Here is a 72,089-nt window from a genome sequence, read left to right as displayed (position 1 = left end):
GAGGACAAAAAGGAAAGTAGTTATATTATTGTACATGGGAGCAGTATTATAGTAATTATATTGTTGCACATAGGAGACAGTATTATAGTAGTTATATGCTTGTATATAGAGGGCAGTATTATAGTAGTTATATGCTTGTACATAGGAGACAGTATTATAGTAGTTATATTCTTGTACATAGGAGGCAGTATTATAGTAGTTATTGTCTTGTACATAGGAGCAGTATTATAGTAGTTATATTCTTGCACATAGGAGGCAGTATTATAGTAGTTATATTCTTGTACATAGGAGGCAGTATTATAGTAGTTATATTCTTGTACATAGGAGCAGTATTATAGTAGTTATATTCTTGTACATAGGAGCAGTATTATAGTAGTTATTTTCTTGTACATAGGGGCAGTATTATAGTAGTCATATTCTTGTACATAGGAGGCAGTATTATAGTAATTATATTCTTGTACATAGGAGGCAGTATTATAGTATTTATATTCTGGTACATAGGGGGCAGTATTAGGACCCTTTCACACGGGCGAGTTTTCTGTGCGGGTGCGATCCGTGCGGCGAACGTATGGCACCCGCACTAAATCCTGACCCATTCATTTCTATGGGGCTGTGCACATGAGAGTTGTTTTTAACGCATCATTGTGCGTTCAGTTGAAATCGCAGCATGCTCTATATTGTCCGATTTCAACGTGATGCAGGCCCCATAGAAATGAATGGGGTGTGTGAAAATCGGATGGCATCCGCAAGCAAGTACGGATGCCGTGCGATTTGCACGCACGGTTGCTAGGAGACGATCGGGATGGAGACCCGATCATTATTATTTTCCCTTATAACATGGTTATAAGGGAAAATAATAGCATTCTGAATACAGAATGCATAGTAAACCAGCGCTAGAGGGGTTAAAAAAAAAAATATTTAACTCACCTTAGTCCACTTGATCGCGAAGCCCGACATCTCCTTCTGTCTCCTCTGCGCTGAGCGGATGAACAGGACCTGGGGTGAGCTGCTCCATTAAATATCGGTTAAGGACCTTCGATGACGTCACTCCGGTCATCACATGGTCTTTTACCATGGTGAATCACCATGGTAAAAGATCATGTGACGTACCATGTGATGACCGGAGTGACGTCATCGAAGGTCCTTAACCTGTATTTAATGGAAAAGCTCACCCCAGGTCCTGTTCAGCCGCTCAGCGCAGATGAGACACAAGGAGATGCCAGCTTCGCGATCAAGTGGACTAAGGTGAGTTAAATTTTATTTCTTTTTTTACCCCTCTAGCGCTGTTTTACTATGCATTCTATATTCAGAATGCTATTATTTTCCCTTATAACCATGTTATAAGGGAAAATAATACAGTCTTCAGAACATCAATCCCAAGCCCGAACTTCTGTGAAGAAGTTCGGGTTTGGGTACCAAACATGCGCGATTTTTCTCACGCGAGTGCAACGCATGACAATGTTTTGCACTCGCGCGGGAAAATCGCGCATTTTCCCGCAACGCACCCGGCTCTTATCCGGGCAAAAAAACTGACGCCCGTGTGAAAGAGGCCTTATAGTAGTTATATCCTTGTACATAGGAGGCAGTATTATAGTAGTTATTTTCTTGTACATAGGAGCAGTATTATAGTAGTTATATTCTTGTACATAGGAGGCAGTATTATAGTAGTTATTTTCTTGTACATAGGAGCAGTATTATAGTAGTCATATTCTTGTACATAAGAGGCAGTATTATAGTAGTTATATTCTTGTACATAGGAGCAGTATTATAGTAGTTATATTCTTGTACATAGGAGGCAGTATTATAGTAGTTATATACTTGTACATAGGAGCAGTATTATAGTAGTTATATTCTTGTACATAGGAGCAGTATTATAGTAGTTATATTCTTGTACATAGGAGCAGTATTATAGCGGTTATATTCTTGTACATAGGAGGCAGTATTATAGTAGTTATTTTCTTGTACATAGGAGGCAGTATTATAGTAGTTATATTCTTGTACATAAGAGGCAGTATTATAGTAGTTATATTCTTGTACATAGGGCAGTATTATAGTAGTTATATTCTTGTACATAGGGGGCAGTATTATAGTAGTTGTATTCTTGTACATAGGAGGCAGTATTATAGTAATTATATTCTGGTACATAGGAAGCAATTTTTATTAGTATAAACAAACATAAAAATACATTCAATCAGAATGAACAGAAACAATTGTCATTTACCAGAAATCATATTCTTAGTATAGGATATTGGAGGCAGCAGTTTAGTTCCATACATCATTGTATGTATTATATGTTGGCAAGCCAGTAGATTGTGGAGAGAAGATGCAGCTTGCTATGAGTCTAAATTCACACTGTTTTAGCTAATGATTGACATATGCCACTGTCAGCTCTACAATGACATATGTAAGAGGCATCTATCAGAAGAATATGTCAGAAATCCTTACTAACACAGAGACCAGACTACTTGAAAATCAGAAAGAACAGAAAGGACCAACTGCGGTTTTCCCCGGGCATGACTATAGTACCTTGGAAAGAGAAGTGTCAGTTTATGAAATATGACATTTCAGATGCCCAAAGATCAAGCGTTCTTCCTTAACTAATTAGTTTTATATTGTGTGAAATTTCAGGAGCTTATTCATCTCAGACCTTCTCATATTGCTTCAATTTAGATAATCCAGCAACAGCGAGTTCATTCCAAGATGAAAGCTTCCATATATGGTCCGGACCTAAGACATACAGTTAGTTCTGTATATATTTGGGCAGAGACAACATTTTTCAAATTTTCTTTCTGTACATTACCACAATGGATTTTGAACAAAACAATTCAGATGCAGTTGAAGTTCAGACTTTCCGCTTTAATTCAGTGTGTTGAACAAAATTATTGCATAAAAATGTGAGGAACTAGTAATTGGAAAAGTAATTGTACAAATTAAATAATTGTAAATAAAATGTCAATTTCTAATACTTGGTTGAAAACCCTTTGTTGACAATGACTGCCTGAAGTCTTGAACTCATGGACATCACCAGACGCTGTGTTTCCTCCTTTTAATGCTCGGCCAGGCCTTTACTGCAGCAGTTTTCAGTTGCTGTTTGTGGCCTTTTTGTCTGAAGTTTAGTCTTTAACAAGGGAAATGCTCTATTGGGTTCAGATCCGGTAACTGACTTGGTCATTCTAGAATATTCCACTTCTTTGCTTTAATAAACTCCTGGGTTGCTTTGGCTTTATGTTTTGGCTCATTGTCCATCTGTATTATGAAACGCCGACCAATCAGTTTGGCTGAAAACCCCAGAATTGATCTGGCTGCTTCTGTCATGTGTCACATCATCAATAAACACTAGGGACCCAGTGCCACTGGCAGCCATTCATGCCCAAGCCATCACACTGCCTCTGCCGTGTTTTACAGAGGAGGTGGTATGCTTTGGATCATGAGCTGTACCATGCCTTCGACATACTTTTTTATCTCCATCATTCTGGTAGAGGTTGATCTTGGTTGCATCTGTCCAAAGAATGTTCTTCCAGAAGTGTGCTGGTTTTATTTTTATCTTTTTTAGCAAAGTCCAATCTAGCCTTCTTATTCTTGAGGCTTATTCTCTTCACCGTGGTAATTATTATGCGATCATCCACCACTGTTGTCTTCCGTGGGCACTCAGGTCTTTTCGCATGGCTGAGGTCACCAGTGCTTTCTTTCTCAGGAGGTACCAAACTGTAAATTTTGCCACTACTAATAGTGTAGCAATTTCTCGGATGGTTTTTTTTCTGTTTTCGCAGATGAAGGATGGCTTGTTTCACTTGCATGGAGAGCTCCTTTGACCAAATGTTTACTTCTCAGCAAAATCTTCGAAATGCAAGCACCACACCTCAAATGAACTCCAGGCCTTTTATGTGCTTAATTGAGTATGAAATAATGAAGGAATTGCCCAAACCTGCCCATGAAACAGCCTTTGAGTCAATTGGCCGCGTGTAAAGGAGCTGAAACTCCTAAACCCTTGATCCAATTTTAATGTGGATACCCTCAAATGAAAGCTAAAAGTCTGTACTTTATGTCAATGTCCATTTTATAACTTGAATATGCTTTAGTAAACAGGTAAAAAAAAAATTGTCAGTGTCCAAATATATATAGGGACCTAACTAGCTGTTGCTGGATTATTTAAATTGAAGGAGGGAGCAGCACACTGCAACTAGATACAAATGAACTACCTGGAAAGCAACAGGAGGAGATTCGTATTATACAAGCTTACTGCGATAAAAGCCTCCGCAAAGAAAAGATTGTCCAGCGCTCAAACAGAAGGTGAGGGGTAAGTGCACAACCCCATACACCTCAGTATTGCGAGTTCACCCCAAGTAAGTGGACAACATTTAATACAACGCTGTCGTTATAAACTTATTTCAAATCAGGCAAGATGCAAGTACTAATCGCAAAATAATGCAGAGGTATCATCCAGATATCCAAATACTGATCTACAATAATTATGGGTTAATGAGAACTGTATACACTTTGGAACATACTTACGGCATCAAATTATATCTCTCTATATACAGTGCTGGCCATAATTATTCATACCCGTGGCAAATTTTGACTTAAAGTTACTTTTATTCAACCAGCAAGTAATTTTTTGACAGGAAATGACATAGGTGTCTCCCAAAAGATAATAAGACGATGTACAAGAGGCATTATTGTGGGGAAAAAAAAAACATTTCTCAGCTTTTATTTACATTTGAGCAAAAAGTGTCCAGTCCAAAATGTGTCATACCCTTCTCAATAATCAATAGAAAAACCTTTATTGGCTATTACAGCAATTAAACGCTTCCTATAATTGCAGACCAGCTTTTTGCATGTCTCCATAGGTAATTTTGCCTATTCATCTTTAGCAATGAGCTCCAAATCTTTCAGGTTGGAGGGTCTTTTTGGCATCACCCTGATCTTTAGCTCCCTCCATGGATTCTCAATTGGATTCAAGTCTGGACTCTGGATGGGCCTCTCCAAAACGTTAATGTTGTTGTCTGCTAACCATTTCTTCACTACTTTTGCTGAAATGTCCACTGGTGTGCACATGGCCAAGTTTCTCTGCAGACTGCCTGATGTTGTCGTTGAGAATCCCCATGTATTGCTCTTTTTTTCATGGTGCCCTTTACTGTGATTAGGTTCCCTGGTCCATTGGATGAAAAACACCCCCAAAGCATTAGGTTCCCACCACCATGTTTGACAGTGGGGATGGTGTTCTTTGGGTTGAAGGCTTCTCCTTTTTTACGCCAAATGAAGAAAACATCATTGTGACCAAACAATTAAATTTTTGTTTCATCTGACCATTACACAGAAGACCAGAAGTTTTCTTCTTTGTCCAGATGAGCTTTTGCAAAGGCCAAGAGAGCTTTTATGTGCCTTATCTGGAGAAGTGGAACCCAGCAGTGTGCAGTGTCAGATTTACCAGAATGGCCTTGGTGGTGATCATTGGATTCTTTTTCACCTCTCTATCTTCCTGGCCAACACAGGTGTCACTTTTGCCACGTCCTTGGAGATTTTCCACAGTGCGGAACATCTTGTATTTTTTGCTCAAATGTAAATAAAAGCTGAGAATGTTTTTTTTCCACAATAATGCCTCTTGTACATCATCTTATTATCTTTTGGGAGACACCTGTCATTTCCCATCAAAAAAATTACTTGCTGGTTGAATAAAAGTAACTTTAAGTCAAAATTTGCCAGGGGTATTATTACTTATGGGCAGCACTGTATATGCTCCTCGTTAATTATTATATATTTGGGCATCAATACTCATCATTTTATATGATATGCTGATTAAAATCATGGATATAAATCAGTCATGAATGTAACATATGTGACAGTTATACAATTGGATTGACCATCGCTAGATACTGATTACGACTGGATACTGATTATTATTACAGGGAATCACTTAGTAGCCAGTAGGTTGTTTGAACCCTAACTTTTATTAATTGATATACTATAGTGTCTACAAACAGTATAATAGTAGTATGAAATATTACTTTTATTGGATTCAAGTTTACATAACACTTATTTCTATATAATCATGTACAGCAATCTATAATAGAATTATGCCCATATATGGATTTTAAGCAATTTATTTTTGATGTTTTGCAATTATATTTTTTATATATATTTTTTCAGATATATTTCATTATTTTTTTCTTATTTTACATAATTAATTTTGAAATTGACCTCTTGTGTATTGTATATGAATAGAGAGCAATCACAGCGGGGGTTTATGTACTCATTTGCCGGAGATTATATTGTTATTAATAGCCCGAGAAAAAAGAATCAGTAATGAGGATACAAGTCAATGACATGAACTGTAATATCTGCATGAATCTACCGGCATCAGCTATTCCAGCCACTATAGTTGTGGATTCTTCTTTGTGTGAGGTCAATGGGTCGTCAGAACCATGAAGGTATCCTGTATTCTTAACATATATATAGAGGGGGGTCTCGTATGCTCATTATTGCCTCCTGCTGGTATACACTAGATGAGAAGTTGAGATATGGAAAAGAATATATCAGCTACATACAAGTATATGAGTGATAATACTGCCACCTACAATGCATTCGGAAAGTCTTCAGACCCTTCAAAATTCGAGGTTTTCCTCATCATTCTGCACTCAGTCCCCCATAATGACAAAGTGAAAACAGAATGTTTGAAATCTTTGCTAATTTATTGAAAAAGAAAAATGAAAATCTTGCATTGACATAAGTATTCAAACCCTTAACTTTTAGTTGAAGAGTTCAAATTAGTTGAAGCCCCTTACCCAGAACTTAGTTAAAACCTCCAGTCTTCTTGGGTATGATGCCACAAGGTTTTCACACCTTCACTTTGGGATTTCTATCATTCTTCCCTGCAGATCCTGACAAGCTCTGTCATGAGAATGGGGACCGTCAGTAGACAGACATTTTTAGGTCTCTCTAGATATGATTGGGTTCAGGTCATGGCTAAGGGTGAGCAACTCGAAAACGTTCACAGAGGTGTCCCTAAGATGCTCCTGCATAGTTTTGGCTGTGTGCGTAGGGTCATTGCTTTGTTGGAAGGTGAACCTTCAGTCCCGTCTGAGGTCCAGAGCACTGTAGATCAGGTTTTCATTAAGAATATCTTCATTCAGCTATCCTTCAACTCTGACCAGTCTCCCTGTTCCAGCCACTGAAAAACACCCCTACAGCATGATGTTGCTACCACAATGCTATGGGGATGGCATTAGGCAAGTGATGAGCAGTGGTTTCCTCTAGATATGACACCTAGAACCAAGGCCAAAAAGTTCAATCTTGGTTTCATTAGATAAGAGAATCTTTTTTCTTACAGTCTGAGAGTCCATTTCGGTGCTTTTTTTGCAAACTCCAGATGGCATTTATGTGTTGATTACTGAAGAGAGGTTTCCTTCTAGCCACTTTGTCACAAAGCCCAGATTGGTGGAATGTTGCAGACCCTTCCCTCCTAATTACTTAGTTTGGTGGGGCGGCCAGCTTTAGGAAAAGTCCTGGTTGTTCCAGTTTTCCCCCGGTAAGGAATTACTTTTAGTTTAGCAGACATTTTTTTGTCCCCAGATCTATGCCTCCACACAATCCTGGCTCTGAGCTCTACAGGTAGTTCTTTCCTTCTCGTGGCTTGGTTTTTGCTGTCAGCTGTGAGACCCTATATAGTCAGGGCTATGTTTTTCCAAGTCATGTCCAATCTCCTATGTACAAGAATCACTACTTTAATTCTGCCTCTATGTAAAAGTATATGCAGCATGCCGGGGCTCCCTATGGAGAATGCACGCGTGAGCGCACTAGTGATAAGGTGCCGAGGATAGTAGTAGTCACAGTTTAGTTGTCTCTTGAGGCTTGAGGCCGGCAGTGCAGTAGATGGGAAGACAGCCCAAAATCCTCCGGGGCACTCTCTGTTGCAGGGAACACCAGCCAGATGTTGGTTGAGGTGCCCTTGATTGTAATTGGTGTAAGGTGCTTTTGTGGCTGGTCCCCTGGTTCGTGACGCCAGTACCGTAAGGTGCAATGAGGAGGAGAAGTGGGATGATGAGAGAAGCAGTGGTTGAACCAAGCAGAAACTTTACTTGTCAGATGTAGTAAGGCATCCAATAACATCACTTAGTCTTTCATACAGATGGCAAAAAGGTTAAAGCTGTAAAATCCAAATTAGCAGGCTACTAATGGTGAAGTGCAAAGGTTATTTCCAGCCCACTTGAGTAAAGGATGATGTTCTTACTTGTGTTTGGTTCCTGGTCTTGCTCTGATCCCTCAACCTTTCACTATTAGTTTAGATCATCTGTAAATTAGTATTCTGACAGATGGCCTTTCTGTCCTTGATTATGGTGGAGCTGCCGGAAGCCTAGAATCTCTCCACCTGATGCAAAGGAGTCTGGAGTCTGATAAATGACAGTTACCTGCTTTTGTCAATATAGTCTTTAGGTCAATGATCCAACAACCCAAGGGTGATCTCCCTCATGGCAGGCAAACACTCTGCTTCATTATTTGAAAAGGTTGTGGTCTTTAAAGTCATAATCCACTTGATACCCCAGAAGGGTACTCTACAGTGTAGGATCCTATAGTCCTGATCTTTGGACTCAATGGTTTAAACCAGTTATTTCTCCTAGGCTAGGCCCAGGAGGACAGAGACAAGACTGTCCCTCTCCTGCCTCCTAACTCCTCCACTCCTATTCTCTACTCCCCTTTCACTTCCTGTGTCTTCACTATATAAGTATTGTGTTAGAGACCTCTAGTGGTGAAAAATATGTAGTGCGGGTTACCAGCCTGAAATATGGAATTAGCAGCATAGACAAAGAAATAGTATAGAATAACATTATATTACACAACAATTTGGAGTGGACCATGCACACAGGAGTGGGACACTACATATATAACTGCTATAATACTGCCCCTATAGAGTTATCAGTCAGTTCCATATCCAGTAAATGATATGTGAATAGAATATTGAATTTGACAAGCAGAAATATGTTCACTGTAATACCACAGTGAATATCTGATTGGAGACAAGATATGTAAACATGGAGGATCTAAATTCTGATTCCCAGTTTTCCACATGGTTCTTTAGTAAATTGTCCCTGAGGGATGATGGGTAATATCTAAAGTGTGATCTGTTCAGTGATTATAATGAGGGCCACTCTGGAGCCCTCCATCTCAGCAAAGCAGATGTGCCTGTGATGAGAGACAGCTGGTTGCTGCTGACTTGCATTGTGCGAGAGTTAATGGAGAGTGAGGGACTAAATGAGAAAAAATTAGGTTGAGGGAGAGAAAAGAGGTGAAAAGAAATTTAACCCATCATCTTCTGGGAAGATGTACAGTTTCAAGAAAAAGTATGTGAACCCTTTGCAATGATATGGATTTCTGCACAAATTGGTCATAAAATGTGATCTGATCTTCATCTAAGTCACAACAATAGATAATCACAGTCTAAACTAATAACACACAAAGAATTAAATGTCACCATGTTTTTATTGAACACACCATGTAAACATTCACAGTGCAGGTGGAAAAAGTATGTGAACCCCTAGACTAATGACATCTCCAAGAGCAATGAGATGAGATTGGAGGTGTTGGTTACAGCTGCCCTGCCCTATAAAAACCACACACCAGTTCTGGGTTTGCTTTTCACAAAAAGCATTGCCTGATGTGAATGATGTAAGTGCAATTTTGCTGCCAAAAATTACAAGGAAGAAGCACTCCGATACAACCTGTATATCACATAAAGGAGGGCCTCATTCACATAGTGCTACAATTGTTCAGGTAGTGGAACTCCTACACTCATAAAGCCTATGCACTAAGGGAAAGGGCTGCCAAATATTACAAGGAACCGGCACTCCGATACACCCTTTCTTACACATAAAAGAGGGCATCATACATAGCCTTGAAAAATTATCCTTGATGGCCTGCTGCTAACCCTCCAAAACATTCGGAGCGAGGGCATGCTGGTGACCCTATAAAAAATTAGGGGCGAGTGCCTGCTGCTGAGCTGACCTTCTAAAACATTATATGTGAGGGCCTGCTGTTCAGCTGACGCTCTAAAACATTATATGTGAGGGCCTTTAGGTGAGCAGACCGCATAAAACATTACAGGTGAGGGCCTACAGGTGAGCAGACCATATAAAATATTAGAGGTGAGGGCCTGAAGGTGAGCGGACCCTATAAAAAATTGTAGTGAGGGCCTACAGGTGAGCAGACCATATAAAACATTAGAGGTGAGGGCCTACCGGTGAGCAGACCGTATAAACATTGGAGGTGAGGGCCTGAAGGTGAGCGGACCCTATAAAACATTGCAGTGAGGGATAATGTATATACGGTTGCGGATTGAATGCACACACACATGTGGCACAAATTAGGTTAATTTCCCCGGAATTTTTTTTTCTCTGCTGGCACGGTGTATATCTCACTAGCAGGCTCACTCTAGTGAATAAGCCCCTTTTTTATAATGTCTGCGAAACACACTGCTTTCTGATGGCGTACTGTAGATCTCACTAATATCAAATCTTTCTGTCTTTTAAAAGCTTTTGGGCACTTAAAAAAAGCAATTTTCCAGCCCTGCACCTCTGTCCCTTTCTGAAGACGCCTGTCCCTGATACTGCTGAATTTAACCCCTGGTAAAAAAAAAAAAAAAAAATGGTGCTGCACTGCTGTCAAACACAGACTGTAGTCCTTAAGAGGACTGTTTGGTCTTTCAATAGTTTTTTGGGAGTTAAATCAGTAAATTTCCAGCAAAACGCTATCTGTCCCTGCCTACTGTCTGCTCTCCCTGACGCTGAATGATCCGAATGCGGGACATCGGCTCCTATATAAACTGGTATCACGTATTCCGGCCAGCCAATCAGTGTAAGGCTAATAGCTAACATGGCTATGGCATTACAATGAAGGGAATTACCTGAACATTGATTGGCTGCTTAGGAGGCGCCAAACGTGCGGGGAGGAGACTCGAGCAATGAGACGAGGACACGTGGTATTCGGCCTAGTACCGCCACGTGCCGAGCATAGCGATGCTCGAGTCGAACCGGTACTCGGCCGAGCATGCTCGCTCATCACTACCATTCCATCATAGAATTGCGTTATGGTTCGTGTTAACGGAATCCATAACGCAATTCCCCTTTTACCAGTAAACGAAGCGTGAACGAATTTCAAAATAGGAAATTCGCTCATCTCTAGTTCTAGGGATTTGCCAAAATTTCTAAAAAAATTCACAGTGTCCATCACAGTCTTGCTAGGTTGTCTTCTTCCATACTCTAAGATCTACTCCCCTAGACTTTGATGGGTGGTGCCATGGTTAAGAGGTTTGCCCAGTTCGCACAATTATTCCTCAATGTCCTTCAAGACCAATGATGGTTTTCTCTATTCTAGATCCTGGTGGACACTGATATATACATGTATGAATTGGGCATCCCCCTTACCAGTGGCAATACCCAACAAATCCTGAGGTGACATTGCCTACGGTAGAGGACTCAGAGTTCTTCCTTATTCTGGGCTCCGAAGGTCATTGAGATATTTGTTTACAGATTGTTCAGAACTCATGGCAATCTCCATCAAGTCCTGGAGTGGCAGAGTTTAGAAGAAAGAAGGGCTTATCAGGTTCTTCTGTATTCTAGACCCTGATGGATATTGAGATATACCTTGCATGAATTGAGCAATCTCATAAACAATACCAATGTCCAGCAAATACTGGGATGGCAGAACCTAGAGAGAAGGACTCTGACTGAGTTCTTCACTATTCTGAATACTGATGGAGAATGAGATGTTTGTTCATGGTTTGGGCAAAGCTCTTGGCAATGTCCATCAAGTCAGTGGGTGGTATGGTCTATATTAGAGAAGAAATAGAGTAGAGCACTCTGGGTTCTTCTCTATTCTCTATTCTAAGCCTTAAAGGACGCTGATATATTTCTCCATGAATTGGGTGAACCTAATAGCAGTGGTAACATTCATAAATGCTTGGGGTGGCAGGGTCTAGAGTAGAGAAGAAGACTGTCCGGTTTCTACAGAACTCTTAGAACTGGCAAAGGTTTGCTGGTTAGTCTTGCTTGGAATACAATTAATTACGGTTGAATAGTGATAATTATGATTCAATCCTTAATTGCATTAGCCCTAAATTCCTGCTGATTACAAAACTCTCCATTGTGAATGCATTGACTCGGTAAGATCTCAGGGTCACCCAATCAATCCATTCCCTCGTTAACAGCTTGGAAACAATTCATAATGACATCTTGTTAAGTTTGTTCCTCTAGGATAAAAAAATTAATAAAAATAGATGAATGTTTTGTATGAAACTAATAGATGAGCAGCAGAAACGGATCATATTCATAAGTTGAAAGCTATCAAGTCTGAGGCCGCAATTCAGTTTATTTCATGGACGACCAGTTCCTCTGGCTCCTGGTCACCTCCTCTCTAACTCTGGTTAATTGTCTAGAAGTAATCTCCATATTGGAGGCTAATTTTAATGGACATCTTGTTTGGATCAAGATTGATCATGTGTCATTGTCATTTATGGTTATAATAACATCATGGATTACTAAACAATGTCTATCTCTGTGCGTCTGTAGATAGAATTAGGTGTTGCACTGAGTGTATGATAAATGTGCAATATGGGGGGGAAGTATGGATTGAACAAGACCCACATGGCCAAAAAGAGCAAAATACAACCATACAAAAGCTTCTCTTAGAGGACTACTGTAACTGCGTAACCATTTGTGCACTGAATTTTTCTCATACATCATAACAAAGATAAGAAAAATGGTCCCTTTAAGCTCATGGCGGACACCAATACACTCCTATCCACCCGCAAAGGGAGGTCCTGGTTCCCCAACAAATGTTCCAATTACTTGTATGCCAACATCACCTATGAAGACCTCAGTCTGGTGCTAGAGCATGGCCACATCTATGGTATTTTTGACTCTGAATCATCTTAACTCCATTGACTGGTTAGATTCAACTTCCCAAGCACCTGCACAGAGCTTAAAGGGAACCTGTCACCAGGATTTTGCGCATAGAGCTGGGGACATGGGCTGCTAGATGGCCACTAGCACATCTGCAATACCCAGTCCCCATAGCTCTGTGTGCTTTTATTGTGTTAAAAAACTGTTTTGATCCATATGCAAATGACCTGATATAAGTCCTGTATCCGGAGATGAGTCAAGCAGAAAGGAGCCCAGCACCGCCCTGCGTCCTCCGAATCTCCTACTTGCTGGCTGACAACACAGAGCTGGAGCGCCGAAATCTTGCGATGCGCGAGCTAGCGCATGCGCAGTGTCGGCATCATGTTCATTCCCTGTACTGGCATCAGCACAGGGAACGAACTACGCATGCGCTAGCTCGCACATCGCGAGATTTCGGTGCTCCAGCTCTGTGACGTCAGCCAGCAAGGAGGAGATTCGGAGGACGCGGGGCGGTGCTGGGCTCCTTTCCGCTGGACTCATCTCCGGCTACAGGACTCATATCAGGTCATTTGCATATGGATCAAAACTGTTTTTTAACACAATAAAAGCACAGAGAGCTATGGGACCTGGGTACTGCAGATGTGCTAGTGGCCATCTAGCAGCCCATGTCCCTCTATGCGCAAAATCCTGGTGACAGGTTCCCTTTAACCCCTTCACAGGCCCAACACCGTCAGCTGAGGAAGAGGTTTACAATGACTTTTGACCTCCAAGGGAGCTGAAGGAAGATGATGATGGTTAAGCACAGTCTCTAAATAAAGAGTTGGAATGCAAAACTAAGGGCAGAACACATTGTGATGGTTGGTGCAAAATTCCCTAATGTTTAATACATCTTATATATGGAAATTAATTGATAGATAGATACATTCCTATACCTAGAATGTAATATTATACCAGTTACAGTCTTCTACATAGAAAACAGTATCATAGTAGTTATATTCTTGTAAATAGTAGGGTAGTATTATAATAGTTATATTTTTGTACATAGGAGCAGTATTATAGTAGTTATATTCTTACACATAGGAGCAGTATTATAGTAGTTATATTCTTGTACATAGGAGTCCGTATTTTAATAGTTATATTCTTGTACATAGGAGCAGTATTATAGTAGTTATACTCTTGTACATAGGAGGCAGTAATATAGTAGTTATATGCTTGCACATAGGAGGCAGTATTATAGTAGTTATATTCTTGTACATAGAAGCAGTATTATAGTAGCTATATTCTTGTACATAGGAGGCAGTGTTATAGTAGTTATATTCTTGTACATAAGAGGCAGTATTATAGTAGTTATATTCTTGTACATAGGAGGCAGTATTATAGTAGTTATATACTTGTATATAGGAGGCAGTATTATAGTAGTTATATTCTTGTACATAGGAGCAGTATTATACTAGTTATATTCTTGTACATAGGAGTCTGTATTATAGTAGTTATATGCTTGCACATAGGAGTCAGTAATATAGTAGTTATATTCTTGTACATAGGAGCAGTATTATAGTAGTTATATTCTTGTACATAGGAGACAGTATTATAGTAGTTATATTCTTGTACACAGGAGGCAGTATTATAGTAGTTATATTCTTGTACATAGGAGGCAGTATTATAGTAGTTATATACTTGTATATAGGAGGCAGTATTATAGTAGTTATATTCTTGTACATAGGAGTCTGTATTATAGTAGTTATATGCTTGCACATAGGAGGCAGTATTATAGTAGTTATATTCTTGTACATAGAAGTAGTATTATAGTAGTTATATTCTTGTACATAGGAGCAGTATTATAGTAGTTATATTCTTGTACATAGGAGCAGTATTATAGTAGCTATATTTTTATACATAGAAGCAGTATTATAGTAGTTATATTTTTGTACATACCGTGTTTCCCCTAAAATAATCCCTACCCCGATAATAAGCTCTAGTACTATTTTGCAGGGTTTTTGGAGTAGGCTTAAAATATAAGCACTACTCCAAAAATTAGCCCTAGATACACCCGTATTTTATTTTATATAAAAGGGAAGGTGGGGGAAATGGTGGGGGCAGCAGCTCAGGAGCGCTCAATAATGACTCAAGAGCTGCCATGAAACTGTAGGCGAGCGGGCCGCGCAGGTATCAGTGACTTAGCCTTCAGTGAAGCCTCCAGCCCGTGCATACATCGCGGCACTAAGCAGCACCTGACGGGTGGGCTGGTGGCTTCACTAAATGCTAAATTATGCTGGTAGCCCGCGCTTACTTTCACTTTTACATTGGCAGGCTGGCGGCTTCTCTGTATGCCCTGTACTGCCGCCAGCCCGCACGTTCTTACTTACATGAAGGAGGCAGCAGAAGGATCTCCTTCTCCTCGCTGCTGCCTGGAGGAGCTCCCTACATCTCTCCCGTGCCGTATATGCTCTCCCTGGTACCATAGGTTGCTACCTAGGTCCCTTGGGTAAGGACAGCTTAGGGGCAATATACAGTACCAGAATAAAAAATGTGTGGCAAATATGACTATATGACTATAGCCCCTCATCCATAGGAATGCACCCATGTACTGCAATATATGGGTGCATTTAATATAAACACTGTCCAGGGACTGTTCTGTAATTGGCATGTGTCTATATAAAATATGTTGATGGAGCCAAAAAAAGCCCTACCCCAATAATAAAAAAAATTATATAAGACCCTGTCTTATTTTCGAAGAAACACGGTAGGAGCAGTATTGTAGTAGTTCTATTCTTGTACATAAGAGCAGTATTATAGAAGTTACATTCTTGTACATAGGAGCAGTATTATAGTAGTTATATTCTTGTACATAGGAGCAGTATTATAGTATTTATATTCTTGTATATAGGAGCAGTATTATAGTAGTTATATTTTTGTACATAGGAGCAGTATTATAGTAGTTATATTCTTGTACATAGGAGGCAGTATTATAGTAGTTATATTCTTGCACATAGGAAAAGTATTATGGTAGTTATTTTCTTGTACATAGAAGGTAGTTTTATATTCTCATAAACAAGGAGCAGTATTAAATCAGTTATATTCTTATACATTGGGCAGTAATATAGTAGTGCAGTATTATAGTAGTTATATTCTTGTACATAGGAGCAATATTATAGTAATATTTTTGTACTCAGAAGCAGTATTATAGTAGTTATATTCTTTTACATAGGAGGCAGTATTATGGTATTTATATTCTGGTACATAGAAGGCAGTATTATACTAGTTATATTCTTGTACAAATGAGTAATTTTATAGTACTTATATTCTTGTACATAGCAGCAGTATTATAGTATTTATATTCTTAACCAAATCTCTTTTTATTGAGATAGCAAATAGAAAGTGCCACAGTACAGCATACGCCATACGCAGATGGCATCAGATTAGTGCAATCAAATATAACAATAGTCAAACAAATGAGGGGGGGAATAAACACATATAGACAAACAGGACAACGGACAGGGATAAAGAAATCACATACAAGAAGAAGGGAGGAAGGGAGAGGGAGGGGGGGGTAGGTACAATAATGGCAGTGTCGGTCAGATCGTGATAGGGTTGTTCAAGACGCCGGGTGGCGATAGGCTTTCCAGGGACTCCATATGTCCAGAAAACGAGGGCGAGTGTGAGATTCCCAGTGAGCCAGTTCTTCAAAACAACATATCTGATCCACTTTCTCTTGCCACATCAGCAGCGTAGGTGCAGAGTCGTTCTTCCACAGCACAGGGACCAGCAGGCGGGCAGCAGTTAGAAGTAACGTTGGTAGGTTGTTCTTAGAAGGGGTGAGGGACATATTGGGGCACCAAAGCAGGACTAAATGCGCATCTAGACTTATAGGGGAAACGCAAATGTGCCCGATTAGGCTCTCAATCTGTGTCCAGAAGGGACGGATTAGACTGCAGGACCACCATATGTGAGATAGGGACCCCTTCTCTGTTCCACACCTCCAGCACTGATCGGGTATTTCGTGATTAAGATTATGGGGGAATTCAGGTGTTTTGTACCAACGTGTAAGTAGCTTAAAGGAATTTTCCTGTATTTTGATACAACGACTGAATCCGTGAGAATTGGAGAGGATAAATGCTTTTTCGGGTTCTGAGAGGCGGTACAAGAGCTCCTTCTCCCAGGCCACTAGAAAGGATAATACTGGGGGTATGGAAGAGAGTAACTCCTTGTAGAGAGTTGACAAGGGCTTCTTCGGGGGATCGGCATATCTGGTTTCTTTTCTAGCCAGGTGGGTTCTTCCGTGCAGAAGGGAGGGAGTTTCAAAATCGCAATATCTTTGCGAAAGGCAGCAAGAGCCAGGAAGGATTGCTTTCGAACCTCAGGTAAGGCCCGAATCGTGTCCCATGCCAAGTCCCCAGCTGTAGATACAACTTCCTGTAGTGTGTGGTTAGACAACTGATACCAAACACCTGAAGGGGCAGTGGTCTCAGGGTGAACTAAGTTTTGTAATAGGTGCAGAGGGAGGTGGGGGCTTGGGAGACTTAGATCTTTAGATCTATAGAGTTTAGCCCATTCAACGAGCATGCCCTTCCAAATGGGGGAGACAGAGGAATGTGAGGGCATACAGCTATGGGACCCCCCACAGGACGAGAGTGTCTTTATATGTAACTAGGCCACGCTCTAGAGCTGTGCATAGGTTTGGGGGGCTTCGGGAAAGAAGAGAGAAGCACCTATTCAGGTGCGTGGCAGTGTAATACAGGTGGACATCGGGAAGGCCGAAGCCACCAAACCTCTTTTCCCTCATCAATGTGGAATAAGCTATCCTAGTTTGTTTGTTAGTCCAGAGGAAAAGGGAGAATCTCCGACGCAATGCTGTAAAGTAGGAACGCGGGAGCCATATGGGTAACGTCTGCAGCAGGTATAGGAGTTTGGGAACAATGAAGGTCTTGAGATAATTCTTCCTGCCTATCCATGAGATGAAGGGAATTTTAAGCGACTGTAGATGGGATTTAACTGAGTTAAGCATAGGGGTGTAGTTAAGGCTGTAAAGGTCATTCAGGTTCGCAGAGATGTGAATCCCCAAAAATGTGATGTCCCGAGCGGCCCAAGTGAAGGGGGTGGAGCGTTTAAGCTTACGGAACAAGAGCGGGTTTACAGGTGACATTCAGGGCAAGGGATTTGCTATAGTTGATCTTGAAATTGGAGACCCAACCGAATTCTTCAAATATAGAGTGTAGCCGGGGGAAGGATTTCTCAGGGTTGGTGGTCATAATAAGGAGGTCCTCTGCAAATGCAGCCGTGAGGTGAGTGTGGGAGGCTCTCTGGAGACCTTCAATATTGGGATCTTGCCTGATTTTGCACAGGAGAGTTTCCATGACTATCACGAATAGCGAGGGGGAGAGAGGGCAACCCTGCCTAGTGCCATTGGTAATGGCAAAGGCGGGTGAAAGAGTGCCGTTGACTTTGACCCTGGAAGAGGGGGCTGAGTATAGAGAGAGAACAGCTGAAATAAGTTGGTCAGGAAAGCCAAATTTCGACAAAGCCAGTGACATATACTGCCAGCTCACTCTGTCAAAAGCTTTCTCTGCATCAGTGCTCAGCAGAGCTAGCGGAGTTGAAGTAGTCCGTGCCCAGTTCATGAGATGAAGGAGGCGGACAGTATTCTCATTGCCCTGTCTGCCAGAGACAAAGCCAACTTGTTCTTTGTGAATAACATCCGGGAGAACTTTTTGAATCCGTTGAGCCAAGAACTTAGCCCACCATTTAATGTCCGTATTTAGTAGGGAGATAGGGCGGTAGCTGCCACATTGCAACGGGTCTTTATTCTCCTTATGAATAATGGTGATATGGGCTGTAAGTGACTGGGGAGGGAGGTGGCCACCACCCAGGAGATAATTACATAGGGAGCTAAATTGAGGGGCTAGAACAGATTTAAAAGTTTAATAATAAGAGATGGTGAAACCGTCAGGGCCAGGACAACGACCGGAGGGGATAGTGGCTAGAACTTTCAGGACTTCTGGGCCGGAGATGGGAGCTACTAGTTGGGAGGACTGGTCCGGGAATATAGAGGGAAGCTGAAGGGAGGAGAGGAACTTATTCGAGGCCTCCGCGATGGAACAGGGAGATGATCCAGGAGGGGCCGGGAGGTTGTAAAGGTCTTCATAAAAGGCACAAAATGCTTTGGCTATGTCAGGGGTGGATTTAAGATGGTTGCCCGCAGCATCTTTGATTGCCGGAATGAAGGAGTCAGAAAATTGTTGTTTAGTTAGCGCCGCCATAAGCTTGTTCCCTCTGTCGCCGTGTGCGTAGGACTTAAAGCGCGCACGAAGGAGCAACTTAGCAGAGGTAATGTTTAACATATCTTTTAATTGAGATCGCGCGACCGAAAGCTCCTCTGCAAGGCTTAACGCTTGGGATTGCTTATGGCTGAGCTCGAGAGTGGCGATATGGGATAGGAGGGTGGACATGGCCTGGGCTCTTTGTTTTTTAATATGGGAGCCGAGAGCGATAAGCTCTCCACGGATCACAGCCTTGTGGGTTTCCCAGATTACAGCCGGGGAGGGAGGGGAGGGACCTGCGGTGTTAGTACTGAAGAACTCCTGGGGGGAGGTGGCTATTTTCTCAGATGACACCTGGTCCTGGATGATGGTTTCATTGAGACGCCAGTTCCATTCCCGTGTAGGGAGAGTGGACAGCGAGACTGTCAGAAAGACAGGGGCATGGTCCGACAACGTGATGTTGCCTATTCGGGTGTTTACAATTTGTTTGACATGCTCAGAGGAGAGAAAGACATAGTCTAATCTGTGGTGTGAGGACTTGGCATGGGAGTAGAATGAATAGTCACGACCTGTGGGGTTCAAGGTACGCCAGGTGTCAATAACACCTAGTTTACGCAGAGCCACCTTCAGGCGTCTAAGACGGACATGAGTGATAGCCGATCTCCCCGAGAAGGAGTCCAGGAGTGGGTCTAGGGTCACATTAAAATCTCCCCCCAGAATTACCATACCATGTTTGAATGCAGCAAGCGCAGAGAGGGTCTGAACCAGCCATGCAACCTGTCCCCTATTAGGCATGTAAATATTGGCCAGTGTAACCGGTGTGCCTGCTATAGAGCCCTTCACAAATAAGTACCGGCCATCAGGATCCGAGGAGGAGGCTGCAACCGCAAAGGGTACTTGCTTGTGAATGGCAATACTGACACCCCGGCTAGCGGATGTCTGCGCACTGTGGAACCACTGATTGAACTTTTTGGAAGGAAGATTGGGAATCTTACCTGCCCGAAAATGTGTTTCTTGAAAAAAGGCGATTGAGACTTTGTCTTTTTGTAGTAAGGAAATCACCTGGGATCTTTTGCACGGCTCGTTCAGGCCACGGACATTAAGGGAGGAAACTATAAGAGAAGCCATTTTAAGTTAGTAGGAAAGCACAGAGCAATCAGAATCTGAGCGAGCCAAGAAAGAACATTAGGATGGGATAAGAGGACACAAAAGGGGAAACACATGCGGGCAAAAGAAGGTAGACAATAAGGCAAACAGTAAATCATAATCACATAATGCAGAACTAAGAGCTCCACGGAGCGTCTGGGAATCAGAGGATCCTTTCTCATCACGGACCGGTGCCGGGATCCAGCAGGCGGGGGGTCTCGTAGAGCTGGGAGAGGCCAAGAAAAGGCCATCAGGTAACAAGGAAGTCAATGAGGGAAACATCGGCAAACAAATCCCCTGTGCAGAGGGGGTGGGAGGGGAGAGGTAGATAACACTCAGGAAGGTGAAGTCCTCAGGGAAGTAAACAAAGGCCTGGATACATCCAGAAAGGCCTTGTCAAAACACTAGACGGCGCCGATGCATGTCCTGAACAGCATAACAGGAGAAATCTGTTACTTTTGGAGATCCACATCAGGAGAACACCGGAACTGTGGCAGGCAGAAAATGGTGATCATCTTAGCAGAGAGGCTTCAGCGATGAGGAGAGCGTCCCGCAGCAGCGGAGGCCTGAGAACTCTGACTGGGTCGGGATTTCTTCCCGGCAGGCACAAGGGACCAGGTGTCTGCAGTCGGAGGCGAGGGTATAGGATCTCCCTGGTCTGCCGGCATCCAGGACGGGATTTCAATCGGAGCTATACCCAGTGGGCCCCAGGCCCTGGATAAGTCCTGAGGCATGCGTATGGTGATCTGCCTTCTATTTTTGAAGACGGCCAAGCCAAAGGGGTACAGCCAGCGAAACTGGGTCCCGGAGGATTTAAGAACTTCAAGAAGCGGACGCAAAATACCTCTCTTTGCCAGCGTGGAAGGTGCCAAGTCCTGAAAGAACTGCAGCTGCGAACCTTCATATTCCAGGTGGTCCGCCTCTCTACTGGCTTTCAATAGAGCAGCAGTGTCCACAAAACTGAGGATACCGCAGACAACATCTCTCGGAGGGTCTGAAGCCTTTGGCCTGGTACGAAGAGCGCGGTGTATGCGTTCAATAACAATATTTGCTGCTCTTTCTGGATTTAAAAGATTCGCGAATATTTATTTCGCAATTTTTTCAAGAACTTTCGATGCGAATATTTCAGGGAGACCGCGGATACGAATATTACGTCTGCAGCTGCGATTTTCCTGATCTTCGATTCGCAGGAGGGCATCGTTAAGAAGATCTTTATGCGATCCAAGAGTGGAGCAGGTTTCCTCACCAAAGCGAATAATCGCATCCTGCGAGTTTTCCAGCGCAGCGACTCACTGGCCAATGGATCGGAGATCGGTCTTTATTTCAGCCAAGTCCTGCTTCAGGGGAGCCAGAGCAGAATCCAGAATTTCGCGAAGGATCGCTTTTGAAAGGTTCGTTCCCCGCTTTCGATTTTTATATTCGGAAGCATCCGAAATACTTCCCGCTTCTGAAAATTCATCCGCATCAGAATGAAGAGAAGGAGCTGGCGCCATCTTAGGTGTCCCTGCAGCGGTGCCCTTGGAAGCTTTTCTCAGAAATTGCTCCATGTCAGGCTGTTTGGAGCGGCTCACAGGTGGGTCGGTAGGTTCCCTGGGGCGATCTCTCCCCACTTTGTCCATTTTGAGCATCTGAAAGATGCTAAATAAGGGGGGTTTGTGCCGGTTAGGATGAGGAGCTCAATCACCAGCAGCCATGCAGCTCAGCGGCCAAACTCCGCCCCCATAGTATTTATATTCTTGTACATAGGAGCAGTATTATATTAGTTATATTATTGTACATAGGAGCAGTATTATATTAGTTATATTCTTGTACATAGGAGCAGTATTACAGTAGTTATATTCTTGTACATGGGAACAGTATTATAGTAGTTATATTCTTGTACATAGGAGCAGTATTATAGTAGTTATATTCTTGTACATAGGAGGCAGTATTATAGTAGTTATATTCTTGTACATAGGAGCAGTATTATAGTAGTTATATTCTTGTACATCGGGGCAGTATTATAGTAGATATATTCTTGTACATAGGAGGCAGTATTATAGTAGTTATATTCTTGTACATAGGAGCAGTATTATAGTAGTTATATTCTTGTACATAGGAGGCAGTATTTTAGTATTTATATTCTGGTATATAGGAGGCAATTTTAATTAGTATAAACAAACATAACAATACATTCAATCAGAATGAACAGAAACAATGGTAATTTTCCAGAAATCATACATATTCAACTGTATAAATAATAATGATGATAACTTTAACTTAACAAAAGTCCATCGGTGTTAAAGGGAAAGAAAGTAAATAAATCAGAAATAAACACAATTACATTATGAAGATAAGTCCACATCCACCATATGTACATTCCTCCATAACACCCTTTTTCTCTCCTTTTTCCTACATTCTAAGTTCTTTATCCACCTTAGCTCTGACAGGATCAGGTTCACCGCTTGCCTGTGATGGAACGGCTCGCTATGTACGGACACTTTTGTTCTGGTATGCCAGTGGTCGAATTTAATGATTGTTCTAATCAGGTACATTGTCCCCCTGTAAATGTCAGGTATACTAGCTAGTACCCCATAGATGATATCTGGGCATGTAATACACCACAGTCTGGGGACCTTTAACCTGGAGGATACTTCCTGCAATATTTTTCGACCCTCCTCGCACTCGGATATAAAATGTGCCATGGTCTCCGCCTGATGACATCCTAAGGGACACTTACGCTCTGACACACTCAGATGTTTTCGATTTCCCTTAACATAAAGCTTTCCATGCAAGGACAGCCAGGTCAAAAAAAATTGCGGGGAGCCTGACTCTATTAAGAAACCTTAGACTTTCTTTTAAGGTTGCCATTGTACAGTCTTTTAATGCGGGCTGTATATAAAAGAAAGTCCTACATATGGTCAGTAGAGATGAGTGAATCGAAGCTGACAAAGTCGAATTAGTTCCGAATTTCAGGAAAAATTTGATTCTGAACTTATGCGAATTTCCTCGCGCTTCGTGGTAACGAATCGCAATTTTTACTAACATCGCGGCTAGCCGGCTATGATGGCGGCTAAAATTGAGGCTACACGTGTGAGGATATGGGGCAAGGAACTCTGGGAAGGCGGGATGACCCATAATGCCATGCATGCAGCTGATTGCAGCCAGCCAGCCCGGTGATGTCACAGTCCTATAAATATGGCAACCATCTTAGAGTCTGCCATTCACTCTTGTACTTTGTTCAGGGACAGACGTGTATGCAGGCGCTAGGGAGACTGAAAGAAAAACAAATTGTTAAAAAAAAAAAAAGGAAAGAAGCGATATTCTAGTGCAGAGAAAGGATAGTGAGAGGAATCATTTTACTGGCAGGGAGAGACGTGTGCAAATGCTGGGGAGAGTCATAGGAAAATCCTCATTGTGAAAAAAAGCGATTTACAGGTGAAACTCTAAAAATTTGAACATCGTGCTGCAAAAGTCAATTTTTTTTGTAATGCAAATTAAAAGGAATTGCATTAATGCAGCTTAAAATTATAATTTTGTGAAAAGGTTCAATATTCTAGGCTCCAAGTGTCACACTTTAGTCAGCTAATTAGTCCATACCCCCTGAGCAAAGGGGACCTCAAAATTGTGACTTTGGGGTTTCATAAACTGTAAGCCATAATCATCAAATTATAACAAATAACGACTTGAAATATCTCATTCTGCATGTAGTGGCTTTTATCTGTGGAAAAAGATAAATATATTCGCAGGTCACTTTTGCTGTTTACTGCGCTGATATCATTTAGTGGCCTATTTCACTACAATACGAGAAAAATAGACGCAGTTCACATTTGGTGTTATTTGCGGTAAAAGCGTTTATTGCTATATTTCTAGAGAAAAAGAGAAAAATAGACTAAGTTTATATTTGCTGTTATTTGCCCTAAAAGTGTTTCTTGTCATATTTCACTACAATACGAGAAAAATAGACGCAGTTCACATTTGGTGTTATTTGCGCTAAAAGCGTTTATTGTCATATTTCTGGAGAAAAATAGAAATATATACGCAGTTCACTTTTGCTGTTATTTACGCTGAAATCGTTTCGTTGGCAATTTCAAATCCTTTAGTTGCCTATCTCAGTAATAAAAGATAAATATATTTGGCGCTTTTAGTGGTATTTTAATTTGCTTTTAATTTATTTAGTTCAGCTAAAAGTATGTCAGACAGAGAAGTGCCAGGTCCCTGCACAGGGGAGTGTCAGAGGCTTAAATGATTCTGGCGCAGGCACAGGTCGCAGCAGAGTAAGGGTGAGTGGCAGCAGGGGTTTCTTCCCGAGGCCTGAGGTCCACATGTCAGTTAGCAGTCGTGTCTTGACCAGCAACCCAGTAGTTCTTGATTGGTTGACTTGAACCTTCGACTTCGTTGCAAGTGACAGCACCACCAGCAGCCTGAGTCTAGAGTCGCTGATGAGCAGCTTTCTTCACCTGCATAGTGAAGAAACTACTCACCAGCAGCAGTAGGTAGACCTGGAGCAGGACCTGAACCAGCAGTTGGTGGCATACTTTTACAGCACCCTGCCAGCCGTCAAAGAAGATCCACTGGACTACTGGGCAGCCAAACTGGATTTGTGGCCGCAACTGGCCGAGTTTGCCCTGGAAAAGCTGTCCTGCATGTCCAGTACTGTGGCATCAGAGTGGGTGTTTAATGTGTAGAGACTTACTTTTGTCAAGATAATCAGGAGTGGATCAGCCAGGATTTCCACTCACCCAATGCCTGATGCATCAGATTAGATCATCCATCTCCACACTGTAACCGTGCCACTCTGAGGTATCATGCTGCTGCTGTTGCTGCCATGTCCACACTATGTCACCTTGCCACTCTGTGGCCTCCTGGTGCTGCCATCTCCACACTATGTCACTGTGTCACTTTGTGGCCTCCTGATGCTGCCATGTCCACACTATGTCACCTTGCCACTCTGTGGTATCATGATGCTGCTGCTGTTGCTGCCATATCCACACTATGTCACCTTGCCACTCTGTAGCCTCCTGATGCTGCCATTACCACACTATGTCACCGTGCCACTCTGTGGCCGAATCATACTGCTGCTGTCACCTCCACACTTTGTCATTATGCCACTCTGTGGCTGCCTGATGCTGCCACCACATCCAGACCATGTCATTATGCCACTTGGTGGTATCCTCATGCTGCTTCCACCTCACCACTATGTCATAGCGCCACTCTGTAGACTTCTCATGCTGTTACCACCATCCCCACTCTATGATGGGGTCCCTATTGTCCTTGTTTGGCCTTCTTGAAATCACCATTTATTTGACCTTTCTTCTGATCGGTCAGAAGAAAGGAACAATGAGACGCACAACGGATCCTGTCTGTGTAGCAGCTGTAAGGCCTGTATGGTCCCATCAGAATTGGCTTATGATTTGGTAGCCAAAAGCAGGAGTGGGTACAAAACACAGAAGACATGCAAATATTACCTTCACGTGTCATCTCTGTTTTAGATCCACTCCTGTTTTTTTTTTTTGCAATAACAATACTCATGAATGACTGAACAAATGCTGACCGAGTGAAGACGTATGCTCCCCAGCACGGATCCATTTTTTGTGGGTTCTTGTTCTGATGGATCAGGGGAAGGGAAAAATTATCTGTGACTTCAACACAAACTTACTGCTGACCCCCTCTCCACTCTGTCGGGGGGGGGGGGGGGGGCTCTACTTGTATAAGCGTTTAATAGAACAGGTTCTGTAGACATCTATGTGGAATCAGCTGACGAGGGTGTAAAAGGAGTGCGCTTCTTCTTGACGCTAACATGGACCTGTAAGACTGAGTTAATACTTGAGTTATTTGTTCAGAGTCCAGAAAGCTTGACTCTTCTCAAGGTTGACCAGAGACCCTGAGGCCTCCGAGTAGTTTCTGATGGCTGCAGACAACATCTGCACCTCACGAGGTTTAGATATCACCACCGTCACATCATCCGCGTAGGCAACAATACTCAGAGGCAAGCAATGGGGGACCGGCACCCCCTGAAAATCAACTCCTGCAGTGACCTCAGGAACGGGTCTAAGGCAAACATACAGCAGTGGACTCAAAGGGTAACCCTGTCTCACCCCCGCCTCAACCCTGAACGTGTCACCTTGCAAACCATTGACCAGAGGAAAGCTCTCTGCGTCTCTATACAAGGTTCTCAGCCAATCAATAAATTGTCCCGGAATACCGTATTTTGACAAATTGGCCCATGGATACTCATGGTTTACTCTATCGAAGGCTTTAGCCTGGTCAAGACCAACAGCATATCTCCCACACTGAAGAGCTTTACTTCTCTCAATCATCTCCTTCATCGAGATGACTGCTCTGGAGATGTTCTTCCCTTTCACTGTGCCGAACTGACAGCCTGCCAACAGTGCCCGGGAAAAACAGACTAAGGCTACTTTCACACTGGCGTTTTGGCTTTCAGTTTGTGAGATCCGTCATGGGCTCTCACAAGCGGTCCAAAACGGATCAGTTTTGCCCTAATGCATTCTGAATGGAAAATGATCCACTCAGAATGCATCAGTTTTCCTCCGTTCAGTCACCATTCCGCTCTGGAGGCAGACACCAAAACGCTGCCTGCAGCGTTTTTCTGTCCATCCTGGGATGTGGAGCAAGACACACAATGTAAGTCAATGGGGACTGGTCCATTTTCTGACTGTGGGCCATAGATATTAATGAGCCAGAGTCTTCTACCATGGATTGTGACTTCCAGGACCAGACACCAACCCATAATAACTTCTGTCAGTCTATGTACAGTCACATTATTGGTGGTGAACGATATAGCAACCCCGGCATGAGGCTCCACAGCCAGCGACCAGAAAGAAGGACCAGACCTCCATTCCTTCTCAGCCTCACATATAAGTCCTGATGTGGTCAGAAGTGCCTCCTGTAAGAAGATGACATCTGCATCAAGAGATCTCAGGTGGTCATACACTATATGCCTTGTCTTCCTTACTTTAATATTGTTCACATTGCTGGAAAGCACTTTTAAAGAGAACCCGGCCATCATCACACAACATAAAAGGAAGAGCAGCGAGGTAATACCTATCATCATAGCTCGGAGTCGCCCTGCTTACCACCTGTCTCCATATCTGATTCTACCTGGGCCTCTACAGCATAGAGTTTTCTTTTGGTGGGGGATCCTCAGTGTCCCTTTCACATTGTCATCTATTTTCTTCAGTTCTCGTTCATAATCTCCCTCAGACTCTGACAGGACCTCGTACCTGTTGGATATGACCATTACCTGTGACTTTCTTCCTGACACTCTCGGCCATGCTGTACTCCCCCTCAGGCTTACGGGAGGACTTGTCTTTTTTCCTCCTCTTCTTATTTTTGCTTTCCTCGGATACTGCTGGTGATGAAGAAGAAGAAGCTACCTCTGACTGTTGCTGACCCTCATGGATAACCTCCATACTCCCCTGTACACTATCTAGGACCTCATGTTCTGGAGCTGCAGTACCTGATCCCTGCTGGACTTCTTGTCTGGTCAGAATGGACCCTGACATTAAGGTCTCCTCCTCTACAACATCCGCCTCCAACAATTCCTCATCAGGAACCTCCTTACAAATATTGTGCCATGCATCTGGACAATCCCTGTGAGGGTGACTCATCGTGCCACATAGATTACATCTAATGTTCTGACAGTTATCACTTATGTGGCTGACCTCACCGCACAGTTTGCACTTGACCACAGTGCATACACTCGCGACATGACCGGCTCAGCCACACTAAAAACACTTTCTGGGCTGACCTGGGTAGAAGCAGACACCTTTCTCTCTCCCAATGAAGGAGTTTGGTAGACTCCACGTGATATTATTATGCTGGCGCAGCTTCAACAAAACCTTCCACTCTCCAGTCCAGATACCATCATCATCTCTGTTCTTGGTAAGATCAGAGACCATGTCACAGTGCATACTGAGCCACACCACAATATCCTGGGGAAGGACGGCTTCATTCCAGAAGATGATATTAATCATGACGCTATCTGGCCTGAATATAGTAATAAAAATAAATTTACTCCAATCGTCAGTGTCTCTGAACTTGGGGAAATTAGCCCAGAATCTATCCAGATTAGACATAAGCTTGAAGCTGACATCATAGCCCGGACCACAAGCCTCCGATCTGGGAGGTATTCTTTAGCGCCTCGATGTTTAAATCTTACTATATTCCGCCTGACATTTTTCACTTTCTGTTGTAAGATTTTTCAAATAAAACTATATTTCTATATACATTTTCTCAAAATTTATTGTTCTACATGTCTTTGATAAAAAAAATGCAATAAGTGTATATTTATAGGTTTGGGTAAAAGTTATTGCGTTTACAAACTATGGTGCAAAAATGTAAATTTACGCACTTTGACTTTCTGAGCACCTGTCATGTTTCCTGAGGTTCTACAATGCCCCGACAGTAGAAACACCCCACAAATGACCCCATTTCGGAAAGTAGACACCCTAAGGTATTCGCTGATGGGCATAGTGAGTTCATGGAAGTTTTTATTTTTTGTCACAAGTTAGCGGAACATGATTTTTTTTTAAATTTTTTTTTTCTTACAAAGTCTCATATTCCACAAACATTTGACAAAAAATAAAATTTTACATGAACTCACCATACCCCTCACGGAATACCTTGGGGTGTCTTCTTTCCAAAATGGGGTCACTTGTGGGGTAAATTTATAATTCCCTGGCATTTTAGGGGACCTAAAGCGTGAGAAGTAGTTTGGAATCCAAATGCGTAAAAAATGCTCTGTGAAATCGTAAAGATACTCATTGGGATTTGGGCCCCTTTGTGAACCTAGGCTGCAAAAAAGTGTCACACATGTGGTATCACCTTACTCAGGAGAAGTAGGGCAATGTGTTTTGGGGTGTATTTTTACATATACCCATACTGTGTGTGAGAAATATCTCTGTAAAAGACAACCTTTCCCATTTTTTTATACAAAGTTGTCATTTTACAGAGATATTTCTCTCGTTAGGCGATCAGGAGATGGTTAAAGGCCTGACCTATATAGTGAGCGCAGGAGGAAAAAGATGGAGCGCCGTGGGTCCAGGCATTACTGGGGGGAACCTGGCGGGGTTCAGGGCCCTGACTTACTGGGGGGGTCTGCACTAGAGGGGCCACTCACACCTTCTTAAGGGTAAAGGTGGAAAATCACCCTCATTACTCTGTGGAGATTCCTCCAGCCCGTCCACCTCCATGCCATCCACAGATATCTCCCATACAGAATGTACATTCCCCCCAGACACTGACCCCTCAGGTACATGTCCACCATCACCCCCAGTCTCTGCCACCCCATCACCTGGATTGTATACATGTCCATTTCCTTGCTGCTGCTGCTGCTGCGTCATGCCTTCTGGGACTTCTAGTGTTGGTGTCTAAGGTCTATGTGTCTCCTCAGGGACAGCTGCAGATTCTTTTGGCCATTGTTGCACACTGTCCTGTTTATGGATCTCTCCTTTTTGAAAGGAAAACTTTGCAGCTTGCAGGTCTTGTTGCCTGCTGGGCCTCCTCAGGGATAACATTGGAAAATCCAGATTCAAACCTCAATCCATGGCCGGCAAAATGCTCCAGGCCAATGTAAGATTCAGCAATTGGTCCCGTCCTGTCCAGGACAGTGTCCTATCTGCTTCACCAGGTCACCAAGTTCCAAGCTGAGTGAGTGTAGCTTATGATCGTATATGGCTGCACAGTTTGGGTTTGCAGTCTTGAGCTTGTACACACAGTGGATCTCCATTTGAAGCATCTGTTTGTGTCCCTTCAGCTCCTCCATTTTCCTTGCCAGGGCAGGGATCTCCTCTGCTTGCTGCAGCTCAGATGCACAGGTTTCTCTCGTTTAGCGTCCAGTCTTGGGCAGCTTCTCAGGATGTTGTAACTCAGCAGACCTAGAGCCTCCATGAGATTTCTCTGCAGATCTCTCTGGCACCACATCCATAGTTCTTTCAGCATTTTTGCTGCTGCCACTCGCAGACTGAGATCTGGTGCAGCCTAAGCGTGCCATGCTTGCCACCTCACACTGCTGCAGGTCTTGCTATAATGTCAGCCTCTACAGAGATGTCCTCCACTGCCTGTGTGCTGGAGGGGTGAGCTGCATACCTGATGCATGTGCTGTGCCCTGTCTCACCTCCTGTGCACCCTGCAGGTTTGGATTGCCACTTTTCACAGAGGATAGCTTTTGGGAGTAACTATGCTGTACTGGACGCTGTAGGCCTGGGCTGGAGGACTGCTTCTCTGCACCTTTGTTAGGTGTACTCACTGCTGCTGAAATTTTTCTTTTCTGCTGGAACCACAACCGTTACTCCATCTTTCTTACTTGCACTTAATGCACTGGTGTTTCTTCCATTTAGGTCATTCCTTGTCACAGGATTCACTTTGGGACTTGTATTCATACTGGAAAAAACCTGGGAGTTTCCTCCCAGTAGAGGCCTGGAAGCCTAGGCCTTGCTTGGGGAACATTCCTGCCCAGGGATGCCCCTCCCTGGGCTTGCTCCAGACATTAGGGGAACCACCAACACATGCCCTCACAGCTAGGAGGCAGTATTATTGTAGTTATAGTGTTGTACATAGGAGCAGTATTATAGTAATTATATTCTTGTACATAGGAGGCAGTGTTATAGTAGTTATATTCTTGTACATAGGAGGCAGTATTATAGTAGTTATATTCTTGTACATAGGAGGCAGTATTATAGTAGTTATATTCTTGTACATAGGAGGCAGTATTATAGTAATTATATTCTTGTACATAGGAGGCAGTGTTATAGTAGTTATATTCTTGTACATAGGAGGCAGTATTATAGTAGTTATATTCTTGCACATAGGAGGCAGTATTATAGTAGTTATAGTCTTGTACATAGGAGCAGTATTATAGTAATTATATTCTTGTACATAGGAGGCAGTATTATAGTAGTTATATTCTTGTACATAGGAGCAGTTTTATAGTAGTTATATTCTTGTACATAGGAGGCAGAATTATAGTAGTTACAGTATATTCTTCTACATAGGAGCAGTATTATAGTAGTTGTATTCTTGTACATAGGAGCAGTATTATAGTAGTTATATTCTTGTACATAGGAGCAGTATTATAGTAGTTATATTCTTGTACATAGGAGCAGTATTATAGTAGTTATATTCTTGTACATAGGAGCAGTATTATAGTAGTTATATTCTTGTACATAGGAGCAGTATTATATTAGTTATATTCTTTTATATAGGACGAAGTATTATAGTAGTTATATTCTTGTACATAGGAATAGTATTATAGTAGTTATATTCTTAACCAAATCTCTTTTTATTAAGAGGCAAGTTGTCAACAACGGTCAAACATGTTATCACAAGAAGCCAGTCGCAACTGGTGACACAGTTCAATTTTAGATCAGTCACAGGTAATGACATCAATCTCATTGTAGTATGAGAAAACATGTGTGAACATGAGAAACAGTAGGGGAGAGACAAGGGGAAGAACAGAGTGGGGGGGAGGGGGTTAGGTGGGGGGATGTAAGATGTTGTTTATTACTAGGATCTAAAAATTTCGGAAATGCTTCCAAGGGGACCATAATTTCAGGAACTGAGGTCTGGAGTGAGTTTCCCAATGAGATTCCTTGAATCTAAATATTTCATCAGATCTCTTAATCCATGCCAAAATAGAGGGAGGGGAGTCACTCCGCCAAAGAAGGGGAATTAATAAGCGAGCCGGTAAGAAGCATGGTCGGGAGATTGGATTTAGAGGGAGTCAAAGAGCCATTAGGGCACCAGAGCAAAGTTAGTTTCGCGTCTAACTGGACTTGGGTGTCACAAATCCGGTTCATCATTTTCTCTACCTGGGACCAGAAAGGGCAGAGTTTACTGCAATGCCACCATATATGGGAGAGCGAGCCAACTTCTGTTCCGCACCCCCAGCACAGGTCTGAGATATCAGGATTGAGCCTATAAAGAAATTCCGGAGTCTTATACCATCTCATCAGTAATTTGTAGGAATTGGCCTGGATCTTGATGCAGCGGTTAAATTCATGGGAATGTGTAAGAATAAAAGCTTTGTCAGGCTCAGATACAGTTACTGAGAGCACTTTCTCCCAGGCCTTCAGAAACTGTAAATCTGGGGGTGCAGAAGAGAGCAGCTCCTTATAAAGCGTAGAAAGGGGCTTAGATGGGAGGCGAGTTGAGGAAAGCTTTTTATCCAACCAGGAAGGCTCGTCAGTAGGTCGGAGCGTTTTTTCAAGAAGTGCTAAGTCCTTCTGAAAAGCCATAGTAGCTAGAAATGAGGGCAATTTGACCTTTGGAATGATGTAGATCCTACTCCAATCTAAGTCACCAGTCTCAGAAGTAATATTCTGTAGAGTGAAGTCTGATAGTAGGGGCCATATCCCAGATGGCTCAAGAGTGGTAGGATGTATATGAAACTGAAGGAGGTGCAAGGGTAGATGTGGGTTAGGGAATTGAAGATCTGTGGACCAATACATTGGACCCATTCTACTAATAGGCCTTTCCATATGGGAGATGGGAACTTATTATTAGCCGCGCATGAACGTAAGCCCCATAAGGCTAACTTTTCTTTATGGGTATGTCACGTTCCAGTTAGGAGCAGAGGTTCGACGGTTGACGGAAAAGGAGGTTAAATCCTTTACTCAATATCGAAGCTTTGTAATATAGGTATATATCGGGGAGACCAAAACCTCCCAGTCTTTTTTTCCCATGTTAAGGTAACATAAGCAATTCTAGGGAATTTGCCATCCCACACAAAAGCTGAGAATGAAGGAATGGGGCACCCAGATAGGTAGCGTCTGAATTAAGTATAAGGTTTAGGGCCTATGAAGGCCTTAAGATAGTTTTTCCTACCTATCCACGAGATGAAGGGAAGCTTCAGAGAACTTAGGTGAGACCTAATAGAACTGATTAAGGGAGCCTGGTTCAGGTTAAACAGGTCATCAGGGTTTGCCGGGATGTGGGTGCCTAGAAAGGGTATAGATATGGAAGCCCAAGAGAAAGCGGTGGTGCGTTTGAGGTCTTCAATTAAAGTGGTTGGGCAGGATACGTTTAGGGCCAACGACTTGCTGTAATTAATTTTAAAATTGGAGATCAGCCCATACTCTTCAAAGAGGGCTTGAAGCCTAGGGAAGGAGGTCATGGGATTAGAGGTCATGACCAGGAGGTCATCTGCAAAGGCTGCTGTGAGGTGGGAATCTGAGCCCACTCGGATCCCTTCTATATCTGGGTCCTGCCTAATCTTAGCAAGCAGAGTTACCATGAAAATGATAAAAAGGGCTGGGGATAATGGGCAAACTTGCCTTGTACCATTGGTGATGGAAAAGGATGGTGAGAGGGTGCCGTTGACTCTGACTTTGGCAGAGGGAGACGAGTACAGGGAAGAGATAGCTGAGATAAATTGATCCAGGAGGCCAAATTTCGTCAGGGCCTGGGACATGAAGTGCCAATTCACCCTGTCAAAGTCGTCCGTACTTAGTAGGGCTAGAGGCATGGAGGCTTGTCTAGCACGAGCTATCAAATGTATAAGGCGGACCGTATCCTCGCTCCCCTGTCTGCCAGAGACAAAGCCCACTTGTTCCCTATTGATAATATCGGGGAGAACAGTTTGGATCCTTTGGGCCAGGATCTTTGCCCACCATTTCACATCCGTGTTCAGTAGGGAGATTGGAAGGTAACTACCACAACTTAGGGGATCCTAGTTTTCTTTATGGAAGACCGTTATATGGGACGAAAGCGATTGGGCCCCCCAAATAATTGCAAAGGGTTTTGAACTGGGGTACTAATATATGTTTGAAGGTTTTATAGTAGGATATAGAAAAGCCGTCGGGGCATGGACTTTTTCCGGATGGGATAGAGGAGAGGACCTTTAGTACTTCAGATTCAGTAATTGTGGCCAACAACTGGGATGACTGCGAAGGGGTGATTGTCACCACTAGACATCTGAGAAGCTCTGACAGACGTCCTTCAGAACCTCCTCCTTGAGGTTCCTTTTGTTTTGCTTTCATTTTCTCATCTCGTTAGCCTCTCTCAGCTGTCATGTAGTTGCACTGATTGCATCCCTTTAAATCCCTTCCCATACTGCATCACTTTGCGGTTTATATTACTTCCTGGAGTGTGTGCATGCTGATGCTACTACTGAGTCTTCTACAGATAAGTTTTGTTCGTTCATTTGTGTTTTCCTGTTTGCTGGATCCCAGGTGACCCTGACTCCCTCCGTATCAAGTGTAGGGAGCCGGTGGTCGTGTCCCCTCACTATTATAGGGTGTTCAGGTGTTATACAGTCGAGGTACGAGGATATGCGATCATCTACCATTGGGATTTTTGCATAGGCTGAGAAGTTAGGGAGAGAGCCAGGTCTGTTGCAGGGCTCTCCCTTTTGTTCCTTAGTTTTGGATCCAGTCAGTCGGATCTTCATTTTGTGTCTTCTAGTTTTCTGTACACCTTCCGTGACAGTGATAGAAGGTAGTTGAAGGGAAGAAAGGAATTTTTCAGTTGCTATGTGTTCTGGTGTGGATTGGCCATTAGGCGCTAGGGTGTAGAGGTCTTTATAGAAAGCACAAAAGGCTTTCACTATATCGGGGGTAGCTTTGTGCAGTGTACCTCCAGCATCTTTGACAGCTGCTATGAAGGAGTCAGTACGTTGTTTTTTAACTAAGGCTGACATCAGCCTGTTCCCCTTATCCCCATGGGCATATGCACAGGACTTAGAGCGCAGAAGGAGTTTAGCTGAGGTGACATTCAACAAGTTTTTAAGCTTTGCTCGAGCTTCCGAGAGCTCAGTTGCACAATTAAGGGCTTGTGATTGTTTGTGGGTTAGTTCAAGGGTTTCTATGTGCGAAAGGAGCGTAGTCCTGGATGGGGAGGGGGCAGAAGGATCAGGGGTGTTGTGCCTGAAAAATTCATTTAGTGAAGAGGACAGCTTAGAGGCATGAGATGGATCTAAAATGATAGTGTCATTGATGTGCCAATTCCATTCCTTCTTTCGGAGGTCTTGCAGGGAAATGTTTAAAAAAATAGGGGCATGACCAGATAGGGTAATATTCCCTATTTTGGCCAGGGTAACCCTATTGGCATGTGTGTTAGAGAGGAAAAGATAATCTAGCCTGTGGTAGGAGGATTTAGCATGAGAGTAGAAGGTAAAGTCCCTACCAGAGGGGTTCATGGTGCGCCATACGTCCAAAACACCTAGCTTTTGCAAAGAAAGTTTTAGGCGTCGTAGACGGATGTGCGTGATAGCTGACTTCTTGTTGGAAGAGTCTAAGGCCAGCTCAAGGGGGCGACATTGAAATCCCTTCCTAGAATCACCATGCCATCTTTAAAGGAGGCCAATAGGGCGAGGGTCTGAACGAGACAAGCTACTTGACCCCGGTTAGGAGCATAAACACTCGCTAGAGTAACTAGTGTTTCTGCAATAGTACGCTTCACAAACAAATAGCGACCCTCAGGGTCTGAAGAGATAGCAGAGAGCTTACATGGGAGTTGTTTGTGGATCGCTATGCTGACACCCCTGCTAGCCGAGCTGTAGGTGCTATGGAACCATTGAGAGAACCTTTTAGAAGGCAAGGTAGGAATCTTACCCTTACGGAAATGGGTTTCCTGAAAATAGGCAATTAACACCAGGGGCGTAACTAGAAGTGCCTAGGCCCCACAGCAAATTTTTGTATGGGCCCCCCCCAGCCCCCCGCCCAATTTTTGATATCCTATTTTTACCCCACCATTTTTTTTTATTTTTTATAAAAATCTTTTTTATTTATGTGCAAATTACCTTCCTAACGTGCCCAAAGGGCTGTCCCTCCGGCCGTTTGTGCCCAGCTGCATCCATTGTCGCCAAGCCCAGCGCCGTCCCGCTATTAATTATTCACTGCTGTCCTCGTCTTTTTTTTCTAAGTGTGCCGTAATCTCGTGCAGCTGCCTCAAGTAATGTAATCACGCATGCGCCAGAAAGCGGAGAAAGCTGGCACATGCGTAATTACACTATTTGAGGCTGCTGCCAGGACACCGCATGGGCCCGGATGTGAGTAACAGCAGCGCATGCGCGAGACTACGGCGCACTTAGAAAAAAAAAAAGACGAGGACTAGCAGTGAATAATTAACAGCGGGGCGGTGGTGGGCACAAACGGCCGGAGGAAAAACCTCTTGGGCACGTTAGGAAGGTAATTTGCATATAAATAAAAAAGATTAAACTTGATTGACACGCTGTCGGGTGCCGGGCCCCTTGTCAGCCCGAGCCCCGAAGCAGCCGCTTCCCCTGCTTCCCCGGTAGTTACGCCACTGACCTTGTCCCTCTGTAAGAGAGCTGAAGATGAAGTAGCCGGGTTAACCCCTGCTAAATAGGATGGGAAGTGGGCAAAGCTACAGCAATAAGTAATACAACCATGGAACATAACGATATTAAGCCAGGCAATACAGCACTAGGCTCCAGAACTTAGATTCTTTCCGGCGGAGAGGTGAACAGGTGCCTGCAGGGTTTCAACATGGTACTCAATTATACAGGTCAAAAAAAGTAGGGCTCTGAACGAGCGAAACAGAGACAAAGTGGGTCTCGCAGACCGTCGAGAAGGCTGAGAGTTCAGGTCTTTGCAGAGAGCGATCTGTAATTTCTGAGCTTGGTCGCTTTTCTGGTTGAGACAGGGCACCATTCTTCCAACAGGGGAGGTGGGAGCGGTTGTTCCTCCAGGTCTGCTGGCATCCACAAGGGAATTTCAATGGGGGTAAGTCCCAGATGATCCCACGCTGTTTTCAAATCCGCCGGGGAATGGATGGATATCTGTCGCCCGTTTTTCATAGCAGCGAGGCAAAAAGGAAATAGTCACCGGAACGGTGTGGCTGAGAATTTGAGGGCTTCAAGTAGCAGGTGGAGTAGGCGCCTTTTTGCCAAGGTGGACGGAGCCAGGTCCTGGAAAAACAGGATCGGCACATCTTCATGCGAAAGTTGGCCCACTTCTCTACTTGCTTTCATGAGTGCGGCCGTGTTGACATAGCTGAGGAGACCACAAATGACATCCCGAGGTGGGTCGGCGGCCTTAGGCTTAGGCCTTAATGCCCGATGAATTTGCTCGATTGTGATTCTCGTAGCCCTTTCGGGGCCTAGTAAATTTGCGAATATTTCTTGTGCAACTTTATTCAGTGCTTCAGATGCGACCGATTCCGGCAGGCTTCGAATCCTCAGATTCTTTCTGCGATTGCGTTTTTCTTGATCTTCTATTCTAAGAAGCGCATCATTGAGCAGATCGGCATGCGCCCGGATCGCATTGTAGGTTTTTTCTTTGCGCTTAATTGCTGCGTCTTTCGAGCTGCGCAACTTGATTCCCTATACTGCAGAGATCTTCTTTAATGTCAGCTAGATCTTTCTTGATAGGGGCCAAAGCTGAGTTCAGCACCTCAAGAAGTGCTTCTTTAGAGAAGGTACCCCCCCCCCCCCTCTGCGGGACTTACAGGTGGAGGCATCAGAAGCGTTTCCAGCATCAGAATATTCTTCCATGTCAGAAAGCTGGGCTGCATTCAGCGTCATTTTGGGAGTCTCAGCAGGCCGAAGTTTTGGCTGTTTCTTCAAGAACTGGTCCATATCTGGTTGCCTGGACCGAACCGGGGTGGGTTCTGGTTGCTCTTTGGATTGATCTTTCCCCACTTTCCCCATCTGTGCAATGTTTTAAGCTTATAAAGGGGCTAAAGCACCAGCAAGGATGAGGAGCTCACAAACCAGCAGCCATTCAGCTACACAGCCAGGCTCTGCCCAACAGTAGTTATATTCTTGTACATAGGAGGCAGTATTATAGTACTTATATTCTTGTACATACGATGCAGTATTATAGTAGTTATATTCTTGTACATAGGAGGAAGTATTATAGTAGTTATATTCTTGTACATAGGAGCAGTATTATAGTAGTTATATTCTTGTACATAGGAGGCAGTATTATAGTAGTTATATTCTTATACAAAGGAGCAGTATTATAGTAGTTATATTCTTGTACATAGGACGCAATATTATAGTAGTTTGCATAAAAGCAGTATGCATAGGGCACACTAGATCTTTGGCAGCATAAAGGTTAAACACTATTAAAAAGCTATCAATGTGTGTAATTAATCACTGAAGTAATTAGGAATGAGTAACTATATAACAAATGTGCACATAAATGAATTCCAGCCTCACAGCCTGATCTATAATATCTGTGTATAGGTTTAGGTTTCTTCTGTGTCTTTGCACCTTCTTTTAGGTTTATGCAATAGGAAATCGGTGGTTCTTGATCATTTACATAGTATTTGGCTTAGGTTTACTGAACTGAGTGATACTGTTATGTTTGGACTTGTGAATGTTAGGGTTTGTTCAATGGTCTTGGGTGAAGAGCTTTTTTTTTTTTTATATCGTTATTAGAATAAAACATGTACACACTATTCTCGTTTTCATACAAAATTCCAGCATAAAATTATTATTAATTTACCTTACCCCTAACCACCCATTTCCCACCCCTCCCTACCCTTGCGATGCGTCTCAAAACCCTCTATCATTACAATACAAGAAATAGGGAAAAGGCAAAGAAAGATTTGGAAAAGAATAAGAAATTGACATAGCAGAGACATAGAATTGGGGGCGAGAAAGGTTAAAAACTCCAAGCCTCCCATATCTTAGTCCATTTCTCCTGGATATTTCTTTGCTTATATAGAACATTCTCATAGCTTTTAACCCCATCGACCAGATTTATCCAAGTATTCAAATTTGGAACATTTCGTGGAAACCAGAGATCAAAAGTCTCGCCAAAAACAGTATTCTATTGAAAAGAATCTTTTTATATTTATGTCAATTTACCTTGGAGAGATAACTCAATATCCACCATAAATGGAATTGGGAGTCTCAATTCATACGCAAGAAATCTATTAATCGCCATCCAATATTATTTTAATTCTGGACAGGACCAGAGCATATGTAAATGATCATCCCCAGGAGAATCACATCATGGACACTTAGAACTATCTCTTAATCCAAATTTATTAAGCCATAAGTCAGTAACATATAGTCTATGCAAATATTAAATTGCACCAATACGTGATCAAAATTGTGAGATATTACACTCACCAATACGAGATCAAAATTGTGAGATATTACACTCAGATATTACACTCAAAATATATTTCCCCATCCCTCTAATTGGATCCCTGGGCAATCAACTCTCCAGGCCCTTTATCCTTGTGATTGTGCTTTAATAAATAGTGCCTTAAGTAATAATTTATACAAATGATCTAAATTCCCTATCAAATCATTTAAAAAAAGTAAAAGTATCTATCTCTAAAAGTGATTTATTCTTTACACTACTAAGTGCCGAACGTAATTGAAAGTATCTAAACCAAGACAAACCATCCATATTCTCCCTTTGTGCTAACAGTGAGTATCTCAGAAGCATCTCTCCATTCTTCACCACTTGTGTAACATATAAAATAATTTTTTTTTTGCCAAAACTGATCCTCAGCTATTTTATCTAAGGCCTGTAGTTGAAGATTACACTAGAGGGGAGTACACTGAAGAGATCCTTTTATTCCCTGCCATCGTCTAATAGTATCCTATGCCTTAGATAGTAGCTTTTTAGCCTCTTTATACTTCTATTGCCCATTAATAAATTACTCCGATTCCAACAATGTGAATGAATATGTTGTTATATGAAGATCTCCTCACCAAGGTAGTACACAATGCACTTTTCTCCCATTCACGATACAACCAAAATTGCCCGGCTATAATTTAGCCCTTGAAATAGGGAAGATTCAATCCTCCCTATTCAAATGGCTTGTATAAGTATTCTAACTTAAGCCTTACCCGCTTTCTTCCCCACAACAAATCGTTAATAATTCTCTCTATAATTTTAAAAAATGTATCCTGTATCCATATAGGTGAGTTCCTAAGGCTGTAGAGGAGTTGGGGTAAAATCACCATCTTGACCAAGGAAACTCTATCAGCTCGGTATAAAGGAAGACAGAGCTATATCCCAACTTTTGACCTCAGTTTAGTTAATAATAGAATCAAATTAAGCTGAAAATAATCTTCAGTCTTGGGAGATATAATCATACCCAAATATTGAAAAGAATCAGATACATTCAACATACTTAGAATTCCCTCATTAGAGAGTACAAAAGTATTTAGTGGCATAAGAGTGATTTTTGACCAGTTGATATCTAAACCTGAGACCATACCAAAATAGTTAACAATTTGGATGAGTCTTGGAAGTGTTGTATAAGTATGATCTATAAAAAAAATTAGGACATCGTCCACGTATAGAGAAATACGGTCCTCCACTCCCATTGTTCCAAACCTTTCAATCTTAGAGTCCTGCCTAACACCCAAGGCTAAGGGCTCAATATAAATATCAAATAACAATGGGAAGAGGGGGCAGCCTTGGCGATTGCCCTTATTGAAGGCCAAACTCGTTGTGAAAGTCCCATAAATATTCAATCTCGCCAAGGGAGATCTATACAACAATTTAATCATATCTATAAATCTTTCTCCAAAGCCCATCCTACCCAAAACCTTCCAAAGGAATCTCCACCCCACCCTGTCACAGGCCTTGAAGCATCCAAGGACAGGATGAAGCGGAAGACCCCCCTGGGAGTCTGAATGTTCGCAAATAACCGATTAAGATTATAAGAGGTACCCTTGTTTGGAATGAACCCATTCTAGTCTGGGTGTATAATTTAAGGAATAACCTTAGCCTTGCTTTAACTTAGAGAAGTTACAAGCAAAAATCGCCCTCATAAAGGCCTTGAATGCATCCCATGCTACTTGGGTTTTAACTGAATTATAATTAATCTCCGATCAATTTCCTGTTGTATTAATTCATGATTATCCATTACCGACAACCAGTAAGGATTTCATCTAAATGGGGGTCTTACCATATCTTTATTATAAGCCGTGCATAGCTCAAGGGAGAGAGGTACACGGTCCGAGAGAGACCTGGCCTCATATTTCATCGATTTTGCATAACTCATATATTTCTCATTTATTAGGGCCAGATCTATCCTAGACATAGATTTTTCAGAATTGCTTACGCAAGAATAGGCTCTTCTCCCTCGCCCTAAGTATCCCCAGACATCCCCAAAGCCGGATTACTGACAAAACCAGGCTAAGGGTGACCCCCGGGCCAAGGTATGGCAGTCCTCCCCTCCATAGAGATCCTGGGTGAAGATCTTTGAAGACCATTGATGATGATGGTGACAAAGCAGACTCCATAAACTGCCATTGGATTCCCATAGCAGATAACATATCCTATATTCTCAGCACTAACAAACATTGATCTGAGCTTAATTAAGGAAGAAAGAGGAGTTGTGATCCTCCCCATGTTCCTAAAGGTCTCATTAAGATCCTCTGTTTGTCAGTTATATAGCGAGGAACCAGGATTATCGTATGAAGGGGAAGTTGTTTGATAATGTGTACCTGCTCAGAAGATATGAAAGCCCAAAGGGCATCTGTCAGAACAAATAATAATATATAAAAGTATGTGCTTCCTCCATCGCTTTGTGTAAGTACAGATCAATATCCTTGGGTTTTGTTACCATGTACCGTGTACTCCATGGAGCCAATCAATGGCCATATGTCTGTGGTTGTGTGCTTCTGTGGATAACAGAATTAATTAGCTTCTCCACTGTATACTGTTATATCGCGTAACACTTTTCTTTGCTCTTTTTAGCAAAAGATTACTATGACTCCCTCAAGCCTTCCATACTTTCTTGTTTCCTCACCTTTTCCACCTGTTTTGCACCCAGAACGTTACTAAGCCAGTAGGACCTAAGAACTAAATTGTCTCCATCCAACCTGCCTCCATAAGCCTTACTGGTGCCAGAGAAGTTTTGCCTTTGAAATCTGCCGCTTCTGAATGTATTTGAAGTTCTACGTTGCTCTTAGTACAAATACTTTACAAATACTTTGTTACATTTACCGTATTTTTCGCCCTATAAGACGCACCTGCCCATAAGACGCATCTAGGTTTTTGAGGAGGAAAATTAGAAAAAAAATATCTTTAACCAAAAAGTGTGCTTTTGGTGGGTTTTGAACTAATGGTGGTCTGTGGATGACACTATTATGGGGGATCTGTGGATGACGCACTGTTATGGGGGATCTATGGATGACACTGTTATGGGGGTCTGTGGATGGCACTGTTATGGGGCATCTGCGGATGGCACTATTATGGTGGCATCTGGGGATGGCACTATTATGGTGGCATCTGGGGATGGCACTATTATGGGGGCATCTGGGATGGCACTATTATGGGGGCATCTGGGGATGGCACTATTATGGGAGCATCTGGGGATGGCACTATTATGGTGGCATCTGGGGATGGCACTATTATGGGAGCATCTGGGGATGGCACTGTTATGGGGGCAACTGGGGATGGCACTGTTATGGGGGCATCTGGGGATGGCACTATTATGGGGGCATCTGGGGATGGCACTATTATGGGGGCATCTGGGGATGGCACTATTATAGGGCCATCTGGGAATGTCACTGTTATGGGGGCATCTGGGAATGGCATGACACTGCTATGGGGGGTATCTGTGGATGACACATAGCATAAGATGCTATGTGTCATCCACAGATCCCCCCTATAACAGTGTTTCTGTGTAGTGAATGACCCCCAATACAGGGCATCTGGTTCTGTAATGGCAGTGGGGCCCGGTGCAGTCACTGTATTCTACTACACCGGGCCCCGCTCACTGTAGTAATCATTTAGGCAATGTTAATTCATCTCCAATCCAGGCTGTAGTATGGTACTTACTACTAACTTCCATAGCAGGCAGGAGGCTGGGCGAGCGGGCGGGAGGCGGCAGCATAACTCACTACTTCACGCGCCTGCGCCACCTGCTTCATTCATAAAGTGGGCGGAGCAGGCACGTGACGTAGTGATTGCCATTACCCTACTGCCATTACAAAACAAGATGCCAGCCCCCAGAAACTCCTCCCTCCCTGCTGATACACACGCCGGCCACGCTGTGCAGAAGCGCGGCAGCGATGTATCAGTGTAAAATTGCAGCATTCGCCCCATAAGACGCAGTGCTATTTTCCCTCCACTTTTCGGGGGAAAAGTGCATCTTATAGGGCAAAAAATATGGTAATTCTGGCCTCATTCTTCAATTTGCATTTGCACTGCACCGATCCCCAGGGAGCGACGGCCTAAGGGAGTGCATTGTTACAACATTGGGTTGTCTCACTTCAGCGAATTGCATTTATTATGTAGAGGAAGTTAATACAAGACACTTACTATTGTATTTTTATTAACCATATTGCTTCCTCTGCTGGCTGGATTAATTTTTCCAGCACATTATACACTGCTCGTTTTCAGTGCTTGTGCACTGTAGGAAAAAGCACTAGCCCATGTGCGCTACGACAGTCCAGGCCACCAGAAAGGCCAGTGCTTTTTCCTATAGTGTTCAGTCACGACCGCCACTAATGGATTGCAGGGTGGTCGTAACCTTGGAAATGATTGGTGTATAATTTAATGGAAAAATGAATCTAGCCAAGGAAGCAATATGGAGAATCACAATACATTAGTAAATAACTTCCTCTACATGATAAATGTCACTGGCTGAATCCCTTTAAAGGGACAGTGTCACCTGGATTTCACTTACTGAGCTGTTAACATCACCACATTAGTCTCCACGATTTACATTAAAATATACTAGTATTACTGCCCTGTGTCTTGTAATTTGTCTATAAAATCGCTTTTATTAATATGCTAATTGCCTCAATAAGGAGCCCAAGGGGCTGTCCCTCTGGCCGTTGCAACCCAGCCGCGCCAATTATCTCGGATCCCAGCACGTAATGTGATCGTTGCACCAGAAATCTCGCGCATGTGCCGTGGATACTCACGTCAGCGCCCGCACGGTGTCCTGGCATCTGCTTCATAGAACGAAGTGCACATGCGCCAGCTTTGCTCGACCTGGAAATGCGTGAGATTTCGGGCGCAACAAACACATTATGTCGGCGATGAGCAGTGAATAAATTAACAGTGGGGCAGTGCTGGGCTCCGAGATTATTGGCGCGGCTGGGTTGCAACGGCCGGAGAGAAGGCCCCTTGGACTCCTTATTGAGGTAATTAGCATATTAATAAAAGTGATTTTATCCGTATTTTATAGACAAATTACAAGACACAGCGCAGTAATGCTAGTATATTTTAAAGGGGTTGTCCGGGTTCAGAGCTGAACCCGGACAAACCTCCATTTTCACCCCAGCAGCCCCTCTGATGTTAGCATCGGAGCAGTTCATGCTCCGATGCTCTCATTTGCCCTGCGCTAGATCCGCCATGCTTTAGCACTGCCCTAGCCATTTTACTGCCTATCAGTACCGGTGACGTAACCAGGCCTCCTGACAGCCCCATGGAGAGCCCAGTTTGTCACCGGAACTCTTGAAAATGCCTTTGCCCTGCGCAATTTAGCGCAGGGCAAAGGTGAGCATCGGAGCATGAACTGAGCAACCCATGTCCTCCGCTCTATACACAAAATCCAGGTGACAGGTTCCCTTTAATTAAGACATTTATAATTTCCTAAAAATGTTACATATTATCCATCGCCACCTAGTGGTGACACTGACAGAAAATAATTTTTTGAAACATGTATTATAATTACCGTAATAGTAATAAATTCAGCAAAATAAGAGACCTACCTGCATATGCCGAAGTCATTGTCCGCTGACAAGCACTTACATTCATTGATAGTCTGGTGAAGGAAGAAGCTGTGCGCTTCAATTAAACTTTGCCGCTGGGTATTTTCAATACAGATCAATACCAACACCTCCTTTGCCTCCGATCTCCTTACATGCGTAATAAGCAGAAAATACAGACAGCAATCCGACGCCAAGTGCTTGTAAACCTCTAATTGTCTGATTGTTGCATCTTGTAGTCTCTGCTGTCAGCTCTGAGGCAAGTCCTAATCTCACTTCTTCTTCGTCTTTAAAGGGAGTCTGTCCCCACCATATGGCCATATACAGCGCTTACACTGCCCTATAGCACACCTATACATGAATGTAACTGTACCTTTGTCTTTGTCTTTAGACTTGCAGAAGCTGCAAAAACAAAGTTTAATTCATATGCAAATGAGCACTCGCAAGTGCCCAGGGGCAGCGTTCACTGTGTTGGTGCCCAGGGGCGGCGTTCACTGTGTTGGTGCCCAGGGGCGGCGTTCACTGTGTTGGTGCCCAGGCTGCTCTGCCTTTTTTTTATTGTTCCTCCGCCCCAGCCTCTGCCTATGCCCGCCCACCTATTCCCTTGTGTCATCCTTTGGTCCGGCCGAGATCCTGCGCCTGCGCACTGCCTCGCCGGGCCGAAGCATGCCAACTGTGATGCCCATTTTGGGCACGGCATCGCTTTAACTACTGCGCATGCGCCGGAAAATACCACATTGTCGCTGGTTTTGCGCCGTTCGCCGGCGCATGCACAGTAGTTACAGTGATGTCGTGCCCACAATGGGCATCGCAGTGCGCATGCTCCAGCCCGGTGAGGCAGCGCGCCGGCGCTCGATCTCGGCCGGACCGAAGGATGATGCAAGGGAATATTAGGGCGGGCAGAGGCTGGGGCGGGGGAACAATGAAATGAGGCAGAGCAGCCTGGGCACCAACACAGTGAACGCCGCCCCTGGGCACTTGCCAGTGCTCATTTTCATACGAATTAAACTTCGTTTTTCCAGCTTCTGCAAGTCTAAAGACAAAGACAAAGGTACCATTACATTCATGTATAGGTGTGCTATAGGGCAGTGTAAGCCCTGTATATGGCCATATGGTGGGGACAGACTCCCTTCAAGTCCAGTTTCAGGTATTTCTAATGCATAAGATGTAACTAGAATATTCAGCACCACAATCTTTTTATTTTTTTCGCTCATTGACGCTGCCTGATGGGTAATGCTTTACCAGAAGTGTCTATCTATTATATAGAACTGCCTTTAAGAGAAAATTCTGTTTACCTAGCCACCACTAGAGGGAGCTCACTGTGCAGTCTATTGTGTTGTATGCAATACATTTTCCCCAGTTTTAACTGCTGAAATATATGCTTTATCCAATACAAAAAGAGCTGCCCGTATACAGATATTTTTCAAAATGATGCAGAACGTTGGATCTAAAATACCAGCTCAGAGTGGGGCCTATTCTCTGTTTCATTATGGGGCCCTATAATTTCTCCATATGCCCTTATTATCAGCATAAACTATAAAAAGATCCCCATATGAAATTAATAGTGCCATATATAGTGTCAGCCGCCTTGGGATCTATGATCATGGCATTGAGTGGATGTTGCCCCCCCTCCTCCCATCCCGTTCTGTGTTCTGTTAGGAGAGATGATAGAGGCTGGTGACATGTGAACTTACATTATGGCCATCTGTGAGATTTTAATCGATTGCTTTCACTAACAGACAGAGGGAGTGGATGGGAAATGTAAATGCGTTAATGCATTCAGTGTATTCCATTTCCATCAGATATGCTGCATAGAAAAACCTTTTATCTGAAGATAAAGCGGAGGCACCTGAGGGGGTCACACACCTGCGGAGTGAGTCGATGTGCCTAATGCAGGTGGGATTATGGGAAAAGATCTGTGGCTTTAGCTCAGTGATTACTGCATGTCTACATACAGTAGGGTAATGCAGCACCCGGGTGTCGCCGTGATTCAGGATTAGTACGTGATGTAGCAGAGCTGAAAGTGGGGGACATTACAGTATTCTTGTGTTTACATAATTCGAGGCTCTCTGCAAAAACATAGCGCCTAAGCCCACCATCTAGCCACCACACTATACAAATATATAATAAGACAGCTTGTGACCCCTGCTCTGCTGCAACCCCCTGCCTGCACAGCATATAGAGGCATCTGAGACGTATAAACATTCAGGGACCAGTCCAGCTCTGCTACATCTGTGTATTATGTCTAATACTCCGTTTAGCTCCAGAGCTGTTTTCACAATTCTGCTGGTTTACTGTCCTTATACCAGGTTACATCCCAGTGCTGCAACCTGCTGGCTCAGGATCTTTACCTCCCAGTGCTGCCACCTGCTGGCTCAGGATCTTTACCTCCCAGTGCTGCCACCTGCTGGCTCAGGATCTTTATCTCCCAACGCTGCTACCTACTGGCTCAGGATCTTTACCTCCCAGTGCTGTCACCTGCTGGCTCAGGATGTTTACCTCCCACTGCTGCCACCTGCTGGCTCAGGATCTTTACCTCCCAGTGCTGCCACCTGCTGGCTCAGGATCTTTACCTCCCAGTGCTGCCACCAGCTGGCTCAAGATCTTTACCTCTCAGTGCTGCCACCTGCTGGCTCAGGATCTTTACTTCCCAGTGCTGCCACCTGCTGGCTCAGGATCTTTACATCCCAGTGCTGCCACTAGCTGTCTCAGGATCTTTACCTCCCAGCGCTGCCACCTGCTGGCTCAGGATCTTTACCTCCCAGTGCTGCCACTTGCTGGCTCAGGATCTTTACCTCCCAGCGCTGCCACCTGCTGGCTCAGGATCTTTACCTCCCAGCACTGCCACCTGCTGGCTCAGGATCTTTACCTCCCAGCGCTGCCACCTGCTGGCTCAGGATCTTTACCTCCCAGCGCTGCCACCTGCTGGCTCAGGATCTTTACCTCCCAGCGCTGCCACCTGCTGGCTCAGGATCTTTACCTCACAGCGCTGCCATCTGCTGGCTCAGGATCTTTACCTCCCAGCGCTGCCACCTGCTGGCTCAGGATTTTTACATCCCGGTGCTGCCACCTGCTGGCTCAGGATCTTTACCTCCCCGTGCTGCCACCTGCTGGCTCAGGATTTTTACCTCCCAGCGCTGCCACCTGCTGGCTCAGGATCTTTACCTCCCAGCACTGCCACCTGCTGGCTCAGGATCTTTACCTCCCAGCGCTGCCACCTGCTGGCTCAGGATCTTTACCTCTCAGCGCTGCCACCTGCTGCCTCGGGATTAGTACAGAACATGTCTTATTGTGGTGCACAGAGCCATAGTTAGTTTTAGGGATGTCCTCTGTTTTGGCGTCTCCTCTATGAACCACTGGATCCCATTCTATCGGACATTTATTTTAATGGCCGCCACGTAATTCTAATTTTCTCCAGTAGTGGTCGCTGTAGGGAGAATGTGTAGCTGGCCATGTCTTCCAGCTGGCTTCCATCTGAAAGAGGTTGCCTCAGATGACAACGTAGATGCAGCTTTGGACTTCGAAGTGTAGGGCAAAACTTTTCCCAATTAGGGTTGCTTCCCTTTAATATCCCCCATGCTCAGGCTCGGACTGGCCCACAGGGGTACAGGCGAATCCCTCGGTGGGCCCCCGAGCTAGGTGGGCCCCTAGTCTCCACCCCCCTGCACAAGTGGCACATAACACAGTAGACTTACTGCACTACATATATATATTCAGTGTACAGCACCTCTATCAGCTTATTAGAGAATCTCCCCAGTATCTTATTATAGACACGGTCAGAGCTGAGATGACTTCTAGGTATAGAGGAAAGCTGCCAGTGTCCTCTTCTCCCCAGGACCTACCTTGTCAAAGCTGCCTCAGGGACCCTCATATTCAATCATCTGGTAGCATCTTTCTGCTGTGTGGGCAGGTCATATTTGAATGTGAAATGAGAAAGGACGATTCCGGCACTTATAATTCTTCCCATAAAATCTTCCTCTTTATTGAATCACATCATATGCGGAACAGTATCACAAACAAGCTGTTTACGCGTTTCGCAGACCTTCTCCAGAGTCGTAACAATGTGGTCTGGGAGCTTAAGAAATTTAAAGGCCCATGTGCAATGAGCAGGACACTTGGTCAGTGGGGTTGCTATGCAGTGGGTCAGTTTATATGTGTATACGTTCGTGACGCCAATTGCAGCTTGCGCAGGTACTGTAGCAGGGCCCTTTAAGATGTTATAGCTCATATACCAGGTGAGGAATGCCAGAGGGGGATAATGTCTCTGTGTAGTGTCAACGGTGTCTCCTACCTTGGTACGGCTGGACTCCTGAATCCTGGCTCACTTGCAATAAAATTGAGTCTGGTTAGCAGGAGGTTTGATGAAATAATTGAGATCCAGTCTGATAATAAAGTCCAACTTGTCTTTACTGAATGGCAGCTTAGATCCATACAAGTTACAGCATAAGTCTTGGGTTCCAGCAGGTTTTGGCAATATGTGGCAGGAATTTATCTATTCTGCTTCTTGTACATACGCCTAGTAGTATCTGGCAGGTATCTATCTTCTGCTCTTTCTTTAGTCTGCTTAGTTTGGGCCTGACTAGCTGAGGAGGTACTTATCTTCTGCTGGTCTTTGGATCTGTCCTCACAGGACCGCTCGCAGGGTATGATGGTGTCTTCCTGGAGATCTATAGTTCTGTAGATGGCTGCTTTATTTGGTCGTCCAGGTGAGATAGGTGACTCAGTCTAGGAAGATGGATCTTTACCTCAGCCGAGGCTGGATCCAGGGTTGGGATCCCTGTTTCTGGGAGCTCCTACTAATACAGCCTACCCCAGCAGGGGGCTGGTACACACTGACTAGAACTTTCCTTCCTCCCTATGAGGTAGGAAGTGGGAACATTCCACTCCTCCTCAGAAAGGGGGGGGAGCTAGTCTGGAATGGACTATTCCAGGCTAGATACTAACTATAACCTGCTACGCGCTGCTGCCACCTGCTGGCGTACATGGAAAATTACAGCAATAGTATAAAACAGACATAGAAAATGCATATGCAAAGCATATGCAAAGCAAGATTACACAGGATAATAATAAATATACACTTAACATTATGTAGCCGGGTGACAATAGTTTTAGTGACATACTTCAGGATGTTACACATGTACCCTCCCCCATCTAGTGGGTGTTGGTAACATGATGTCAGAAATCAATCAGCTCGCAGACTCACACCTGAAGCATCATTTTAAAAGAACAAAGGTTAAAATAGCCCCACATGATCCTCCTCCCGCATCCCCGCGCTTGGGCCAGAAGCATGTCAGCTGGAGGCTTCCGCTTCAGAGCACAAGTGCAGGGTGTGAGAGACCGCATCATGTGAACAAGGCTTTGCAATATATCAAAAGTTCCAATAAAAATGTAAACCTGTAGAAAACTCTAAATGCAAAAATGGATGAAGATGGATAACAATGAATAACAAGGCCGCAATCTTCACATTATTGTAATAAGATATAATATATGAATAGACGTGTATCATATATTATATCTTACTACAATAATACATACAATAATTTGAATGTATCCGTACGGTGGCCTCCCAAAATACATTTTACTGGTAGGCCCTAGGCTGCCCAGTCCGACACTGCCCATGCTTCTATAATATCTACCCCAGGACCGCAGCCCCCCCCCCCCCCCCTTGAAATGTAACCATCTGGCCCTAACTATATAACAACTAGAGTAGGCCTTGCCAACTAAATGTATCCAGGGACACTTTATGTGCCAGGGTGGGGGCGGCCATATAGCTTGCTTCATTACCTGTAGAAGGTATCATCTCTGGCGAATTAATCTGTGCTGATGATGATCCATCAGGTTACGTCTGTCTCAATCTCCGTCCATTAATTAGGAGTCCAATTTACCTTATTTGAGCACAAGTCTGGCAATGAATGGAATCCGGCTTGCAATTAAATGACTATCAGTTTCGAACTAAGAGACAGATGCGTTGCGGCGTGTAATTAGAAGCTTAGTGGCTGCTATGTGTCAGAATTCAACATTAACTCTTTCTGAGCTTAAGGCAGATGCTATTACATGGCCATCAATATAGCACAATTATATCTGTAAGTCTGAGCCTGTCTTAAAGGGGGTTCTCCATGGTCCTATAATTAGCCCTCACATTTCCTGCAAATGAATCTTAGACTTAAAGCAGATGTCAAGTTTTATTGTTGCTGATGTCAATTTTTGGTACGATCTATAGACATGAGACTCTCATCTGTATCTTAGATGATGGTATCCCAGGACCTAGCAGATGGTCCAAACCCAAAAGGTATTTCCATAGATCATATACAGATGGGATTTGGGGGTTGACACCCTTGGACACAGGGCACTGAGTAATGAACTGGACCACTGTATATCTCGTTCGTGTAGCAGTACTATTCTTCTTTAGTGTTGAGCGCGAATATTCGAATATCAATTTTTTTTCGCAAATATCGGCACTTTGCTAATTCGCAAATATTTCGAATATAGTGATATAAATTCAATATTTCGAATATTCATTTTTTTTTTTATATTGTTATATTTTTTTCTTTCCCACTTCCCTAAAGTTGTTCTTACCTGTCCTTTGGATTCCTGGCTGCTCCAGTCAGTGCCCGTTGCCGCTTCTGCCGACTTCCGTGCTCATGGAGCGTTCCCATCACCATGGGAACGTCTCCATATACTAGAATGTACTGTCGGATTTGAGAATTACGTTGAAATCGCAATTCGATTTTTTTCAAGTTATAATAATCGAATTTCGATTTTAACTTAAAGGCTACTCTCCTATTGAAATATCAATGCGATTAATTCAAGTTATAATAATCGAATTTCGATTTAACTTAGCACTGCTATATTCCATATTCGTTAATTCTAGCCTAATATGGAATATAGCAGTGCTAAGTTAAAATCGAAATTCGATTATTATAACTTGAATTAATCGCATTGCTATTTCAACTTGGACCTGGTTTACTATGGTTGGCTTGGTAGAATTAGCGAATATGACGAATGCATTCGTCATATTCCACAAAACGAAGATAACGAAGTATTCTGCATCTTCGTTTTAGCTACCTATTCATCAACTTCGCTAATTCTAGCAATCATATAGGAAAGTTGACTATAGAGACAGCTAAGTTTAATTCGCTATGCGATTATATTGCTTTGCTTTTTTTTTATAAATAAAATAATTATAATAATTATCAGGTATTATAATTATTCTATATTTTTTTTTTTAAAGCAGTCATATAATCGCATAGCGAATTAAACTAGCTAAAACGAAGATGGAGAATACTTCGTTATCTTCGTTTTGTGGAATATAACGAATATATTCGTCATATTCGCTAATTCTACCAAGCCAACCATAGTAAACCAGGTCCAAGTTGAAATCGCAATTCGATTATTTCAAGTTAGAATAATCTAATTTAGATTTTAACTTAAAGGCTACTCTCCTATTGAAATAGCAATGCGATTAATTCAAGTTATAATAGTCGAATTTCGATTTTAACTTAGCACTGCTATAGTCCATATTAGGCTAGAATTAACGAATATGGAATATAGCAGTGTTAAGTTAAAATCGAAATTCGATTATTATAACTTGAATTTATCGCATTGCTATTTCAATAGGAGAGTAGCCTTTAAGTTAAAATCTAAATTAGATTATTTAAATCGCATATTAATCGCGATAACAAGAATAATGACGAATATTCGATTTCGACGAATATAAAACGAATATTCTATCGAATATTCACAAATTTCGTCGAAATCGAATATGGCACCTGCCGCTCAACACTATTCTTCTTGCCTTGACCTCCAATATGATGAGGACCAATTCTGCTTTTAAGGGTCAGGCCATCCATTCCAGTCCCTTACAGCAGCATATTTCCTCCATTATACTTTGGTAAGTGAGGTCTCACATGATTACTATTGGATGCGCAGGGGCACAGGAAAATGCGTATCCTTTAGTCACCATATTAAGTTCCATCCTGCCGAGTACGCCAAGTAAGGTGTAGGTGTATGGGCGGCAAATAGACCAGACAGACTCCATTTGACTAAACTCCTCAACCTTGAAATTGCAGCACCAGAAAGGACAAGCTGTAAGGTTATGCAAATCAAATCAATAAAGTATCATATGATCTGATTTTCAAGCACCTAGCTCGAATCTGTAGTATGTGGGAAGAGCATAAAAGCCAGATTGAAAGCAATGTTTTTTAGCCACATATAACCTCAAAAATCTGATCAACTCATGTGGGATGATTGTGCGTTACCTCCTGTTTGTCGATGTGCCAGTTATCACCACTTGTTGCAAACTGAGAGGGATAGAATCCTTAAGCTGAGAGGCCTTGGTTTATCACTTCGCCAGATCACTTTGTGTCTAGGCCGGTATGTCAGCTCTGTTCAATGTTGTGTGTCCTGATGGTTGGGAGAACAAAAACGGACAGCAATGACAGAAGGGGTGCGGAGACGTGAACCTCTGCATGGACGGATCATCTGATTAGAAGAATGGTGTGTAATGATCCATTCTCTGCTGCAAGTGAAATTGGAGGTTACTTCCCAAGCCTAGGGCGGCAAACAGTGTCTACACAAACCATCAGAAGGCATTTGTACAACATTAGGCTACAAGCAAGATGTCCAACTACAGGTGTTCAACTGATCTCACGCCACCGCTTTCAAAGGCTATCATGGCACACAGCAAGATGAAAGTGAAAGCTGGAATGGAGATCTATCCTTATCAGTGATGAATTCAGATTTTGTCTTTCATCTATTAATCCTGTGATTTCCATAATTCCACAGCTTTTTCTTCTTGATTTCAATGTTAATGAGTGCATCTCTTTACTGAATTAACAAAGCAATGGCTGATTTCTAAGGTCCAAGTTCCTGGTGTACAATATGAGCATGTATAAAAATCATGGCCTCTTCTCTTCGCGCTTCAGTATTGCCATTAATTCTCGCAGGGTGTCCCTTTCATAGCATTCCTTCAGGTGTCTCCGTACATAACCTCCAAAATTGTATCTGCTTATATGTCCATCTGTTTCTTTCTGGCTATAGCATTATTATTATTCTCACCTTGCCTTTTAATTTGCTGAGCTGCTTTTAAGTGCGCATCTTGGGGGAGTTAGTCCACCCCTTCAAGTCTCTCCTGACAGTCTTCTACCATATTGACTCCCTCAAACTTTGGTAAACGATTATGAGGACTTCCATGGGTACCACTGTATGTGCAGGGGTGAGGATGGTGCTATTCCTTTGGTTACCATATTTGCTTCCACCCTGATGACTACGCCAAGTTCTAAGGTGCAGACAAACGGGCAACAAACAGACCAGGCAGCCTGCATTTAACTTGCTCTTTGCTAAATTAACGACACAAGTGGACAGTAATGAGGGCAAACAGCAACAAGAGTCCTCTATAATGTTTGGGATAGTTGAACAATCTTTTAGATGAGATGGCCGTGAAGGTCAACATAAGAAGGAAACAAAGGGCTGGTTTCTCCATCAGTCTTGAGCTAGTCCTTTTTACACCTGTTGCCCCTTTCCTTTGATAGGGTAAAGGCGGGCTGCCCCACACAAGCTACTTGCCATTGTCACCTGTGCCCATCCGGTGTGGATGTGGTTCTACTTGTGGCTTATAATGTCTCCGCATCACTATCTTCTGAGGTTCCAAAAACGGTTGAATTTTTCTCACTCACGTGCACCAGCCTGGAACACACTGACTGACCACTTCTAGCCTGAGGCAAAACCCCTTCCTTAGGCACAGTAGCTCTGAACACCATACCCCTTGCTGGGTACTGTGGCTGTCAATTTTATAGGAGTGCTCTGCTATCACTGCTATTTTTTTGGGGACATTCCTCTTTATGGTGGTCCTATAGCTGTCACAATCAAGAGTCTTGTGGCAGCGACTGTTATGATTGCCTTTTGGCTACTTCTGTTATGGAGGTGCTCTGTTGTCACTGTTATGGTGATCCTATGAATGCTACTGTTATACAATCCTGTTGCTGCTACTGCTGTGGGCCTCGTCTAGTTGTCATTTCTATTGTGATTCCGTGGCTGCTATTGTTGCGGGGGTCTCATGGTTCTCACTATTATGGAGATCCTGTAATAGTTATGAGTATCCTGTGCTTGCCACTGTTTTCCAAGTCTTGTGCTTGTCACTGTTATGGAGGTACTGTGGTTGTCAATGTTTAAGGGCCCTGTGCTTGTCACTATTATGGGGGTCCACTAGTTGGCACTGTTATGGGGTCCTTAGAGTGACACAATTATGGGGGTCCTGAAGTGGTCACTGTTATGGCATCCTTAGGTTGCCACTATTATGGGGGTCTTGTGATTGTCACTGTTATGGGGTCCCGTGGTTGTCACTGTTATGGGGTCTCATGGTTGTCACTGTTATGAGGTCCTGTGGTTGTCACTGTTATAAGGTCCTGTGGTTGTCACTATTATGGGGTCCTGTGGTAAGGGGAGGGCTGGCAGCCTCAGTCCTGGGGGGCAAATCCAGTCAAGTGGCCCATTTTTAGCCCCACCCATGACTAAAATCCCCTCCTACATATAATAGGCCACTCCCAACAAACATTGTACAGCTGAAATTCTATTGTTGAGGCCTGTCTACACATCATACGGAGAGGGGAGGGCGTGTCCTGGCTGCACTGCCTGCTTCACATTATACAATAGACATCAGGCTACAGCCAGGAAGCTCCTCCGCTCTCCAGCCTCCCCAGATCCTGCTCAAGGCTTGTGGTTCCCCCCACCATCTGCCACCCGCTCGTGGCCTGCTGCCCCCTTTGGCCGTCCACACCCAGCTCTGAATCCTCCTTCTGCAAATGGCAGGGGGAGGAGCCAGAGCATCTCCTCTCCTACATAGCGCCACATACCTCTTACATCCAGTGATGTCACCTTTGTTGTAGACGTTCTCTTTCCTCATCTTCTCCATTCAGACCAGACCCCCATGATGATTTTTCAGCCATCTCCCGTCTCTGCAGAGATTAACAAACAGACATTAGTTTCCCACATTTCCATCATCTTCACATCTCCTGAACACCCTTTCCTGCCACCCCCAATACTGTGCTCGCTGTGCCCCCAATACTATACTGCTGAAACAGTCCCCCTGGAAATACTACTACCACACAGATAGTGCCCCAATACTGTGCCCACTGTGCCCCCAATACTATACTGCAGAAACAGTCCCCCTGGAAATACTGCTACCACACAGATAGTGCCCCAATACTGTGCCCACTGTGCTCCCCAATACTATACTGCAGAAACAGTCCCTCTGGAAATACTACTACCACACAGATAGTGCCCCCTTCAACAATTATTGGCACACAGTGCTCTAAAAAATAACTGAGCCCAGACACTAAAAGTATAAAAATAATGTCCCCAAAAAATTATTGTGCTAGGCTGATACTGTGGCAGGGTGCCCCCCAAGGTAACAGTGCTCCCCAAAATACCACCAATAGAAATAATTCTCTGCCAGAGCACACTTAGTACTAATAATGCCCCTATAGTGCCCATACTAGTAATTATGTTCCTTATAGCCCCCCAGTAGTAGTAGTGGTAGTAAAGCTCTGCATAATACTCCCTAGTAGTAATAATTCTCCCTATAATATGATAGTACATGAAATACCCCTGCAATTGAGCTAATGTCCCCATAATGTATGCCAGTATAAAAAAAAACTATATAGTTCCCCTAGTAAATGCCCTCATAGTGCTCCTCTCACCATTCCCCATAGTGTCCCTCATAATATGCCAGTAAACAAAATGCCCCTTCTTAGTGTCCCCAGCAGATGCTCCTATAGTGCTCCTCTCCCCCATAATGTGCCTGTAAAAAATGCCCCTTCTTAGTGCCACCAGATGCCCCAATAGTGCTCCACTCCCCCATAGTGCCCCCAAATAATGCCCCATAGTGCTGCTCTCCTCTATAATGCCTCCCATAATGTGCCAGTAAAAAATGCCCCCTTAGTGCCACCAGATGCCATAGTGCCCCCCCATAATGTGCCAATAATAAAGGCCCCTTTAGAGCCCCACTTCCCTATAGTGCCAACAGATGCCCCATAGTGCCGCTCTCTTCTATAGTGCCCCCCCCCCATTTTGTGCCAATAATTAAAAAAAAGCCCCTTTAGAGCCCTTAGATGCCCCCATTGTGCTCCTCTCCCCCATGGTGCCCCCCCCATAATGTGCCAGTAAGAAATGCCCCCATAGTGCCCCCCAAAATGGGCAAGAAATAAATGCCCCCAGAACGCCACCCCAAAAAAAATGGGGCTGTAAGAAATGTCAGCTCCCCCCATAGTGCCAGCTCCCCCCGCAAAGAATAAAAAAAAAAACACTAGTACCTCCATCAGCAGTGATGCGATGTAGGCCTCTTCCGGCCTGTGTCCCTGCTGTGTGCTGCTGGCTCAGGTGGTGCGATGATAATGACGTAATTGCGCCACCTAAGCCGGCCTCTGATAGGCTGCAGGCATTATTGCCTGCAGCCTATCAGAGGAAGGGGAAGGGACACGCCTCTCCCTCCCCTGCCCCGCCGCAGCACAGCCATCTGTATCACTGAATGATTATGGAGATGAACGCTTCCACAATGGAAGCGCTCATCTCCTACTGCGGCCCTGAGGAATAAAAATAAAATAAAAAATAATAATAATTATTTGTTAAAGACGGCCCAGCGGCCATTTTTTTTAAGGCGGCCTGGGGGGCAATTACTATTATGGGGGATATTGTGATTGTCACTGTTATGGTGTCCCGCGGTTGTCACTATTATGAATTGTTATGGGTCCCTGTAGTTGTAACTATTATGGAGGTCCTGTGTTTGTCACTATTTTGGGATCCAGTCCATTACTATTATGAGGGTTCTGTGGTTGTCACTACTCTGGGGGTCCTGTGGCATCTTCTGACACTCAGTTATGTATGTCCAGCTGGGGTAACTCTGATCTGTATTGAGGGGGACGCTCAGGTACAGACATGTCATGGAGGTCTACATGCTACGATATATGGGGAGGGCTGCTAATGGTACAAGGCTCTTACATGAGTTCAATTATATTTCAAGGTCGTCCTATTATTAGGCCCATAAATTACATTATCCGTGTATATCACGTGTAGACTTTGACGTGTATGTAAGCCGGTACACATGGCTGCAGGTCCCAGGTCACCTCTGTCCCAGCCAATACCGGATCTCTATCACAAAATGCACAATGACAAAATATGGATTAATGAACACAAAGGCGATGCTGTGCTGTTTTTCCATAACAGAATGAATTTTAATCCCAGAATGAAGGCAGGAACAGGCGGAGTGTATGTCGTCAGTACATTATATGACTCTCTCACTCACCCTCCTGAGGGGCACATCACCTGGTGCCCCCTTGTGGCTGCTGCAGCCCCGCACAGGTCACTTACTCCTAGGGGGGGCACAGGGTATACATTATGGAGATCTCTGGCCCTCTCATTATATATGGGGATAGTATGAATTGTGCATTGTACATAGGGGCACAGTATGGATGAGGCACTGTACACAGGGGCACAGTATGGACTCGGAAATGTACATAGGGCATAGTATGGATGTGTAACGCCCCAGAGTGACATTACCACCTTTTTGCGCCCCCACTATCTCCTTAGGGTGATCCTGTGTCATCTTACATATTTACTACCATGTCCTGCACAATGTATATTTCTATTTCCCTGTAAAGTGTAATGTGCCTAGTTCACCAGCAGATGGCGGCAACAATGGCAGAGCTAGTTTACATAGTATGGAACTTGTCTTTCCATTCTAGCCCTCTATAGAGAGGGAGGAGTTTAGCTAGTGAAGGTAAATCTAGCTTATCCCCTCCTCGGGGAAGGAGCAGGCCCTCGTCCCTGCTGGGCGAACCTGCAGAAGACAGTTGAGCTTACCCCCTGTAAGAGGAAGGCTGTGTGTCAGCCAGCTGAGCCTGTCTGCTGGGCCTGGAGGCCTAAGCTCAATGAATCCAAAGCCAGGAAGAAAAATCCCTTGAATAAAGACAAAGATAAAGACAAAGATACAGATCAACATAAGACAGAGTCAGACTAGGGAAAAGTTCCTATTTATCCAGCCAGCATAGCAGAGCTGAAAGAGTACAGATGTAGCAGAGCTGATTGTGTTTGCCTACCAGAAACTAATGCCAAAACCTACTGACAGCCATGATAAAGTTGGAAGATTGTTTCCTGATGAAAATGCATGCCAAGTAAAGCTGTTTTCAACTTCAATACCAGTCTGGACTCATGTTACTCTAAAAATCCCTGCAAATCCCTGTACTCTAAAAAACTGTTAACCCTTTTATCACTGCTGCAGAAGACCACGCTTGGGGTTTAGGATTTCCAGGTAGGAGCACCGTGACAAGTGCAAAGTCGCACCTAAAGGGACACTATAGGTAGCTCTTACACCACTCTGGCATTCCTACACCTGGGTTCCACCATCACTTTCTACATAGGTGGACTTAGTCCCTCGTTGTTGAAATGCAACGTCACGTCAAAAACTCTGAAAACTCACATAAAACTTGTAGAAGAGACCCCTGGCGTGGGACCTCCCCGCTGCAGATGGGGCACAGTATGAATGAGGCACTCTACATAGCGGCACTGTATAGAGGGGCACAGTATGGATTGGGCATTGTACATGGTGGCACAGTATGGATGGGGCACAGTATGAATGGGGCAATGTACATAGTGGCACAGTATGCATCATTCACTTGTACATAGGGTCCCCCTCCTGCTGGGGGACCGTCTATGTATGCAATCACCCTAAACCAGGCATAGTCGGTAGGGGCGCATTTTGAGTAGAACAACAGACGACCTTTGTAACACAGATGTAGCAGAGATAAATCTGTCCTTTGACTGGGATCAGTCAAGCATTAACAGTACTGTAGATAATATAGCAGAAGTACTGACATCCTCTATAAATCACAGACGACACATTGTTCTACCATGGTCAGTTATGCCAAATAACAACATCGGCTCTGCTACATCTTACGTTTTTTTTCTATACTATTAATTGGCTACAGCCTATGACCTTCCGGACAGTGGCTAATTAGGTAAAAGCCGTCTGCTATCATTCTTCAGAAATTTCCATTCACACATCTTTATCCTGGGGCTAATTTACAGAATTCCTCAGGCACTGTGGGGGTGGAGAGGCGTTTTAGGTTTGTGATGTTCCCAGCACGATGTTAGATCATGTGTGAGGTTGTTAGAAGTTGTCGACTGTCCCAGGAGGGGGAATCCCATTATTAACAGCACTGAGTGCGTGACATATAGTAATGAGAGGACTGCGGGGGTGGACGGTCACAGAAAGTCGGAAGTGACCCTAGATGGGCTAATGGATACGTGTGGCCAATGCTATGACGTTTTATGTTTTTCGAGTTTACACTCAATGTCATTCATTTTTATTTATCACAGAATATTCTGGACCTTTTTCCGCCATGACAAAAAAAGAAAATCAGCGCAATCCATCAAAACATAGCAAACAGCGGCGATCATTAGTGGTTCCTGTGGCCCCTAATCCTGAGCGAATGCATCAGAGGAGACTGGGTGTTATGGGTAACGGCAGCAGAAAAATGAATCCTCTAATATTACATTATACATTTAGAAATGCAGAAAAGGTTAGATAAGAGATAGATACATAATTAGATATTGATAGAGATAGATAGATATAGCAATAAAGGCCTCATGCACACGACCATTTCTTTTTTTGTGGTCCGAAATTTTCGGAACGGCACGGACAGCCTTTAATATAAATGCCTATTCTTGTCCGCAAAGCGCGGACAAGAATAGGACATGTTATATTTTTTTAGCGGGGCAACGGAACGGAGCAACTGGATGCAGACAGCACACTAGTGCTGTCCGCATCTTTTGCGGCCCCATTGAAGTGAATGGGTCCGCATCCGAGCCGCCAAAACTGACCAAAACAACGCCCGTGTGCATGAGGCCAAAGTACTCGGGAAATAGTGCAGATAAAGTGGATCTCTTTTATTCACTCAATGCAACGTTTCAGCTCATCTCATTGGAGCCTTTGTCAAGCAGATCTTTGTCCGGGATCTTTTTGAGGAATTGCACCTGGGCACTTGGGGTGCTGCTATCCATTGCTTTTCCTAGATAGATAGATAGATAGATAGATAGATAGATAGATAGATAGATTGTACTGCTCTCCAGCCCTTTGCCAAGCAAACTGCTTTCTGTTACAGACACCTGTAAATATTTCACAGTTTGACTCATGGGTCCAGAGTACCTGCTGCCATTTGTCTGCACCCCGCTTTCTATGTTTTCATGCATGGTTGAGTTGCTTGGCCTCAATTCTACGTCGAACTTAAGGCTTTTTGACCAGAATTCTTCCATGATGACCACTTCTCCACAGACTTCTCTGAACAGTAGATATCTGGGTCTCACTGGTTTCGACCGGAGTTGATAGCACTGCTGGACTTTTTCCGATTTCAAAGAGGCATAATCACTGGGGTGCCTTTCACCTGTTGCAGTTTCCTTAGCCAACCACTCTATCTATGGTCCTCAAGGTTGCCCATTTCTTTGTGTTTCTTTAAAAGGTTTAGTTCAGCAGTCAGTGCCCACCACGGCTCCTCTCCCTCTAGTAGGCTGCTGCATTTCCAAACCACTTCAGCACTCCTGGCGAAGCAGACCTCTCCCCTTCTTCCAACGAGCCAAGCAGCTGGAGTAACTCAGTCTTGTTCAGCAGGCTGTGGCTTCTTATTGGCCAGGCCTCTCTCCCTCTGGCCGCAGGCTGCATGTACATGCTCCCTCCAGCTCATAAAGGTCCAGCACACAATTATCTGCCCCAGCAATGGCTGGCCACCTTGGGATAATTACAGTACATTTCTCTATTAGAGGGTGTCTGAGCAACAGGTTCTAGTCTACTAGTGTCCTTCAAAGGTGTTCTGTTCTACGTTCATCTACCCATGTACCAAATTTTTCCTGTCTCCCAGATTTGACCCTTTGCTGCCTGACCTGACCTCCTTCTGATCTCCGTTCTGACCCTTTGCTGCATACACTGACCACACACGATTTATTTTATTGTAATACACTAGCTGTCCTGACCTCCACCTGTCCCTGACTACAGTTTTGCCTACCTTCTCGGTGTCTCTTGACCTCTGTGGGTGAAGAGTCTAGAAAGGAGAGACTTTTTCTAGAGTTAGTAGTTTGGTGGATCCCCTGCAGATCCCTGTATCGGGGTTAAAGGGTGAATATCAGGGGGGACCACTGAGATGACCTGGAAGTAGCCCCAAGCCAAACCTTGCAAGTGACACAGTGGTTCCACATCCACTGTGTAACAAACAGCACATCTTCTGCTCAGTCTTGTATATGACCTGTGACATGAAACGGTCTTCCACAACCTCACCATTGTAGCAGAGTTTGGCTGTTTCTCACCCAGTTTTAAGCCTCCAGCACAGCTGTTTTTTGTTTCATTTAATGGCTGTGTTTCTACCTACATATGGAAATGAAGATGATTATCTTCTGTTTGTTGTAATTGGTTAATCATACACCTGGCTATAATCCTACAAAATCCCTGACTTTGTGCAAGTGTTCCTAGAAGAATTGATCCCGTTTTAAAAGCAGATATATAGCATATCATAAATGTATTTGATATACAGGGAGTGCAGAATTATTAGGCAAATTAGTATTTTGACCACATCATCCTCTTTATGCATGTTGTCTTACTCCAAGCTGTATAGGCTCGAAAGCCTACTACCAATTAAGCATATTAGGTGATGTGCATCTCTGTAATGAGAAGGGGTGTGGTCTAATGACATCAACACCCTATATCAGGTGTGCATAATTATTAGGCAACTTCCTTTCCTTTGGCAAAATGGGTCAAAAGAAGGACTTGACAGGCTCAGAAAATTTAAAAATAGTGAGATATCTTGCAGAGGGATGCAGCACTCTTAAAATTGCAAAGCTTCTGAAGCGTGATCATCGAACAATCAAGCGTTTCATTCAAAATAGTCAACAGGGTCGCAAGAAGCGTGTGGAAAAACCAAGGTGCAAAATAACTGCCCATGAACTGAGAAAAGTCAAGCGTGCAGCTGCCAGGATGCCACTTGCCACCAGTTTGGCCATATTTCAGAGCTGCAACATCACTGGAGTGCCCAAAAGCACAAGGTGTGCAATACTCAGAGACAGGGCCGGCCTTAGGCCTTTAGGCGCCCTGTGCGAGAAAGCTTTACAGCGCCCCTCAGTGACCACGCCCCTCAGTAACCACGCCCCTCAGTAACCACACCCCTTCAGTGGTCACACCCATTTCTCCAATATCGGCTCCATTTAAAACCTTCCATTCCGTTAAGTCCCCCAAAAAGTGCAGCACCTTACCAATTCTGCTGACAATGGAGATAGGGTAGTGGTAGAAGGGGACAGGTAAAGGTAGATTTGGTGAGATGTTAGGTAGAGGAGAAGAAAACAGGTCTGTGCAGTGTCAGACAATACGTGAGTGGTAGTTTTACATCATGGCCGTTCTAACTCCTGCTAGAGCCACTGGTCACTACAGTATGTGTCACCATGGGCAGCCTATGATGGAGGGAGTGACCGATCGCTCATCATTATACCATTGTATGGAAGGTCTGAGGCATTGGCCAGGGCAGTATCTATGTCAATGGCTTCTGCGGGTTATAGCAGATACCTGCAGCTCCTGAATCCGCCTCTGGATAGCTTCCAGGCTGCTGCTTCGAAAATCAAGGAAACCAAGAGAGGTGAGGGGCCTGAGCAGATGGATGGGCCGAGAGAGACAGGAGGAATAGAAAGTGATAGGGAAAATAACCATAGGGAGCAGTGGTGAGCATGCACGACCTGTGACAGTAAGGACCTCTATGTATCTGCTAGGGCTGCAGCTAACGATTATTTGAATAATGGCCTAGGAAGATCTGTTATGGAGAGGGGGATCTGTGGGTGGCGCTGTTATGGAGAGGGGGATCTGTGGGTGGCGCTGTTATGGAGAGGGGGATCTGTGGGTGGCGCAGTTATGGAGAGGAGGATCTGTGGGCGGCGCTGTTATGGAGAGGGGGATCTGTGGGTGGCGCAGTTATGGAGAGGGGGATCTGTGGGTGGCACTGTTATGGAGAGGGGGATCTGTGGGTGGCGCTGTTATGGAGAGGGGGATCTGTGGTGGCGCTGTTATGGAGAGGGGGATCTGTGGGTGGCGCTGTTATGGAGAGGGGGATCTGTGGGTGGTGCAGTTATGGAGAGGGGGATCTGTGGGTGGCGCAGTTATGGAGAGGGGAATCTGTGGGTGGCGCTGTTATGGAGAGGGGGATCTGTGGGTGGCACTGTTATGGAGAGGGGGATCTGTGGGTGGCGCTGTTATGGAGAGGGGGATCTGTGGGTGGCGCTGCTATGGAGAGGGGGATCTGTCTATGGCACTGTTATGGGGAGGGGGGATATGTGCACTGTTATGGAGAGGGGGATCTGTGCACTGTTATGGAGAGGGGGATCTGTCTATGGCACTGCTATGGGGAGGGGGGATATGTGCACTGTTATGGAGAGGGGGATCTGTGCACTGTTATGGAGAGGGGGATCTGTCTATGGCACTGCTATGGGGAGGGGGGATATGTGCACTGTTATGGAGAGGGGGATCTGTGCACTGTTATGGAGAGGGGAATCTGTGCACTGTTATGGGCATAACAGTGCACAGATTCCTTTCCCCACAACAGTGCACATATTCCTTTCTCCACAACATATTCCTTTCCCCCATAACTATAAATACATCTGCTGACCTATGCTGTCCGTGGACTGTGGGAGTCTCACTCTCTGTTGTGGCTGCTGCTGGCTGGCGCTCGCTCCGCCTTCTTCTTCTCTCTCTGCCTGTGCGGCAGCTGCGGCCTGCGTTACACTCCAGCAGCCAGTCTGGTCTGCTTTGCTCTGTCCAGGCAGAAGAGCGGAGCGCAGAGCAGACGCGGGCCCCGCCCCCTCCTCACTCAGTCTCTAGTCCGGACCGTGACTGACTCATTCATGTAATGTTCATGTGCTGTAGATGGCCGGCGGGCGGCGGCGACAAAATATATTAATGGTAGTACAGTACTAGTAAGTAGTAGTACTGTACTGTAGTAGACAGACTTCACTTAGAGTTCGGCGGGCTGTGACGGCCGCCCGGCGCCCCTGTTACTATGGCGCCCTGTGCGGCCGCACAGCCCGCACACCCCAAAGGCCGGCCCTGCTCAGAGACATGGCCAAGGTAAGAAAGGCTGAAAGACGACCACCACTGAACAAGACACACAAGCTGAAACGTCAAGACTGGGCCAAGAAATATCTCAAGACTGATTTTTCTAAGGTTTTATGGACTGATGAAATGAGAGTGAGTCTTGATGGGCCAGATGGATGGGCCCGTGGCTGGATTGGTAAAGGGCAGAGAGCTCCAGTCCGACTCAGACGCCAGCAAGGTGGAGGTGGAGTACTGGTTTGGGCTGGTATCATCAAAGATGAGCTTGTGGGGCCTTTTCGGGTTGAGGATGGAGTCAAGCTCAACTCCCAGTCCTACTGCCAGTTTCTGGAAGACACCTTCTTCAAGCAGTGGTACAGGAAGAAGTCTGCAAGGTAAGAAAAACATGATTTTCATGCAGGACAATGCTTCATCACACGCGTCCAAGTACTCCACAGCGTGGCTGGCAAGAAAGGGTATAAAAGAAGAAAATCTAATGACATGGCCTCCTTGTTCACCTGATCTGAACCCCATTGAGAACCTGTGGTCCATCATCAAATGTGAGATTTACAAGGAGGGAAAACAGTACACCTCTCTGAACAGTGTCTGGGAGGCTGTGGTTGCTGCTGCACGCAATGTTGATGGTGAACAGATCAAAACACTGACAGAATCCATGGATGGCAGGCTTTTGAGTGTCCTTGCAAAGAAAGGTGGCTATATTGGTCACTGATTTGTTTTTGTTTTGTTTTTGAATGTCAGAAATGTATATTTGTGAATGTTGAGATGTTATATTGGTTTCACTGGTAAAAATAAATAATTGAAATGGGTATATATTTGTTTTTTGTTAAGTTGCCTAATAATTATGTACAGTAATAGTCACCTGCACACACAGATATCCCCCTAAAATAGCTAAAACTAAAAACAAACTAAAAACTACTTCCAAAAATATTCAGCTTTGATATTATTGAGTTTTTTGGGTTCATTGAGAACATGGTTGTTGTTCAATAATAAAATGAATCCTCAAAAATACAACTTGCCTAATAATTCTGCACTCCCTGTATATATATGATAAATATCTAATAAATAGATATTGCACAGTCAAGTCCCATTATGCTGACCAGCAGCTAATATACAGATTAACAGCCGTGTGCAGCATGGACAGCAGCTTGATGGGCTGGGGGGGGGGGCTCAATAAGGTCCTGGTAGGTTGTCACTGGTACCAGAACCATGCTGGCTGCTGGAGGAGGCTGTGGGGGAATTAAGTCTGGGGAATTAGGGGGCCAGGGTATTACTCTGAAGTGTTAGTCATGCTCTTCCAACCAATGTCAAACATTTCTATCCGCTTAACATGTCGCATTGTCTAGCTGGAAAATCCCATCCGCCCCAGGGAAGACAATCGACATGTAAGGGTGTACGTGATCTGCAAGGATGGATTTATATTTCATACCCAAATCTGCTCAAAGTGCCTTCCACATGGATGAGTGGCCCAGAGAATACCATGAGAACATTCCCCAGACCATAACGCAGCCACCACCAGCTTTTCTTCTTCCAGTAATTGTTGTAAGGTGTTTGTTCTCTGATGTCTCTTGCCTGACACACAAACTTCCATTTGTTCCATGAAGCAGAAAACATAGCTCATTGGAGAAGACAACTCTTCCCAATCTGCAAAGGTCCAATTCCGGTACTGCAGCGAAAAGTGAATCCTTTTCTGCCAATGCAAAGGTGCAGTGACCATCCGTCTGCTTCGGTGCCCCATACGCAGTAGGGTTAGATGAACTGTTGTGTTCGACACAGGTCTGGTAGCCCCTGGTTCATTTTGGCTGTGAACTGCTCCTCTGTAGTGTGTTGTTCCACTCTTGCTCATCTTTGTAGCCAACATTCACCTCTCACTTCAATGCTCCGTGGTGCTCCGCAGTTTCCACATCCCTTATTCACACTAATGCCAATTGTCCACCCACCATGCACTTTCACCACAGCAACGCAAGAACAGTTAACACTGCACAGTGTCAGAAATACCGTCACCCTTGTCCCAAAAGCCAATAATCATCCCTTCCTGCAACTCTGATAAATCACCCATGTTACCCATGACAGCAACATGGAATATGTGTGCAGACAGCCTATCACACACCTTATATACCCACCAAGCCAGCTCAGCACACCTTATATACCCACCAAGCCAGCTCAGCAAACAGGACTTCTTCATGAGCTACAAACCGACTTTGCAATTAGGAAGTGATCAGAATAATGTGACTTGACTGTGATAGATAGATACAGTAGATAGATAGATCCCAAAGAGCCCCTTTCATTAGTAACATACAGTAATCCACCAACAATGACCACCAGTAATCCTGCTATCATTTATCTTCTTAATTGGTTTGCTTTCTTTTTATAATTAGAGGTCCGTGACCTTCACAAATGTAAGTTACCTATGACCTTGCAAGGTGGAGGAGAAGCTCTGCCACCTTCTTCTGCTTGTTAAACCTATGAGCTTCACCGTTCTTTTTGAAGCTCGACAATGGACAGATAATATCGCATAGACAAGACTGCTGATGAGGATTGATTAACATTGTATAATGAGATGATTCTCCATGGACCAGAATACATAGGAAGATCTATCATATCACTAGAAGATTTCTCCAGTCAATACATTACCTTGAAGAAAACAAGAACAAAATCGTGAGGAAAGTCACATAAGTGGCATGATGTAGGCCGCAGCAGCAGCCCTGTAAAACGTGGTTGTAGGCAGACAGACAGCAACAGTGTCAAGATGGGGCACCGCAAGGCAATGTGTATTCATCGACATAAGTCTGAGCTGTGAAAAAATGTGAGTATTGATGCATGAATCACTCCCCCCCCCCCCCCCCCAAAAAAAAAAACATTTATATTTTCAACCATGTGAAAAGTGAATAAACATAAATGGACTACAGTATTGTGGCTTTATTCTCAATTTCAACTTAATACACACAGGTAGATTGCTGGCACACCATGGCTATACTGCTCAATTTTCCAACACTCCGAGCTCAGGGTATAGTAGAGGGCAAGCAGTATTAGTGGGGAGAAATTAGAAGAACATTGTCCACCTAGAAGTTTGCACCCCTGGAGATATGTACCTCAAAAGAGAGGGTGAACTACTGATATTTACTTTAAGGGCATGGAGGCACTCTACCAATATTTTTGGGAGGTCTATTCATGCGGGAACACGTATTATTCATGGGGCTCACTTTGGTGCCATAAATAGGTTTGGTGTTATTTATGGGGGCACACTTTTACTAGTCATTGGAGCACTCTTCTACTAATCACAGTATGTGGCCATTATTTATGGGGACACTTTGAGGACACTTATCTCATGATCCACCTGTGGAATAAAACACGTAAGACTAATCTTTCCTGGTGCCCCACCAGCGGCTTAATACCCCAAGTGAAAATAAACAAAGGAAGAGCAGAGTGTGCATGTGTACGGGGTGTTCGGCCTACGGCTGTTGAAGGTTTATGGGCACCTTAACATGCAAGCATAAGATTGATGAGCAACTTTTTGGGGGAAAAAAAAGTTTAAATCTTGCGGAGTTGTTCTAGAAGTGTCTGACAGACCCAACTGAATGAAAATGAAGATCCTTATCCTGGGAAGAGGGACAGCCATTTTTCACACTGGCGGCAGTGATTTCCTTGTTTGATGGCCGACTGAGCTCTGAAAATCAAAGTTCACGTTCTTGCTGAGTTGCAATCTTTGCCTGCCGAGGAACACTGAGCGGAAGAAATGAGCAGTAACGGAAGGGACCTTTCCAGTGACCACACAACGAGAAGATTTCTTCCAAAGTTTGAAGACTCAATTTTCTACAATTTTGTTGCAGGGACCTTTCAATTGACTTTTTCTATTCTTTTTGTTGTGTTAAGTGTCAGTTTAAGGTTTGCTTCAATTGTATGTCCTATATAATAAACTTAATGAAGCACCCGGGCAATTTTTAATGAAGCACCCGATTTAACTGATCAGTATGTGATTGGTGGGGGTCCAACACCCAGGACCCCTGCCGATCAGATGTGCAGCATGCCAGACCTGCAGGGTATTGCGATAGTGAGGTCACGGTTATGGGCAATCGAGGGTTACTCACTTTTTAGAGGAGAACCCTAGGCAGGCATGCGGCAGTGAAGGAGAGGTAGACACAAGTTCCTCTGGGGCACACTCTGTATGTAGGGACCAGGCCTGATGGTGGATGAGGTGCCTTGGGAATTGCAGGTATTTTGAGTGCCTAAGGCAAGGTCCCTTTAAAGATCGTGACGCCAGTGCCTGTAACGGTGGCACACCGATTTATAGGAGTAGTAATTGAGTACACAGATGGTCTGGTGAACCAAACGTTGCTTTACTTGGAAAACAGTCCAAATTTGACAGTTGATTATGATGCAGTCCCTTATATCACAAATGCCACAGCAGGTTTACTTCACAATATGGCAGGTATAAATCTTGCAAGATACTTGGAGGGTAAACAGTTAATGCTTCGCAGAACTAGGGGGCTCTATCCCCACAGCTATTCTAGCTGGCTGGATCCCAAGGCCCGGATGCCTAAATACTGGCTTTAATCCTTGGTAAATAAATCTTCCTCCAGTATTGACCCTTGCTATTATCTTATAGTACCTCTGCCCATCAGCTTACTTCTCTGAGCTGGTTGTACTGACTCGGCTTGGTTGTAGGTGGCTGCAGGTTGCTCCCAGGAGGTCCATTCCTACTACTGGGGTTGCTTCATCTGTGCTCGCTGGTTTTGGGTCTTCCAGGCAGGCTGTATCTCTCCACTAGCCTCCTGGTGGCAACTAGAAGCCTGGACTGTCTAGCTGCATGTCAGGAGGAGGCCCTCAGCATATCTCGGGCTGGTGCCTTCTCACTTCTGTCTCCACAGACTCCTGACTATGACCTAACCCCTCCCTGTCTGGGCCTGGACATTTATACTAGGGGCTCCCTATCTCCCTCTAGTGTCTAGGATGTCTAACTACACCCAAATAGGCCTGCTATGCATGTGACAGGGGAAACAACATATGTAAAACACACAATAAATGCATATAGGAATATAACATCACTGTCCCTTGTGAGCAGAAGTAACACGTGACCCAATTGACCCTTGTGCAGTGCCCACTCCTACCTAGTGGGACACTACAGATATGTTAGAGGTGAATTAGGGCAGAGCTGCAATACCAAGCACAACGACTATACAATGTCCGACCTGTCATGGGTGTCTGACCACCACCAATCAGATACTGATCTCAGTAAAAAAGACTATATATACCATCTTGCTTCTTGCCTTGCAAAGACATAGGGGGCAGAGTTTCCTCACACTGCACTTGCTTTGCTCGCAGTCCTATCAAAGGTACAGTGACAAAGAACTGCTGTCCCCTATATCCCACAGCAGGGTCTCACTGTATTTCCATATGATGCAGCTTCACACTGCTCTCCCCTGTCTCCTGCTTCTGATAGGTTTCTCCATGTCTGCTCTTACAAGCAGGCAGGGAAGAGCAGTATAAAGCTTTATCTCATAGGATACACTGCAGATTCTGCACACAGCACACATAGAGACAGTATGGACAGCCAGTGCGAGTCAGGACAGTTTTATAACTGTGCAGGTAATCACTGTAGGGACTTATCTACTATTTGATTGCACTGCTGGTCCCTAAGATAAGGTAGAAATTATATGTTCAGTGTGGGGATATATAAAGTAACAAGAATGGCTGGGGGGAGAGAGGAGGTTTCTGAAAGTCACAGTATGAGGAGGGATTTAAAAGAGGATGATGTAATCGGGTAATTCACAGGTTGTCAGCCACACAGGAGAGACTGACAACCCCTCTACACAGGAGACCAACATTTCCCACAGTGTATTTTTTTTAAAGGGACATTCAATTTAGGTATCTTCTGAAATATGACAGAGCCACATTTGAAGATAGCGTCCCGTCCCCTCCTGGTTCACATGAAAGTGCCTAATAGTCCAGTAAAGTCCCACACCCATCCACCACTGTTCATAGTTTGGCATCTCCCACCACAGGTGTGTGTTTAGTGCAGAAGATACAAAATTGCTGGGATTTCCTACATTCTTGGTGTCTTCAGGATTCCCTATCAGATCATGGGTGCCCTAGAGATTAGTATTTTTTGGAGGAGCCAGGATAGACCTTGAGTTTTGGGGAATCCTAGGATGGTAGCATATGGTACAGTTAAGCGGAGCTATACTATGGCATAGCTACTTGTCCTTGACCCTTGTCGGTTCTTCTGATGAAGATCCTTTCTCTTGTCACATCCTTGGGTGAGAGCAACCACCATCCTGAGCTTTCCACAGTACGGCATAAAATATCCTCAAAGGCAAAAACAGTGTATTCAGGAGCCATGCCTGTAGAAGGGTGGATATCCTAGAACGTGGTTCTCATAGCAATTACTCTAGTGCCCCTGCTGGGCATAGGTAGGACTGCAACCCCTTCATTTCAACGAGGTATAATCCCCTACATTGATTATAGCAGACTATAATTACATTTCTTCTTGTAAATCTATGACTAAACAATCAGATACAGGCAGAAAACATCTCATAATCCCCTGCCAGATGCTACCAGATGAACACAGGGACAGACAACTGAACATCCCGCTTTACTATTTACAGACACCAGATCTATGGGGGTCCCAGCTCCCAGACCCCTGCTAATCCTAACTTACCGAAATGCGTTATTTATGTGTCATAAATCCCTTTAAATTGCATCTGTAAAATATCAGGGGATTTATTGGATTTAGTACCTTAAAATACTTTGAACCTTAATTCTTTGTGGAGGGTGTAGTAAATTCAAGGGGCCTGGGGAATCCAGTTCCTGGGGCTTCCACTGATCAGCAGATTGAATAGGCAGCGGTGATTGCCAAAAGTTCATGGCTCCTATACTTCACTACTCCATACAGCTCCCTCTGTGGCTGTGTCTGGTACTACAGCAAGGCCACTATCAAGTGAATGAGACTGAGATGGGTCTGTGTTGCAGTACCAGACAAAACCACGAGGGTCTGGGGGGACTACAAGGGTGTTTTGATGGGACACCAATCACACCTTCATGGTCTATTTGAAGGAAATCAATAGCTT

The sequence above is a fragment of the Bufo gargarizans genome, chromosome 6 (assembly GCF_014858855.1).
Source record: "Bufo gargarizans isolate SCDJY-AF-19 chromosome 6, ASM1485885v1, whole genome shotgun sequence".
Lineage (NCBI taxonomy): Eukaryota > Metazoa > Chordata > Amphibia > Anura > Bufonidae > Bufo > Bufo gargarizans.
This window is presented reverse-complemented; position numbering follows the sequence as displayed.